General features: G+C 39.2%; 4 protein-coding genes across 4 annotated transcripts; all 4 read right to left on the reverse strand.

Annotated features, from left to right (window-relative positions):
• Positions 1 to 28,889: 28,889 nt before the first annotated feature.
• LOC145611191 (ornithine aminotransferase, mitochondrial-like) lies at positions 28,890 to 41,586 on the reverse strand. Its single transcript, XM_081666481.1, has 10 exons — positions 41,242 to 41,586; positions 38,275 to 38,383; positions 37,832 to 38,062; positions 37,377 to 37,536; positions 36,497 to 36,552; positions 34,080 to 34,232; positions 33,052 to 33,149; positions 32,483 to 32,563; positions 32,102 to 32,335; positions 28,890 to 29,309 (listed from the first exon to the last, which is right to left on the reverse strand). The coding sequence occupies exons 1-10, from the start codon at positions 41,397 to 41,399 to the stop codon at positions 29,171 to 29,173; spliced, it is 1,419 nt and encodes a 472-aa protein (XP_081522607.1). The 5' UTR covers positions 41,400 to 41,586; the 3' UTR covers positions 28,890 to 29,170.
• Positions 41,587 to 42,914: 1,328 nt separating this feature from the next.
• Positions 42,915 to 46,283, reverse strand: LOC145612274 (uncharacterized). Its single transcript, XM_081667652.1, has 5 exons — positions 45,968 to 46,283; positions 45,030 to 45,242; positions 44,253 to 44,401; positions 44,085 to 44,153; positions 42,915 to 43,979 (listed from the first exon to the last, which is right to left on the reverse strand). Exons 1-5 carry the CDS (start codon positions 46,151 to 46,153, stop codon positions 43,016 to 43,018), a joined length of 1,581 nt encoding a protein of 526 aa, XP_081523778.1. The 5' UTR covers positions 46,154 to 46,283; the 3' UTR covers positions 42,915 to 43,015.
• A 4,073-nt stretch (positions 46,284 to 50,356) lies between these two features.
• Positions 50,357 to 53,863, reverse strand: LOC145611790 (phytol kinase 1, chloroplastic-like). The gene is made up of 6 exons (XM_081667158.1): positions 53,502 to 53,863; positions 51,572 to 51,639; positions 51,335 to 51,466; positions 51,135 to 51,250; positions 50,924 to 51,038; positions 50,357 to 50,801 (listed from the first exon to the last, which is right to left on the reverse strand). Exons 1-6 carry the CDS (start codon positions 53,829 to 53,831, stop codon positions 50,621 to 50,623), a joined length of 942 nt encoding a protein of 313 aa, XP_081523284.1. The 5' UTR covers positions 53,832 to 53,863; the 3' UTR covers positions 50,357 to 50,620.
• A 661-nt stretch (positions 53,864 to 54,524) lies between these two features.
• LOC145611389 (cytosolic Fe-S cluster assembly factor NBP35-like) lies at positions 54,525 to 59,762 on the reverse strand. Its single transcript, XM_081666714.1, has 4 exons — positions 59,585 to 59,762; positions 57,866 to 57,932; positions 57,399 to 57,500; positions 54,525 to 55,617 (listed from the first exon to the last, which is right to left on the reverse strand). The coding sequence occupies exons 2-4, from the start codon at positions 57,909 to 57,911 to the stop codon at positions 54,701 to 54,703; spliced, it is 1,065 nt and encodes a 354-aa protein (XP_081522840.1). The 5' UTR covers positions 57,912 to 57,932; positions 59,585 to 59,762; the 3' UTR covers positions 54,525 to 54,700.
• Between the last annotated feature and the right edge of the window lie 12,327 nt (positions 59,763 to 72,089).

Genomic DNA, 72,089 nt, shown 5'->3' on the forward strand with positions numbered 1-72,089 from the left:
ACTTGGATGACTTGCAACCGGTTATTCAACCGATCGGGTTCGAAATTCCCCAGCCTCCACCTCAGCCTCAGCCAGAGGTATTCACTGAGGAGGAGGATGAGGAGGAAGATAATGATGTTGAGACTTACATCTCTAGGGATGGATCTCTCATCTCTAAATCTATTCGTTCCAGGGATCAACTGGAGCGAAATGAAGACCAGGCGGGCCCAAGCAGGCGCCCACCTGGAAGGCCAGACGGGGAAACCCAGAAGGCCAAAGGTCAAGCCCCAGTCACCCGAGATGAGCTCATGAGATTCATGACCTCTTTCAAAGGTGAAATCAAGGCTATGATCAACAAAAACAAGGCAGGCTCTAGCAAGAGTCAGCCGGCTAAAAAGACTCCCACTTCTGGAAAGAAGAAGAAGCCGGTCAAGGACAGGCAGCCAACTCCTCATCCAAAGGAGAAGGCAGCCGCAACACTTGACTGGTCTAAGATTCTGATGCCCCGGCGACCCCAGCCGGAGGCACAAAATGCGTCTACCTTCGATGCACGACAAGTCATCGATCGAAGGAGGCGACAGCAGTCTGAGTCAGCTTCCACTTCGAGCTTTCCAGACAGCTTCAAGCAAGTTTCTGCAAGGAACTCTGTGTCCTTGCATGAGAGTCGGACAGGCGGTAAAACCGTCAACACCGAACCTCAGCTGATGATAGGGTCTATACCATACGCACCCCAGGCGCAGTATGGGCAATATGGCCTCCAGTTCATGCAGCCACCTCCTTTTGGAGGTCAGGCGGCATATACTCCTGCCCAGCCTCTGGACTGGCAGCTTCGGCTAATGAGGCTAGGCGAACAGCCGTCTGCCTTTGCAGCCAATATAACCGAGGCGACTCAGCCGACCAAGGTTAAGAATGTTTTGGTGGGCACCTATGATGGTACCACCAACCCGGAAGACCACCTGATGGCATATACCAACCTCATGTGCTTACAGGGGTGGGACGATGCCACCTGGTGTCGTTGTTTCCCGGCTACACTGAAGGGCATTGCCCAGCAGTGGTTTGGCAACTTGCCAGCCGGTTCTGTTGATAGCTTCAAGAGGCTAGCCTTCTTGTTTGCTACCAACTTCTCAATGAACATTCCTGCCAAGAAAACGAGCCTTGATTTGAGCACCGTTAGGCAGGGTGAGAGAGAAAGGCTACGCGCCTATGTCAGGCGGTTCAACCTGGTTAGAATACAGATCCAGGGGCTGTCTGACGAGGTAGCATTCACAGACTTTTTCAAGGGTCTGAGAGACGGGTCGGCTTTTAAGTTCGACCTTGTCAGAAAAGGGGCATTTACGCTACAGGCGGCCCTGAGGGAGGCGGAAAGCTATATACAGGCTACCGACCTCTGCACGCCTGGTGGCCAGTCAGACTCCAAGAAGTCTGACAAACAGAGAGACAGCCGGCCAGCTCAGCCGGGTAATAAAAAAGAAAAGAGCGGAAAGAGAAAAGAAGTCTGGGCGGTCAGCGATTCTGAGCAGCCGTCCCAGAAGAAGAAGAAAGAGTTTAAACCGTACGTCCCCAAGTACGAGTTTAACAAAGACCGCAACTCCATCCTCATGGAGGTAAAGGACCGGCTGTCCATTGAGAAGCCGAATCCATTGAAGAGCTCCGTCCAGTCACGGAACAAAGATAAATATTGCCAGTTCCATGAGGAGGTTGGCCATGACACCAACGACTGCTTTAGTCTGCAGCGGACGTTGGACCGTCTGGCTGACAAAGGGCTTTTAAAGTCCTACATTTCTAAGTCCCCAGCCGGAGCAAAAAAGAAGAGCAAGGGTCAGTCCTCCAAGGCTACCCAGCCAGCTAGTAGTTCGGATACAGATAAGGATCCGGTCTACACTATAGCAGGCGGATTTTCATGTGGTGGCCCTACCATCCGGGGCACCAAGAGCCATCTTCGAAAGATGGACAAGGATGATGATGAGCAGGCGTCTGCCTCCTCCACCTTCCCAGACGTCCTCATAACTGAGAAGGACAGGGGCAGCGTCCGCCGTCCGCATGACGACCCGGTCGTCATTGAATGTAAGGTTGCCACCAGCTGGTTGGACGGATCCTTATTGACACCGGCAGCTCGTCGGACATCATCAGCCTCCGGTGCCTGCAGAAGCTGAAGTACAACTCCAGCAGCATGCATCCCGTTACCCACCCCTTGGTTGGTTTTGGGGGTGGGATGGTCTACCCAGCCGGCAGAATTGATTTGCCCATCCGGCTGGGAGAAAAAGGCCAGGGACGGCATGTTGTCGTCAGGTTCTTGGTCGTGGAGGAGTTGACCGCCTACAATATTATCCTTGGTAGGCCAACCCTCAACGAAACCAAGGCGGTGATCATCCCGTCTCTCATGCTTGTCAAGTATGAGCGGGATGATGGCTCTGTTGGTTCCCTGAACGGGGATCAGAAGACGGCTCGGGAGTGTTATCTCTCAGCCGTTAAAGATACTGTGGCCTCAGACGGCCAAGGGAAGGAACCAATAGACCTTGACGCTGTCAAGGATGCCCCACCAGCCGTTGGTAAGAAGAGAAAAGCGCCTCTGCTGGTGGAGGTGAAAAAAGAGAAAAAATAGCAATCACTGGCCGGCGAACGGTCAGACGAGCTCCGTCCCCAACCGGCTGGAGAACACATTGATATCGTTCTGGACGACAGCCGTCCAGAGCGGACGGTGAAGGTTGAGACGGCTGCTAATGCTGCTCTGGGTGCAGACTTGCACCTTCTGCTGAAAGAATTCAAAGACATCTTTGCCTTTGAAGTGGAAGAGATGCCAGGCGTCAGCCCGGATCTCGCTGTGCACAAACTCGCCGTGGATCCCAAAAAGAAGCCCATCCGGCAAAAGAAAAGAAACCATGGCGAGGAAAGAAGTCAGGCGGCAGCTGCCGAAATCAAAAAGCTGCTAGACGCCAGGTTCATTCGGCCCTGCAATTTCCCCGACTGGGTGGCCAATGTGGTCCTTGTTAAGAAACCGAATGGGACCTGGCGCATGTGTGTTGATTACACAGACCTCAACAAGGCGTGTCCAAAGGACAGTTACCCGCTTCCAAAGATCGACAGTCTGGTCGACTCTACAGCCGGTCACGCCTTGATGAGCTTCATGGATGCCTACTCCGGCTTCCATCAGATACCCCTCTGGAAAAAAGATCAAGAGAAGACGGCCTTCGTCACTGATTTGGGGTTATTCTGTTATACTGTGATGCCGTTTGGCTTGAAGAATGCGCCTGCCACCTTCCAACGAATGATTAATACGGTCTTCATCAATCAACTTGGGAGGAATGTGGAGGCGTACATTGATGACATGATAGTCAAATCCAAGCAACAGGCGGATCACCTTGCTGATCTCCGAGAAACATTCACCACCCTCAGGCGGCATAAGGTCATGTTAAACCCCAAGAAATGCGTCTTTGGTGTTGAGTCTGGGAAGTTTCTCGGATTCCTGATTGATCAAAGGGGGATAGAGGCTAACCCCGAAAAGATACAGGCGGTAATTGACATGAAGTCACCCCGTTCTGTCAAGGAAGTCCAGAGGCTGACTGGTTGCCTGGCCGCCTTGGGGAGGTTCCTCAGCCGGTCAGGTGGCAAATGCCTTTACTTCTTCCAAGCAATCACGAAGAAGACCAGGTTTGAATGGGGAGACGATGCTGAGACGGCATTCCAGAAGCTAAAAGAGCATTTGCACTCTCTGCCTAGGTTGGTCAGTCCTCTACCTAGGGAGACGTTGTATATGTATTTGGCCGTCTCAGACCATGCTCTCAGTGCCGTTCTCCTTGCTGAGCGAGACGGCGTTCAGCTCCCGGTTTACTTCATTAGCCATGTTCTTAAAAATGCTGAACTCCGGTACCCCCTGGTTGAAAAATTGGCTTTGCTTTGTACATGGCATTCAAAAGATTGAAGCCTTACTTTCTGGCTCATCCGGTGGTAATTTACACCGACCAGCCACTCAAGCGGCCAATGTCTACCTTGGAGTCATCCGGAAGAATGCTAAAATGGGCTATTGAAATGCAAAGTCTTGAAATCATTTACGAACCAAGAAAGGCAGTGAAAGGTCAGGCGTTTGCCGACTTCATTGTGGAAATGACCCGTCCGGTGGCTCCGGATAATCTTGATCAGGTTTGGAAAGTGTATGAAGACGGGAGTTCTACGAAGAACGGCTGTGGTGCAGGCGTAATTTATGAGTCTCCTGAAGGGGACAGATATGAGTATGCACTACGGTTCAATTTTCAGGCCTCAAACAATGAGGCGGAATATGAAGCCCTGCTAGCCGGAATCCGTATGTGTAAGGCGGCAGGGGCAACAAAAATTGACGCCTACTCAGATTCGCAGTTGGTCGTTAGCCAGTATCAGGGAACATATGAGGCAACTCACCCGGCTATGATCAAATATCTTCAGGCGGTCAAAGAAGAGGCTGGGTCACTTGAGGAGTTCCGGCTGAATCAAGTGCCCAGGTCTGACAATAACCAGGCGGATGCGCTATCGAAGCTTGCATCTTCCGCCTGCCATGATACGCCTCGGTCAGTCTTCTGGGAAGTACTTGAAAAAAGAAGCATCTTTGAAGATCCCATTGGAGTCCTAGACCGAAGCTCCACCTGGATGGATGGCATCCGGGCGTACCTCTCAGACGGCACGCTCCCTGATTCGCCACAGGAGGCAGCCGTTCTGAAAAAGCGAGCCGCAAGCTTTGAGTTGAGAAATGGAGAACTCTTCAAGGCGGGGTTTCTTAAGCCTCTATTGAAGTGTGTAACCCCAGAGAAGGGGAAGGAAGTTCTCGAAGACTTGCACTCGGGGTTCTGCGCCTCCCACATAGGCGGCAGATCTCTAGCCGTCAGAGGCAGACGCCAAGGAATTGGTGAGAAAATGTGACAAGTGCCAGAAATTTGGCAAACTTATTCACCGCCCGGCTACTGATCTGACGGTCATCCATAGCCCAATTCCGTTTGCAAAATGGGGCATGGACATTTTAGGTCCTTACACGCCTGCACCAGGCGGTAAGCGTTATATCTTGGTGGCTGTGGATTACTTCACCAAGTGGGTAGAGGCTGAGGCGGTAAAGAATATCAAGACATCAGACGTCATTTCCTTCATCTGGAAGAATGTCATCACCCGGTATGGGGTACCTATGTCCATGGTGTTTGATAATGGCCCTCAGTTCGAGACGCCTCAGCTAAAAACTTGGTTGGGAGATCAAGGGATCTCAACCTGTTTCGCATCAGTCGGCCGTCCCCAAGCAAACGGCCAAGTTGAAGCCTTCAACAAGCTGATCTCAGACGGCATAAAGAAGAAAATTGAAAGAGCCGGTGGCTTATGGGCTGAGGAATTAATCCATGTCCTATGGGCCATCCGGACAACAGCAAAGGGGTCAACCGGAGAAACCCCATTTCTCATGGTTTACGGTGCTGAAGCCGTCTTGCCCATTGAACACTATGAGCAGACTCTCAGAGTCATGTTATATGATGAAGAGGCAAACTGGGAGGCAATGCGCCTGGCATTGGATTCACTTCCAGAACGTAGGGGCAATGCCGCCTTGCGTCATGAGATTTACCGTCTGAGAATGACAAGAGCCTACAACAAGAGAGTACACAGGCGTCCCTTGAAAGTGGACGACCTAGTGTTACGGAAAATGGAGGCAACCGGTAGGGCTAATGAGCTTGGAAAGCTAACTCCTAATTGGGAAGGCCCCTACCGGATTTATGAAGAAGTAAGAGACGGCACCTATCGCCTGGAAACTCCAGACGGCAGGCGCCTGCCTAGAACTTGGAATGTAGATAATTTGAAAAAATACTACTTCTGAGATTTTGTAAATTTTGTAAACAAGAAGCACATTAATGAGAAGTTGCTTTCTGTTATCATATTTTGTTTCCCGTCTGAACCCAGACGGGTCACCTGTTTGTTTTTCTGAGTTTGACACTTGAAAATTGAATTAACGTCTGATTGACGAAGAGGCCAATGGCCAGATAAGTAAGCTAAGCATAGAAACGCTTAGTGGCTATACAGCCGGTCTATAACAAGACCAGAGGCCAATGGCCGGATGGCTACTTCGACCTAAATTCGCCTGTCCCAACATGGACAAAGGCGTCCGGCGACACCCCTCCGGGTGCAATCGTCGCAGAGAGAAGCCAACCTGCTTACTCTACGTACCTATGCAGGCGGCCATAATTGGATGGCTGAATCAGCCATCCATAGCCGTCTGACCAGAGCAATCTAAGGAACGATCAAGTTTCGACAACCGGATGTCCAATGGACATCAGCCGGTGACCGACTGAAGTTCCTACTTAGATTACTTTCGAAAATTATACAAGTCCTCCCAATGGGGCAAAAGGACATTGAATGTATAATTGGATTGCAAACACCCCAGGCGGCCATTTGCTTTCCTGCTCCATGAAGGACAGGCGGCATTTGCCTTCCTGCTCCATGAAGGGTCAGGCGGCCATTTGCCTTCCTGCTCCATGAAGGGCCAGGCGGGCATTTGCCTTCCTGCTCCATGAAGGGCCAGGCGGCCATTTGCTTTCCTGCTCCATGAAGGACAGGCGGCATTTGCCTTCCTGCTCCATGAAGGGTCAGGCGGCCATTTGCCTTCCTGCTCCATGAAGGGCCAGGCGGGCATTTGCCTTCCTGCTCCATGAAGGGCCAGGCGGCCATTTGCTTTCCTGCTCCATGAAGGACAGGCGGCATTTGCCTTCCTGCTCCATGAAGGGCAGGCGGCATTTGCCTTCCTGCCCCATGAAGGGTCAGGCGGCCTTTATGCCTCCTGGCCCCAGGCGGCTTTTGCCTTCCTGCTCTATCAATGCAGATGGCCACAATTGGACGGCTGAATCAGCCATCCATAGCCGTCTGACCTGAACTGTCTAAGGAAAGAGCAAGTTCCGGAACCCGGATGTCTAAGGACATCAGGCGGGGACCGGCTGCATTTCTTACTTAGCGTTTTTATTTTTAAATTGTACACATCCTCATTTGGGGCAAAAGAGTTGTGCAACGGCTATTTAAATTCTGCTCAGACGGGCAACACCGTCTAGCTAGAAGCTGAAACGCCTGTTAATGTACGGCTGTGTACTTGGTTTGGGGCAATCACTACTGTGATTGATTGACCTACAAACGTATCATGCTCTTTGCAGCATCAGACGTTCCCAAGTTAATCAATCAGCTTCACTTGAAACCAACCACACAGCCGTCCAGGGGCAAGACCAGCCGCATACTTTTGATAAGTTAGGCGGAGAAAATTGCAGCCGCATACTTTTGATAAGTTAGGCGGAGAAATTTGAAATGCAAAAATTTGAAAGCTCAAACACAAGCGCAAAGTAATAAAACCGACTCAGTCGGTGCATTCATAAAAGATTTCCGTCCAACCAAACGGCTGGATGGATCAATTGTTATCAAATATTGTTTGCAAGACCCGGCTCCTCAGCCGGTAAAAATACAAATATACTCGGCACGCAGGCCGGAAAAACAAAGTGTTTGGCATACTGCCGCAGAAAAACTAAGGCTTGGCGCACAGCCGCTGAAGCTACTGCCCTGCAGGCGGCCCTTCCTGGTTCCTCTCGCCCTCCTCAAGGATTTCAACGTCTGGAGCTTCTGGAGTTTCAGGCTCCGGTTGTTCCGTCTCAGCCCAGGCGAGGAAGGACTCAGGCTCTGGCTCACCTCTCTCTCGCAAGTAGACGACTTCGTCAGCATACTTGTGAGCCAGGGCCCAGACGCCGTAATCCTTTCCAGGATTCAAGGCATCCCAGGCGATCTTCATCATGGCCTCATTATCGGCGGCCATCTCAGCAACCAGACGGTCTTGCTCCGCCTGGAGGGTTGCTCGGAAGTTCTCCTGAGCTTTAGCCGCCGCCTCCTCCATCTGGGATATCTTCTTCTTCAGATCAGCATTCTCTGAAGAAGCTCCTTGAAGAGCTTGGAGGTTCTCTTGGGCCTTCTGGAGGTCCTCCTTCAGCTTAGGGAGATCCACCTCCGCCTGCTTCTGGGCCGCCTCTGCAGCCTCGGCCCTCTGGTTGGCCGTCTGCAGTGCCGCCTCCAGCTCTTGAATTTTGGCCGCCTGCGTCATTTCGATTGCTTTAGTTTCAAGGTCGTTAATTATGGAAAGCAACATCATTGGCAATGGAGGCGGACTCCTTGGCCCGTCTTACCTCATCCCGTTTGCGGGTGTAAGGGCGCTTGAGACCGTCTACCCGCAGCAAGGCCTACAAAAAATAAAGGTTAAGGATGCAGACGGGAAAGAGTGTAGAAATAGCCATTGAAAAAATTGGTTAAGTGTACTACCTCAGCCAGAAGGGTGACGATGCGTTCAAGATTGAACGTCTCAATCCCTGGGATAGCATCCTTATCCCGTTTGCCTACAGCGCCCAGCATGGCCCTGGCATGCTTCTGGACGTCTGGCCAGCGAGGCGATTGATCTGCATCACAATCAGCATCAGATTGGGTTACTAAAGCAGCGCCTATCTGGTTCCGACCATCTCAGGATGACGTTTGCTGGGAGTGTGATTTCACTCGCAGCGGCCATCCCAGCTCAGACGGGGATTCAAAGGGATTCTTACCTGCAGAGCCGGCCAGGCGGGAGCCGCTGGCAGCCATTGAAAGCCCCCCGGTTGCAGGAAGAGGATGGGCCAAGTCTAGGCCAAGAGAGCCTGACACCTGCTCATTCCTCCCTCCTATTCTCATTTGCCTCCCAGGCGGGGCAGTAGGAGTAGCAGAGGAGGCGGCCTTCTTAGAGGACTTGCTTGGGTTTGAGACGGGGGTCTCCTCCCTAGCCCGTTTGAGATTCCTCTCAAACGTCTTGTCCACCTTGCCTCCCTGAAAATACAACAACTTAATGTCAGCAGACGACGTGAGGAAACTTTGAAAGTTAACTCAAAAAGCAGGTCAGGCGTTTACCTTGGCCCTGAGCTCACGCGCCTGGGCTTCCGCCAAATCTCGGCGGATCTGGGCAGAGGACCGTCTGGGTGTCTTCTCTTCGGGCAACATGTTTAATGCTTCTCCTGCAAGGTCAGACGGAAAACAGTTAGAACATTAACAAGAGATTCATTTCCGACACAAAAGTACCCCAGACGGAAATGATTCAGGCGCATACTTCTATCAAACATGTGCCCTAGCCCGCAGGCGGCTAGGAAGCACTCGTCCCTGAACCAGGCGCTCTTTGGGATCCAGTTCTTTGGAACCTTTATTACTTCCCCGGTTGACAGGGTTGCGTCTGTGAGGCCGAAGAGATCAGCCTCAATTATTTTGTCGAAGTCCTCATCCGGAATTCGAGGAAGACAGCACTTCCGACCCATAAGGTCAGGCTTCTTATTGTACAGACGGAGCTCGTAGTTCTCCCGTCTGGTGGGAGCCGTGCACAGGTAGAACCTGTGTTTCCAGCCGTCGAATTTGGAAACCTTATCCAAGGTCATCATGTATTGGGGGAGTGTGGACAGAGTATACCACGCTCTGAACCCGCCTGGGTTGCGGCTGAGATAGTGCATCTTGGCAAATGCTTCCCAGCCGGGGTGAACCCCTTGGAATTCGCAGGCGGCAACATACCCCAGAATGTTTGCCCAAGAATTGGGGGAAAGTTGCCAGACTCCGAGGCCGTAGCCTCTCAAAATTGCCTTCACCGCCTGGTGAAGGGGGAAGCGAAGACCTGCCCTGAACGCCGCCTCGTAACAGCCGAAGTAGCCGTCTGCGTTGCGTTCAGTGTCCTCCCAAGAAATGGTGCCGTCTGGGGGAGGCACCCTTATACTCCACCCGTCTCCCATTGGGTGGGCTTTCAGGAAATTTGGAAGATTTTTCTCCATCAGGTCAATGTCTTTTGAGGAGACGTGGATTTTGAAGGGATCATCTTTCTCCTTCCACGTCTTCCTCTCTTCTTCCTCACTATCCTCAAGCGGGGGAAGATCGTCACTGCTTTCAGAGGAAGAGACGTCAACAACCCTTCTCGTCTCCTCCCCTGATAAAGAAAGGGAAACTGAGGCGGCCTCTTCCCCGCCTTGGTCATTGTCCTCTTCCCCGCTTTGGTCGCATTCCTCCAAAAAGGAATCAGGAGGAGTTGGGGGGCCGCGCGGAGGGGACCTTTCTGGAGCCGTCTGGTGTCCAGAGCCAGACGCCTCCCCCTCAGACGCTTGTGCGCCTGAGTCGTCGCTCCTATAATTTGGATCTCGTGCCGTCTGCATAGTCCGAGCCATTGTGTCCTGCACAGACGCGCAGATGGTCGGAATCCAAGCATGAGGGTGGTCCCAACACCCTGAGACGGCACTACTAGTCCTAGACTCAGCCGTCCCTGGTGAACGGCTGGATCCTATCCTAGGTTGTGCCGTGTGTGTTGGTGATGAATCCATTTATTGTAAGGAATATATACAAACGGAAAAATGAAAAAAGAGCTGAAAGAGTCAGAGACGGTACCTTTAGATTTGATATCTGAAGGTAGACGGGTCCGCCTGTGTTGGTGCGTCTGGGTTTCTTCAAATATGCGCCTGACTCAGACGGATGACTTCTGTTCTCTCTTTCAAGATTCTAAGTTTACTCTGAAATTTTTGTGAAGTGTGGCAAGATTCTGAGGGTAAACGGCTATATATAGAGGGTGAAAGGAGGGGCAACTCCGTAATTTACCCAGAAGTTAAACAGTAATTTTTTGGCGGTAAATTTACCATCGTTCAGCGAGTGACATGTGTCACAGATGCCACGCGGATTGCCACGTCACATCTGTGAGGGGCAAATGTTTAGGATATTTTTACCCCGCCATGTGGCCTAATCGGAGGGCGACACGTGTCAGCCCAAGGATAGTCCAAAGTGGACCATTCCCCACTTGACACGTGTCATCCCAGATATTCGGGAAAATGTCGGCCTTCAGGCCCAAATCCCGAGAAAGCCGTAGAACGGCGCAGCCCACCAATGATTAGGGTTTGATACCCTAATCAGGGGCACAATTCCCAATGACCCTATAAATAGGGAGATTCCCCTCTTTTGGAGGGCACGTTCACATTTTAAGGTATTCATTGAAAACCGTCCCTTTGATAGAGACAACTGAGCTTGGAATCCAAGCAGATCCCCACCTTAATTTCCGCACCTTTTACTCTACTTCAAGTTACTAACTTGAGCGTTGGAGGCGGAGCACCTCCAACCGGTGTCTCCGTTAATTTTGCAGGTACAGAGCCGGCAGGATCAGTCTTCGAGTTGTAACTCTCCCGAGGGACAAAAAACCCCAAAACAAGTGCCAAGCATTTTCATCACATGCTTAACGTAGGCACGCTTCGAACGACGCCTACATAATGTTATATTTTGTATTTGATATTTGGAGAGTTAGACATACACAATGCTTTATATTTATTCTAGCTTGAAAGGTCAAAATTTGGTTGTTTCAAACGCCAGCAACCACCAAAGTTAGGGGGGCATTTGTTACACCTAAATTTCAGTTTTTTTTTTTTTTTTACTTTTTGTTTGACTTTCTTGACTTTGACCGAGTTAAGAGGTTTCTAGAGTCAGTAAAAGGTCTTTGGGCTGAAGTGGTCAAAACATAACAACAACTAGGCTGATATTATGTAGACGCCCAATAATATATAGGCCGGATTAGGAGGCTAGTGGATGATTTTAATTTTCAAAGAAGTGTTGGTGCCAAGAATCATAACCGTACAATATTTATGGGAGTCAGCCATAAGCGCTCCATTTTGCCCATAAATAGAAGTGCAAGGATCGAAAGACAACATCAGCAAATCAAATCAACAACAAACATTTCATTTTTTATAAACTTTCTTCTTAGCTTTCGTAGTTTCCCTTGGCTTAGTAGCCAAAGCGATAGTGGAGTTTATCATGTAGCATGTATTGAATATCGTTCGCCTTTTCCAATTGTATGATTATGGAAGTAACCTCTCCTTCAACTTGTACAATTGATAATGTAGACCTTACTTTATCCTTTGATTAATGGAATGCATTTGTATCTTTTGTCGTATCTTTATCTACTTGTTTCTTTGAGCAATCTAACTTCTTTTACTCATTTTTGGAAAGCTTCCTTATTGTTTTGTTTTTACATTAGCAATGTTATCAATCTTTGAACCGGTAACTCGAGGGGCAGCCCCCTAATACTCTAGAATAAGATAGAGTATCTAACTTGTTGGTAATTAAAAAACAATATTTACCTTATCAAATCATGAATAAAAATAATATTGCCATATTAGTGAGAATTTCGTTTAAAAAATTGAAAAAAAAACGGCTATTTCACAAAATGCCACTGAGAAATTTAAAAATTCACCAAATGTCATCGTACTTTTCGGAATTCATCAAATGCCACTCAGTTCTTAAATAATTCACCAAGTGCCATTAATGACTAACGGCCGTTAACTCCGTTAGTCATTAGGGCTTAATCATGACACATGTCATGATATGATTGGTCTATTTATTTTAATTCATAAAAATTAAAAAAAAAACAAAAAATTAAATAAAAAACAAAAAAAAAACCTCAATATTTTCCCAGCCACCTTCCCACCACCGCCAAACCCTAGCCCCTCCCCTTATCTCGCCAGAAAACGGTCGGCCACCCCCTTAACCACCTAAAAACGGCCAATCGACCCTTTAGCATCCCACCTGACCCACCGTCGACCCCCAAAACCACCCACACAGCCTGCCTCGACCCCAAATACCACCAACACGAACTTTGATTTAAACACCCAGCGTTTTCCAACCACCGCGCAAAACCCCTCTTCTTATCCTCCACCCTTGAAAAGAGGAAATCGGCAATAGAAATCGACCATTTTAGATTTCTATGGTCGATTTCGGCCGTTTGAGGGTGAAAGGTTTTAATAGTCGAGTTCTATTCTGGGTTTCCATGGTCGGTTGCGGTGGCTATGGTGATGCATCTTGTTGGTGCTTGAGGAGGTTGCGGGGGTTGGGGTGGGGATCAACTAGGGGTCGTCGGTTAAACGGAGTTTTGTGGGTCAGCGTGTAGGTGCTGGAGTCGGGTAGGCAGAGTTTTGGGTATTGCGTGAAACAATGCGGTGGTTGGGGTGGGTTTTCGGGAGGAGGAAAGGGAAATTAAGTGCAGTCGACGGTTTTAATGGGGACAAGGGGTTCCAGCGGGAGGTGAGGGGGTTCCGGTGGGTTCCGACGGAAGGTTAGGGGGTTCTGGCAGGTGCACAAGGAATTCCGGCGGTTGGATTTGGGGTGACGGTTGGATTTGGCAGGTGGTTACGGTGGTGGGAATGGGTTGGGTTAGGATTTAGAGTTTTTTTATTTTATTTTTATTTACATTTTTTAAACCAATAACCGACTGACACGTGTGTACATGTGTCATGATTAAGCCCTAATGACTAACGGAGTTAACGGCCGTTAGTCATTAATGGCACTCGGTGAATTATTTAAGAACTGAGTGGCATTTGGTGAATTCTGAAAAGTACGATGGCATTTGGTGAATATTTAAATTTCTCAGTGGCATTTGGTGGAATAGCCGAAAAAAAAATTAACAAAGTAAGCTTGAAAAATCATAAATTTCTAAAAATTACTCAAAAAATAATTAAATAAAAAATGCGCTAAATTCAAAACTTTGATTAGCATTGAGCATTTCTCGACCCGTGAACTGAATTGACTCGACCTGAAATGACCCGTGACCCGGAGTGACCTGACCTAAACCCAACCAGATTTACCCGATAGATAGGCGTAATCATTATTCATTGTCCACTATTTAAACTAAAGGTGTTAAAAATAGGCCTGACTCGAAAAACTGACCTGAACCGACAATGATCCGATATCAACCTATACCAAGCAATGGATGATACTAGTGGCTTGAAACCTGACTTGAACCTAACTCGATATTAACCAATAACTGATTTAACACGATACTCTATGACCTGAACTCAAACCTTCACCCAATTTGATAAAACTGATGATTTAACCCGATCCACCAATACTTTGATCCCAAACTAGCATCTTCCCTAATTGGAATCTAGAATTGTTTATAACCTGACACAACGTATTTATTGACCCGACTTGTTTGACCTAATATATAATTTAGGTGTCAACCGGATCTATTTATATCCAACTCGGAAGTTTAATTTAGTATCAATGGTGAAGTATTAAACAAATATAATTTAATATTGTTAATCCAATTTTTTTCTTACTTATTTTGGAAGAACAACAATACATTTTTTTTATGGAAATAAGTTTAGTTTTGATTTAATAACATGCGAATACATTTTGGTCAAATCATCGAAAGCATAATTGTAATACAGGTTGTTTAGGGTATTTTTACCCTAGACACTTGGACCTATGAGGGCCTGCCACGTGTCAGAGGCTAGCAAGTCATCTCTGGCCAATCTCCAGCTGACACGTGGCCTTCCCAGATACGTTTCCAGAATTGCAGCCTTCAAAGGCCCAATTCCCCAAAACCGCACTTTTGCGGCGCAACCCACCTTCCCTAGGTTAGAATGACCTAGTGGAGGGCACTTTTCCCCATGACTCTATAAATAAGGAGATATTCTCCCATTTTGGGGGCATTCATTATCATTTATTACATCCACTTTCTCTCTCATCAGAGAATATCTGAGCTTGGAATCCAAGCAGATCCCCACCTTAAATTCCGCACTTTTTATCCTTCTTCAAGTTACTAACTTGAGCGTTGAAGGCGGAGCACCACCCAACCGGTGTCTCCGTTGATTTTGCGTTCAAGTTACTCTGCAGCCGGCTGCTTAGCTGGGTAATTCGGAAAATGTACAACCAGTTATTCAACCGAGAAGCTTTGGAATTCCTTAGTTTTCTTCTTAGCCTCAGCCTCAGCCTCAGCCGGAGATCTTTACTGAGGAGGAAAATGAAGAGGACGATGATGTGGAGACCTATACAACCAGAGATGGCTCCTTCATCTCTAAGTCCATACGTTCCAAGGATCAACTGGAGCATAATGAAGACCAGGCGGGTCCAAGCAGGCGGCCCCGTGGGAGGTCAGACGGGGAAACCCGAAAGACCAGAGGAGAAGCTCCAGTCACCCGGGATGAGCTCATGAAATTCATGAACTCCTTCAAGGATGAAATTAAGGAGATGATCAACAAAAACAAGGCTGGCTCTAGCAAGAGACAACCGGCTAAAAAGACTCCCTCTGTTCGGAGGAAGAAGCCGGTCAAGGACAGGCAGCCAACTCCTCATCCTAAGGAGAAGGCAGCCGCAAAACTTGACTAGACAAAAATTCTGCTGCCCAAGAGGCAGCCCCGGCAACCCCAGCCGGAGGCCAACAAGACGTTTACCTTCGATGCACGACATATCATTGATCGAAGGAGATAGCAGCAGTTGTCTAAGTCAGCTTCTACCTCAAGCTTTCCAGACAGCTTCAGAGAAACTTCTGCAAGGAACTCAATGTCCTTGCATGAGAGTCGGACAGGCGGCAAGGTCGTCAACACCGAACCTCAACTCATGATTGGGTCTATGCCATACGAACCCAGGCGCAGTATGGGCAATAATGGCCTCCAGTTTATGCAGCCACCCCCATTCGGAGGTCAGGCGACATACAATAATGTCCAGCCACTGGACTGGCAGCTCCGGCTGCTGAAGCTTGGTGAACAGCCTTCTGCGTTCACCAAGAATATAACCGAGGCGGCCCAGCCGGCCAAGGTTAAGAATGTGTTGGTGGGTACTTATGATGGTACCACCAACCCAGAAGACCACCTGATGGCATACACCAACCTTATGTGCTTACAGGGTTGGGACGATGCCACCTGGTGTCGTTGTTTCCCGGCTACATTGAAGGGCATTGCCCAACAATGGTTTGGCAACTTGCCAGCCGGATCTATTGATTGCTTCAAGAAGCTAGCCTTCTTGTTTGCCACCAACTTCTCAATGAACAACCCTGCTAAGAAAAAAAGTTTAGACTTGAGCACCATTAAGCAGGGAGAGAGAGAAGGGCTACGCTCATATGTCAGGCGGTTCAACCTAGTCAGAATTCAGATCCAGGGGCTGTCTGACGAGGTAGCATTTACAGACTTATTTAAGGGTCTGAGAGACGGGTCAAACTTCAAGTTCGACCTTGTCAGAAAAGGGGCATTTACGCTGCAGACGGCCCTGAGGGAGGCAGAAATCTATATTCAAGCAACCGACCTCTGTACGCCTGGCAGCCAGTCGGACTCCAAAAAGTCCGACAAGCAAAAAGATAGCCGGTCTGCTCAGCCGGCAAAGAAATAAGAAGAGAGCATGAAAAGAAAAGAAGTCTAGGCGGTCAGTGATTCTGAGCAGCCGTCCAAGAAGAAGAAAAAAGAGTTTAAACCATACGTCCCCCGGTATGAGCTTAACAAAGACTGCAACTCCATCCTCATGGAGGTAAAGGACCAGATGTCTATTGAGAAGCCGAATCGAATGAAGAGTTCTGTCCAGTCACAGAACAAGAACAAATACTGCCAATTCCATGAGGAGGTTGGCCATGACACCAACGACTGCTTCAGTCTTCAATGAGCGTTGGACCGTCTAGCTGACAAAGGGATGTTGAAGTCCTATATTTCTACACAATAGCCGGGGCAAAGAAGAAAAATAAGGGTCAGTCCTCCAAGACTACCCACCAGCTTACTAGTAGCTCGGATACCGATAAGGATGCGGTCTACACAATAGCAGGCGGATTCTCTTGTGGTGGCCCTACCATCCGGGGCACCAAAAGCCATCTTCGAAAGATGGACAAGGATAATGATGAGCAGGCATCTGTCAGCTCCTCCTTCCCAGATGTCCTCATTACTGAGAAGGACAGGGGCAGCGTCCGCTGTCCGCATGACGACCCGGTCGTCATTGAATGTAAGGTCGCCAACCAATTGGTCGGACGCATCCTGATTGACATCGGCAGCTCGTCGGACATCATCAACCTCCGGTGCTTGCAAAAGCTGAAGTACAACACCAGCAGCATGCATCCGGTAACCCACCCCTTGGTTGGTTTTGGGTGTGGGATGGTCTACCCAGCCGGTAGAATTGACTTACCCTTCCGGTAGGGAGAAAAAGGCCAGGGATGACATATTGTCGTCAGATTCTTGGTCATTGAGGAGTTGACCGCCTACAACATTATTCTTGGGAGGCCAACCCTCAACGAAGCCAAGGCGGTAATCATCCCGTCTCTCATGCTCATCAAGTATGAGCGGGATGATGGCTCTGTTGGTTCCCTGAACGGGAATCAAAAGACGGCTCGGAAGTGCTATCTCTCAGCCGTCAAAGATATTGTGGCTGCAGACGGCCAAGGGAAGGAACCAATAGACCTTGACAATGTCAGGGATGCCAGTCCACCCCCACCAGCAGCCGGAAAGAAAAGGAAAGCTGCGCAGCTGGTGGAGGTGAAAAAAGAAAAGAAATAGCAATCATTGACCGGTAAACAGGCAGAGGAGCTCCGTCCCCAAATGGCTGGTGAAAGTATTGATCTTGCTCTGGATAACAGCCGTCCAGAGCGAACTGTTAAGGTTAGGACGGTTGCTCATGCTGTTCAGGGTGCAGACTTGCAACATCTGCTGAAGGAATTCAAAGACATTTTTGCCTTTTAAGTGGAAGAGATGCCAGACATCAGCCCGGATCTCGCTGTTCACAAACTCGCTGTGGATCCAAAAATGAAGCCCATCCGGCAAAAGAAAAGAAATCACGGCAAGGAAAGAAGTCAGGCGGCAACTGCCGGATGCTAGGTTCATTCGGCCATGTAATTTCCCCGACTGGGTAGCGAATTTTGTGCTTGTAAAGAAGCCGAATGGTACCTGACGGATGTGTGTAGATTACACAGATCTCAACAAGGCATACCCGAAGGATAGTTACCCACTTCCAAAGATTGACAGTTTGGTCGATTCTACATCCGGTCATGCCTTGATGAATTTTATGGATGCCTACTCTAGCTTCCATCAGATACCCCCGTGGAAAAAAGATCAAGAGAAGACGACCTTCGTCACTAATTATGGGTTATTCTGTTATACTGTGATGCCGTTTGGCTTTAAGAATGTGCCGGCTATGTTCCAACGGATGATTAATACAGTCTTCATTAATCAAATTGGGAGGAACGTAGAGGCATATATTGATGACATGATAGTCAAATCTAAGCAGCAGGTGGATCACCTTGCTGATCTCCGAGAAACCTTCACCACACTCAGGCGGCATAAGGTCATGTTGAATCCTAAGAAATGCGTCTTTGGTGTTGAGTTTGGGAAGTTTCTCGGATTCTTGATTGATCAAAGGACGATAGAGGCTAACCCTGAGAAGATACAGGCAGTGATTGACATGAAGTCACCCCGCACTGTCAAGGAAGTACAAAGACTCACCGGTTGCCTGGCCGCATTGGGAAGGTTCCTCAATCGGTCAGGTGATAAATGCCTTTACTTCTTCCAAGCAATCAGGAAGAAGATTAGATTTGAATGGGGGGATGATGCTGAGGCGACCTTCTAGAAATTGAAAGAACACTTTCACTCTTTGCCAAGGCTTGTTAGTCCTTTTCCTAGAGAAAAGTTGTACATGTACCTAGCCGTCTTAGACCATGCCCTTAGTGCCGTTCTCCTTGCTGAACGAGACGGCATCTAGCTTCCGGTATTTTTCATTAGCCATGTGTTAAAGAATGTTGAACTCCGATACCCCATGGTTGAAAAATTTGGTCTTGCTTTATATATGGCCTTCAAAAAGATAAAGCCATACTTTCTGGCACATCTGGTTGTAATTTACACCGACCAGCCCCTCAAGCGGCCAATGTCTACCTTGGAGTCATCCGGAAGAATGTTAAAATGGGCTATTGAAATGCAAAGTCTTGAAATCACCTATGAACCAAGGAAGGCAGTGAAAGGTCAGGCTTTTGCCGACTTCATTGTTGAAATGACTCGTCCGGTTCCTCTGGATAATATTGATCAGGTTTGGAAGGTTTATGTAGATGGGAGCTCTATAAATAACGACTGTGGTGCAAGCATTGTTTGTGAATCTCCAGAAGGAGATAAATTTGAGTATGCACTACGGTTCAAGTTTCAGGCAGGCGGAGTATGAGGCCCTGCTAGCCGGAATCCGCATGTGCAAGGCAGTAGGGGCAACAAAGATTGATGCCTTCTCTGATTCTCAGTTGGTCGTTAGCCAGTATGAGGGCATCTATGAAGCAACTTATCCGGTTATGATCAAATATCTTCAGGCTGTCAAAGATGAGGCTGGGTCACTTGAAGAATTCCGACTGAGTCAAGTGCCCTGGTTAGATAACCACCTGGCGGATGCATTGTCAAAATTGGCATCCTCCGCCTGCCATGATACGCCTCGGTCAGTCTTTTGGGAAGTTCTGGAAAACAGAAGTATATATGAAGAGCCCATTGGAATTCTGGATCGAAGTTCTACTTGGATGGATGGCATCCGGGCGTATCTAACAGACGGAACGCTCCCTGATTCACCACAGGAAGCAGCCGTCATGAAGAAGAGAGCAGCTAACTTCGAGATGAGAAACGGAGAACTCTTCAAGGCTGGATTTCTCAATCCGTTGTTGATGTGTGTTACCCCAGAAAAGGGGAAAGAAGTTCTCGAAGAGCTGCATGCGGGATATTGCGCCTCACATATAGGCGGCAAGTCCCTAGCCGTCAGAGCCAGGCGGCACTATTTTTGGCCTACCCTTGAGGCAGACGCCAAAGAATTTGTGAAGAAATGTGATAAATGCCAAATGTTTGGCGAGCTAATACATCGCCCGGCTACTGATCTGACGGCAACCCACAGCCCAGTTCCGTTTGCTAAATGGGGCATGGACATTTTGGGTCCTTATACGCCTGCACGAGGTGGAAAGCGCTATATTTTGGTGGCTTTGGATTACTTCTCCAAGTGCGGAGGTATTTAAGAATATTAAGACAAAGGATGTAATCTCTTTCATCTGGAAGAACATCATCACCTAGTTTGGGGTACCTATGTCTATGGTATTTGACAACGGCCCTCAGTTTGAGACGCCCCAGCTCAAGAATTGGTTGGGAGATCAAGAGATCTCAAGTTACTTTGCCTCAGTCGGCTGTCCTCAAGCAAACGGTCAGGTTGAGGCATTCAACAAACTCGTCTCAGACGGCATTAAAAAAAAGCCGGTGGTTTATGGGCAAAAGAATTGATTCATGTCTTATGGGCCATCCGGACAACTGCCAAAGGGTCAAACGGAGAAACCCCATTTCTCATGGTGTACGGTGCTGAAGCCGTCTTGCTCATTGAACACTATGAGCCCACGCTCAGAGTGATGCTCTATGATGAAGAGGCAAATTGGGAGGCCACGCGGCTGGCATTGGACTCCTTCCCGGAACGCAGGGGCAATGCTACCTTGTGTCATGAGATATATCGTCTGAGAATGACTAGAGCCTACAACAAAAGAGTACACAAACGCCCTTTGAAAGTGGACGACTTTGTGTTACGGAAAATGGAGTCAACCGGTAGGGCCAATGAGCTTGGAAAGCTAACTCCAAATTGGGAAGGCCCCTACCGGATCTATGAAGAAGTTAGAGATGGCACATACCGCCTGGAAACCCCAGACGGCAGACGCCTGCCTAGAACTTGGAATGTAGATAACTTGAAAAAGTACTACTTCTAAGTATTGTAAAGTTTTTTGTAACAAAGAGTATTAATGAAAAGTGCTTTTTGTTTCCAATTATGTTTGTCTTTCTTATTTCCGTTTGGGTTTTACCCATACAAGTATTGTAAAGTTTAGTAGCTCATTTAATGTGTGAATGACATAAGGCCAATGGCCGGATAACAAACTAAGTTTGATACTTAGTATTAAAATCAAATGTCCATAGTGACACGAGGCTTATGGCCAGATCCTGAAGCTCGGCACAAAACCGCCTAGTGGCTACACAGCCGGTCTCCAACTAGACCAGAGGCCAATGGCCGGATGGCTGCCTTTTTCATAAATTCGTCTATCCCAACATGGATAAAGGCGTCCGGCGACACCCCTCCAGGTGCAATCGTCGCAGAGAACATCCAACCTGCTCGTTCTACGTATCCATACAAACGGCAAAGATTGAACGGCTAAAATAGCCAATTCATAGCCATCTGACTCGAATTGCTCCTAAGAACGTTTTAAGACTTTGAAATTCCAGATGTCTTAAGACATCAGCCGGAGTATTATCACAAGCTCTTACTTAGGATTATTTCATTTTTGAATTACGTACTCCCCCTATTGGGGAAAAACTTTTCGTGTAATGGCTATAATTGATACCCAGACGGTCGAATACCGCCTGGGGCAGAGGTTTTGTGCCTGCTGTTTGTCCGGCTGTGTACTTGGTTTGGGGCAATCACCATTGTGATTGATTGTATTACAAACATCTCATACTCTTTAAGTATAAGAAGTTTCAAAGACAATCAATCAGTTTCAGATGAAACCAACCACACAGCCGTCCAGGGGCAAGGACAGCCGGATTTATTCCTCCCGCATGCTTTTCATAAGTTAAGCAAGATCACAAGTATATATCAAGCATATATACAAAAGTGAAAAACTGAAAAAATCGAAAAATTGTGCAAGTATAAAAAAACCGACTGAGTCAGTATACTTCATAAATATAAATGGCTCAAGGCCAATGAACATTGTTAACCGGAATGACATCCGGTGTACAGAGAAGATAAAAAATTGTCAACCCGACTCCCTAGTCGGTAAAAGTACATAAATACTCGGCATACAAGCCGTAAAAGCAACTAGTTAGCATAATGCCGCTGAAAAAAGAAAAAAATGGTTGGCATACTGCCGCAGAAATACAAGGAGAGCTACTCAGTGGGCTGCTCCGGCTAGTCCTGGCATGTGGGGGGAACTTCCTCCGGAACAACAGCCTCTTCATGCTGGATATCCTTGCTTCCCTGTTCCCCCTCCAGCTCTTCCGGCTCCGGCTCCTCCGTGTCTGAGACCTCAACCCCAAGCTCAGCTGCCCATGCCTTGAAACAAGGCGGAGCTGGATCCCCAAGGACTTCGGCATCATACGCCGCAGTGGCGTAGTCATACCGAAGTTTGTAGACTTCGAAGTCTACCTCCGGGTAGAGGAGCCGCCAGGCCATCTTCAGGCGGACCTCATTATCCCGCTCGTTCTCAGCGACGAGCCGGCTCTGCTCAGCCTCGAGCTCCTCCTTGTGCTTGGACTTCAGGGTGGCCAACTCAGCAACCAGCCGGGAGTTCTCCTTCCTGAGATCTGAGTTCTCCTTATCAGCTCCCTCCAAGGCTTTGAGGTCTGACCCGTCATTTTTCAGTTGAAGCTCGAGGTCATTGATCCGGTTGTTAGCCGCGTCGTTAACAGCCGTCAGGGTCTTGACCAGCTCCTCCTGTTTCAACTCCACTTCTTTAATTGCCAGATCAGCCATATAATAAGCGTATTCAGCAGAGTTGAGGTTTTGTTGAGCCCTCTTCTTGGCATCATTTACCTCATCTTGTTTTTTTTGGAAAGGCACTCGGAGCCCATCCACCCGGACCATAACCTATATAGGGTCATCCGGGAAATCAAACACTTAGCAAAAAAAAAAAAAGAAAAGAAGAATGAAATGAAAGTAAAGTTAAGTGACAAGTCCAACTTACCTCCGCCAGCTGACCCAGAATCTGGTCAAAGTCTTCCTCATGGCGATTGGGGACGGAGTTCTTCTCGGATTGGGTGAGAGTTCTCACCATTCTCTTTTCAAACCCCGCCATGTCCGGGGGCCCAGAAGTAGCATCTGCACCACAAGAAGGACTTGGTGAGATACTAGCAGCGTATTTGGCATTCATTCTTTGCCGGTTGCTGACTGACCCCCCGGAAGGGTCGACCATTGTCTTGACTCGCATAAAGTCAAGTGGCAAGGGAATCTCAATCTTACCTTTGGAGTCGACTCTCGCCGTCTCCTCTCCTCCGTTGCAGCACCACCTGCAGCTTTGAGTGGCTCGCCATTCTTCGATGCCTCTGGGGCATCCGGCTTTTTCTTGCCTTCTTTCTCTGAGCTTTCACTCAGAGACTTCATGGCTGCGGGGCTCTTCCCTCCGGTTATTGGGCGCTCTTTGGCAGTAGAGCTAGAGAGTGATGAGCCATTTCTCCCGACTTTGGCAGGCGGTGCTTTCAATTGCTCATCCCCATGTCTTTTTAAGACCTTTGTAATGGAGCAGGGGAGAATGCCAGTAGAAGCCTACAAAACAAAGTTACTTTTAGTCATCCGGCATCAAAAAGAACTTGAAAAAATTCAAGACCAAGTATATATAGATGATCTTACCCCGCCTTTCTTGGCCTCAGCGGCTGCCTTCTTTGCCAGCACCGACTCCTTGCGGAGCTGTGCGGCAGACTTGGCCGGAGTTTTTGCAGGATCCACCATGCTTCTTGCTTCCTCTGCAAAAAAAAAAAAAAAAAAAAAAAAAAAAAAAAAAAAAAAGGATTAGAACAAGAATAATTGAAATCATTGAAGTTTGAAAATGCAGACAGCAAATTGCCGTGTGGGTGAGTGAGTCTACCCTTAGGAAACATGGGGCTCAACCCGCAGGTGGACAAGAATCTCTCGTCCGAGAAAAAATCCGGATGTGGGATCCAGTTTGTTGGTACAACTATGTGAGACCCATCCCCCAAGGGCTCAGTTGTAGTCTTGAAAAACTCTGGCTCTATTATTTGCTCCCGGGCTTTGGTAGACACAGCCGGGCGCACGCATTTTTGGCCCACCAAACCCGGCTCCTTGTTGTAGCGCCGGAGCATTTCATTCATCTTAAAAGAAGGGGAGGAGACCAAGTACCACTTGTCCTTCCAACCTCCCCATTTGGACACCTTGTCTAAAGTCATCAAGTACTCCGGGAGCGTGGAGATAGTGTACCACGCCCCGTATCCGCCTGGGGCACTCTTCAGGTAATGCATATGGGCGAATGCAGTAAAACTGGGCTCAATATCCTGGAGCTCGCAGGCGGCAATGTAGCTCAAGATATTGACCCAAGAATTTGGAGTCAACTGCCACACTCCCAAATCGTACCCCTTCAAAATCTTGCGGATGCCTCTGTGAAGGGGGAAGCGGAGGCCGGCTTCTATTACCACCTCATAGCAAACAAAGTAATTGTTTGCATTGTCAATATCGCCCCCCCCCCCCCAAAGCCATTACAACATTGGTAGGCGAGACAATGATATCCCATCCCTCTCCAAAGGGATGTTGCTGCTTGAAGGCCTCGAAGCCACTTTCCAGAAGAGAGATATCTCTTGGCCGCATTCGGGTCTTCGTAGGATCCGGATTTACTATTATCTTTGCTGAATGGCGATACGCCTCAGCAAGGTCCTCTTGGTCAGAGCCGGATTCCTCTGACCTCTCAGCAGCTTCGCCATCTGAGTTACGCGGTTGCCTTGGAGAGGAGGCGGTTCCCTCACCGTCTCCCTCCTCCATTTCATTGCTAGAAGAGGTGGAGGGGGAATCCTCCTGGGAGTCATTTTGCTCAGGACCCTCATAGTCCTCTTCCCTCACTACTTCATCAGCGGGCACTTCCCTAGTGCGCCGCCGCTTGGGCTTTTTAGCCGTCTATTTTACTCTAGCCATTGTGTCCTGCACAGACACAGAGAGGGAAGAAGCCGGAGATAAGCAAAGCATTTCTTAAACTCCAGACAAGGCACCCCCGGTTCTAGGCTCAGCCGTCCCAGGTGACCGGCTGAATGTCCTAGGCAGTGCCGTGTCTGCGGATGGAGAGTCCATTTTATTTTTGAAAAACTAATGTATACAGCCGGAAATGAATGTATACAAGCTAAAAGAAGAAAAGGAAGACTAAAAGAAGGAAACGGATAGTTACCTTACTTTAAGTTCTGGAAATCTGAAAACCGCAACAACCGGTGACCGGGTGACTTCGAAAGAGCACACGGAGATCTTGAATTTGCTAGAACGCAACCGGGATCAGAGCACCTCTCTCTAAGAATTCTCTTTCTCTCTCTAAAAAGTCAAGATTGTGAAAAGTGAAGAGGAGAGAGGGGGGTAAATCTCTATTTATAGGGGGTGAAACGGTGGAAATCCCCGTCACACCTCCGTTAAAGAGCCGTTTTTTACTGTTCACCTCTCATGGGTGGACACATGTCACAGGCGCCACGTGCCACCTGTGAGGGGCAAATGTTTAGGGTATTTTTACCCTAGACACTTGGACCTATGAGGGCCTGCCACGTGTCAGAGGCTGGCAAGTCATCTCTGGCCAATCTCCAACTGACACATGGCCTTCCCAGATACGTTTCCAGAATTGCGGCCTTCAAAGGCCTAATTCCTCAAAACCGCACTTTTGCGGCGCAGCCCACCTGCCCTAGGTCAAAATGACCTAGTGGAGGGCACTTTTCCCCATGGCCCTATAAATAGGGAGATATTCCCCCATTTTGGGGGCATTCACAATCATTTATTACATCCACTTTCTCTCTCATCAGAGAATATCTGAGCTTGGAATCCAAGCAGATCTCCACCTTAAATTCCGCACTTTTTATCCTTCTTCAAGTTACTAACTTGAGCGTTGGAGGCGGAGCACCACCCAACCGGTGTCTCCGTTTAATTTGAAGGTATAGAGCCAGCAGGACCAGTCTTCAAGTTGTAACTCTCCCAAGGGACAAAAACACCCAAAACACAGGTCATATTTGATAGGGTTCGATATTAAGCCAACCCATATTTAACCTAACCCCAAAATTGAACTGAAATTGATGTTTGTCCAATTAACTTGATTATTATACGATAAATACATGAGGATTTACTCGTTGTAAACTCGCTCCAAACCCGATACAACAAAACACGAACTCGAAATATTGTCCAATTAAAAATTGACCCGAAACAAACCCGACTTGCACTCGAAGTAAAAAAGACTTGACATAACCCAAACTAAACTGGATCCCACCCGAACTTAATCTCGATCGGGAGGCTATATTGACCCAACGTGACCTGACGTGGACATAAAATGAGACTTGACTTAACACAAACCAAACCCAACTCGAATATTCAAATCGTTACCTCTTATTTAACCTCTCAAATCTCAAACATTTCGTTGCTCAATAACGTATAAAACCGCCAGGTAGTGAAATAAAGAGTAGACATGTTGTCCATGTTTAGCTTAAACAAAGGAATAAGTAGGATTTCCATTTGATCACAAACGTTAAAATTTATGTAGAAGGTGTGATTTTATGCATTATCTTAATCATCATTGACATGACAATCAACTTTTTTTTTTTTTAAATTTGCATCATCTTTTTTGGAGCACAATGATCATGTATAGCGGAAGATGGTAACAATGTCTCAACCTTGTCTAACAAGTATTTTTATTTTAACTAAAAGATAATAATAATATTGAGAAAAATAAAAATTATGATGACTACGTATATAGCTACTAGCTTCTTGGGATTCTAATGTCTTAGTTTGGACTGTCAAAATTATGACTAATTGAATTATTTTAAATCTTTGATAAAGCTTTGTTTTCCTAATAATATTGCCCAAATGCCTAAAGTTTAGGAATTATCTTGTCTCCAACTCTAGTACTCTACTACGGACAAGTACGATATATTTTGGATCTCGCACTCTACGAACCAGTACACAAAAGTTGTTGCTATATATAAATATATCAAGTGAATTAGGAGCATAATACTCCGTTGTTTATGTGAAGGTAAATCAATAATCAAATCAAACAATTTGGAAAACTATGACACATGATTATTCATTATTATGATATATATAATGTATTGGGTGAGTCGGACTCTCTTTGAGCCTACCCACCAAGATATAGACGGCCATCATACTTACTTCAAATTAATCTTCCGTTAAAAACTTAACACTATTTCCTCGGTTTTAACAATTGCTTTATTTATATATGACATATATCACGATAAAAATCTTTGACCAATAATATATTTAATTATTATTATGTATAAATTATAGTTAAAATGAATTTAATAATTGTATAATTTTGTAAATTGAAAATTAATAATCTATTTATTGAAATATTTTTAACAAGTAACCACAAGATTATATTGTTTTTCCTGAGTGTAAATCACCAACAACAATTAAAATAGGTCAAGTGAATTTGCAAAAAGTGCTAATAAAGTGGTTATTTATTTAAAAATAGAGGGAATGTAACTTTACAATGACATTCAACCAAGTTTGACTATTGACTAGAGGTGTTAAATTCGATACCCAGATAGAGTTTGGGTTAACCCATGATGGGTCGGTGTGTTTGGATCGGGTAATGACGGGTTATTTTATCCTAACAAACCAAATCAAGTCGGATCAAGCTTAATTATATTCGAGCCAAAGGTAAGTCAAGGTATGATCAGGTACAGATCGAATTCGGGTCAAGTAGAATTCGGGTCGAGTCATATCAAGTTCAATTAAGCTCGGATTCAGATTTAATTGGGTTTATTTGGGTCAAAATGGATTGAATAGAATTTGAATCAGGTCATTTCGAATTCGGTTAGATCTCAGTTCAAATCAATCATGTAATTTTAAACTCATTATAGAGCTATTTTCTATACAAGTATTTTAGAGCTATTGTTGTATAATTCACCCAATTTACCAATTGTAATTAAAGGATTAATATTTTTTCCTTCCCCCGTATATTTTTACCCATGAAACACAGAGACAACATTTATTACACTAAACTGTGAAACTTGAAGTTCAACAAAACCTACCATAAGAACACTTAATACACTCAAATGCAATTATATTGGAACTACTATAATAACAACTAAAAAAAAAAAGAGTTCAATAAAAAAAAAAAATAATAATAAAAAAAAAAATAATAATAATAATAAAAATATAAAAAATAATAAAAAATAAATAATGGAGAGGGCCTATGTAACACTAATTTTAATGAATCCTAGAAAGAGAATAGAAAACGCGAGGAGATGGTGCTTTAATGAACTAAATCAACAACTTAAGTCAAAACATCAAGATCTTGATTCCAACTTCTTTATATTATAGCAGGAACAAGGCTCTAGTGTTGCAATCCTTCGTCTTTTTAGGTACATTAATTGCTGAACCATATAATTATATAAAGATTTTTCAATCACACTTTCGAAGAAATTAAGTTTTAATCATTAAAGGACTAATTTTGATGGGTATTAATTTGGATTTGTCAATGTTGAATAGCGTGTGTGGAAGATCAAAATGGTTATTGATATACATTGGTTGATTCATGTTTGAGAAAGATTTAATGTTTGTCATTAGTATTCTTTATATTTATTTGAACAACTGTTGCAAATTTGTTGCATTGAGCTCCCAATTAATGATGTCGAGTTGATGGGATAAAATACAATCATCTAGATTAGCTCCATCCATTCCTAGTTTTTTTCTTTTTTTTCCATTTGACTTTTCAAAGTTTCAAGACAGACGTATCTAAAAACGTACGAAGTTTATTACCAAAAAAAAAAAAAAAAAAAAAAAAAAAAAGAGCATACGAAGTATATATTTTTATTTTCATATACGAAAAATTATAATAACTTGATATTGATGTATGGCATAAATTAGCACTGTTCATGGGTAAAATCACTTACAGTAAAATTACTAACACTATAAACATATGTTTATGATGATGATAAACTAAAGCTCTCTCCTTTGATTATTGCGTTATTTATTAAATAGTCGGTATAAACTATTGAATTGTCAATATAAGCTACTCCCTCAACTTTTTTTTTTTTTTTTTGTTGAGATTTTGACTTTTGTGTTCGGCTTTTAAACATTTTGACCATAGAAATTCGATTAAGACGATCACTATTGTTCGGCACTTAGAAACCTCATGGTTAACTCTTCTTCGTTTCCTGTTTTCTTGACTTCTCCTAAAATCAGGAAGGGCTGTCACACACTCCCGCCCCAACCCGAAAATGGATGTTACCTTTAACTTTCAGGTACTCTCCAAACAGCAAGATAGCAGTTGAATCAGAAAAGAACGCAATATACGATCCACTACAACACCAAGATAAGATATTATTTACGCTCAATAAGGCACAAGCCACCCTTGAAGCACCTGCAGATACGAAATACAACCCACAATAACATGCAGAATTTTCACCATGCCAGAACTAAATCTAGGAACATTTACCACAACGAAACCTATTATTCTATTAATGATCCTTCATGCCTTCAGCAACTGTTTGCAATAAGTATGTTTTCCAAGATAAATCAAGGTTTCACTGCACAATTGAAAGTTATGTACATAGCACAATCATGACTAATACCTGACAGATATTATCATAACTAAAATCAAATGAAATTTTTCAGGTGAAAGCACATGGATTCGGAAAATATGAAAGGACCTAACTTCATACCTAGTGACACGGAAGTTGATGCAAACACTGGTAAGTGAGTATATATTCGCTTACAGGTTTCTACCACAACGATCACATACATCAGCTTCCATTGAAGTAAAGTGTTCAGGCTTTTCCTTTTGCATCTTAGGTAGATCAAACTCAAACACTTCAGACAGTGCCTTGGTTCCAAGTTTAAGCTCATCCATGCTGCATGTATAAATAGGTTATTAGGCAAAAGCCTGGCAATACCAATATATTGGAAAGAAAACATGCAGCTAAACATGTACCAAACAAGCATAGCAACCCTTGACAAAAAAGAGAACTAAGATAGCAGGGTATGCATAAGTGCATAACTACGTAGTATAACAAAATAAAAGATGAATGTACATTTTCTATAACAATATACAAGATGAAAATACAAAAATCTATAACAATAGTCCAAATGGAAGGCTAAACAAATTTCCTATGTAAAGTGTATAAACAATTAAGCACATCTGATAATTAGTTGATAGAGCCTAGCAACCAAACTATTAGAGCACACAATCCAAAAGGCTGCAGCAAAGTAGCAAATCATAGGTGCATTCTAAAATCTCACCAAGGTTATTGATATCTTTAACTGCCAGAAATGACCCGCTCCTTTCATTTTATTGATTAATGTGATAGGAGCATAGGAAAAATATGTATGGTATTTCTTTTAGGCGTCTTTCTATTCTTATTTTAAGCTGCTATTTCCAAAAATAGTCCCAAGAATATTTTTATTTATTTATTTATTTTAATTTTTTAAAAATTTTTTTTGTGTCACTATGAAGTATATAAGAATGAAAAGGTGTGAAAAGGTGTCAATAATATAGTGCATCTTTTGTGTCACTATGAAGTACATAAGAATGAAAAGGTGTGAAAATACGACAACACCACCACCAATAACAATAACAAAGCCTAAATTCCAAAATGATTTAGGGTTGGCTAACATAAATCGTCACAAGGAATCGTCAGAAAAGGAAAGAGCATAGCAAGATAATTGATAGACACAAAGAAAAAAGACCAAAAGACTATCATAATGATTGACAACTAGTGAAAAACTTTGTCACATCCCTTGGCATGAGCCACAATGATTGAGAGTAGTACTAGGATGGGTGACATCTGGGAAGTCCTCATGTTGGTTCATGTAGCCGACACCACTAATGGGATTAAGGCGTTCAAGGCGGAGAAAAAGAAGAAGACTATCATAATGCATAATTAAATAATAGTACAAGGAAATAAGGTATTAGAAAGCAGTTTGTAACAAGCACAATTATACATATAGAACTGCCTTCAAGCCAAATGACGAATATATATATATATATATATATATATATATATATATATATATATATATATATATATATACAATATATGTATATATAATATATGTATATACATATGTGTATATATATATATAATATATGTGTATACATATATGTATATATATATGTATATACATATGTGTATATATATATGTATATACATATGTGTATATATATGTATATATGTATATATATATATATATATATTTATTTATTTTATTTATTTATATATGGAGGACAAGAAGAAAAATAGAAAGAGGTGAAAAAAAAACAATGCGGATATTCTATATGGTGGCCCCATGGAATTGCAAATTCTATTTGGAGGAAACATTTTAATTTTAAACATAATCAATTAATGCCCTTATTGGTGTTTAGTCCTAACCCTTATGTTTTTGGCTATCCTTTATCTTAGATAGTTAAATTTACTAATTTATCCTTCTATTTAATTTAGCCAACCCCCATCTCCCCACGACCATACACCAACCTGAACCCTGCCATGACTTGCCGAAACCGACCCAACAAAAGGTAAGAAACCGCTATCCACCCACCAAAATTCACCACCTAACCACAAAAAAACCTCACATCCACTAAAAACCATCCCTCCCCCCCCCCCCCCCCCCCCGAACCCTTTTACCAACCTTCGAAAAAATCACCCATCATTTTAAATTACCAATGACACAAAATACCACCTAACCCACCGAAACAAAAGCCTCCTTCACCTTCATTCCATCTATATTATCTACCCTTCCTTGAAGGGTGGTTAGGCTGCTGGTACGGCCATCCAATGTAGCTGGTGGATGGGGTGGTGGATCTAAATAGAGGGCAACGTGGTTGGTGGTTGGTGGTTGTTAGAGAGAAGATTAACCATTTAAGCCTAACTTAGCCATCTTAATGGCAATTGGTGGGCTCTAGTTAAATATGCAAAGTAGTCACTTGAGAAAAGGGCCAAATTATATCCATATAGAATTATATGACACTTGGACACTTCAATTTTAGTTCAAATTCATGGAATTATTCACAAAATAGCCAAGTCGGGCCTGCATACGTGTTCGTGCCCAACATGGGTACCCGTGTCCAAGTAAGATAGATTAGATTTCACATATTAGACCACTATGAGCATCAATAATGGTTTATAGCTAGGGACTTGTTCTTGCAAATTTCAAAAGTCTCTAACTAAAATTCGCTTGGGCAAGATAATTGCTTGAGAAAAAATTGCCAAAAGATAAGGTATTGGTACATTAATGTAATTTCCTTCTATTAGCTACTATAAATAGCTAACCAATAGCTATCATTGGGACACAAACTGGCTACAAAGGAGTTAAGTTAGAAATCTTACGTGGCATGGCAAGCTAATTTAACTATTAGCTTAGCATTGGAAATGCTCTAATACAATTAAAAAATTTTAAGAAGAAAAGAATAGCAAGAACGCACATTTGAATCAAATAATAATCATATGAAGTATAATTAGATCACAAATGAACATAACCAACGATCAGGGAACTCTACCCACTATTTTCCAACCTGCTCAAAGAAAGGAACCATCACATTGACCCATTTTCGAGGAAAGTTGACTTCTATGTCAAATTTTCATAAGACAAAGAATACCCAAACTTTATTCCATATAAATTCTTCATATCGTTGGAAAAATATAATTACCTTATTGAGAGTGGAGGAGTTAATCTTATGATTGTGTTGTGGGTAGGCTTAGCAAGAACACCTCTCTCCTTTAACTTAAGGCATATATCATAAGCTGATGCAGGGAACAGAGCTTTGCTATTGAGTTCTACTGCGTTAAAAAGACCTTTGCCACGCACTTTTACAATGAAGTTAGGGTACTGCTGTTGAAGATTATTCAGCAAATGCCTAAGCTCCTCTCCTAACTCTGCAGATCTGTATCAAGAAAATGTATAATTAAACAATCTACAATTGCTTTAAATGAAAACACCAAGAATAAAACAATTTGTAAAAGACATTAATGACTGCATATTATCTCGACGACTAATTTAATGTACATGTAAAGGATATACATTTAAGTACCTCTCAGCAAGCCCTTCCTCTCTGAGAACATCTAGTGATGCAACAGCAATCGCACTTGCCAATGGATTTCCGCCAAAAGTACTGAAAATGAATAATAGTGATAAAGCTTATTAGATATAAAGAAAATGACATAATCACCAGATATATACAAAAAAATAAAAATAAAAAGAATATTCGAATTACATGAGAAATGACTAATTTTTCTGGTCATTAAGCATAGCATTGATCAGTGGGCTTTGACTGCGGTATAAAGTGAACGATGTACCAACAGTCCACTTGTATCCATATTAAAAGGTAAATAAATCCTAGTAAACCATATAAATACACACCAACAGATTATAAAGATCGTGCTCTACTTGCAAACAAACAATATATTCCAGTGCATTTCAACATTTAAAATATTTTTTCAAAAGGCTTTTTCAATTTTTTTATTTTTTTTTTATTTTTTTTTAAAAAAAGGAAGTAATTATGAGTGTTAATGCAGAAAAGGTTAGGGTATATTCAATTTAAGCCATGAGACAAATGGAACAGATATCATATTGTATCATGAGCATCATAGAAATACAAACCTCCCATGTTCTCCTGGTCGAAAACACAGCATCACATCTTTGTCAGCAAGAACAGCACTGACAGGCATTACTCCACCTCCCAAAGCTTTTCCAAGGATCTACAGGCAAATAATAAACAAAATTTTAAAGGCATACTTCCGATGATGGTAGCTGTACTAATTTTACAGTGACAGTAAAATCAAAGTTTGTAGAGTCATAATAGGAGAGAGAAGAAAAGATACTCCTTCCAATCCTAAATGTTCACGTCATTTTGACTATGCATGTTTTTCAATGCATTACTTGGACCATAAATATCTATCTACAGTTGCATAAAAAGAAAAAAATCGTAGTTTAATATTAATAAACTACTCAATAAAACAAATCAAATAAGACCCAACATGACTATATGCTCTCAACTTAAAAATAGTGTCGAGATTCTAGATAGAAAGAACAAAAAGGATCCGAGGGTGTATAAAAGGAGGACCAAGAATCATTACTGTACCAAATTAATGTAAATACAACTCCAATTATCCTTCTCTATTAGAGGCCGTCACAAAATTGTCCTAAATCTTCACTCGGTCAAATTAATTTTAAGTATGGGGAAACCTTTTCAAAACAAAATCTCAACATTGCAAGAGTGTTGGGCTGGTTAAAAATAATAATAATGTGTCATGTGCTCATTGGTCATCAAAATTTATGTTTTACTCAGTAATAATTTATAAGACAATATATTCATTCCTCTCGATCTTCACAACCACTTGGTCTAATAATATATACCAAACAGAAGTAGAAGAAACTTCTTAGAAAATCATATGATGAAATTTACATTTTAATCATTATTCTATGCACATAATTCCTCCTTCAATTTATGTTTTCTGCCTAAGGTGCAGAAGCTCTAAAATGCCATGTTTGGTACGCTTCACAAACACAAAATGAAAAATACAGATGGATCCTTATTGATGACATTATGATTGATTCTCCCCTCTCCAGATATTCCAATAAAATGCAACAAACATTAAAGATGCTAATTCACACAAAAATAGTCTTACAACAAGATCTGGACGAACACCTTCCCAGTCACAAGCCAGCATTTTTCCAGATCTTCCAAGGCCAGATTGAATTTCATCAGCAATCATCAATATTCCATATTTTGTGCATAGATCCCTGACAGCTTTTAAATAACCTTCTTTAGGAACTATAACCTGCAAAGATGAAAAAGGTTCTGTAAAAAAGGATATGTTAATCAAGAAAAGAAACAAAAAATTAAATAAGAAGATAAGTTCCACTCAGGGAGACCTAAATGAGAGAATAAAGAAGTCACTTTCTTTACACTTGCTTTTCTTATATAAGATGAAGTTAGAAAATGTTTAAAAACCAGCTTGAACACAGAGAAGACTAAGGTCAGCCTTTTCTTTGATAAGGATGCAAATTTTATTTAGCAACAGCAACAACAACAAAAGAGTACCAAAAGTCCACCAAAGAGAAATCAGGGCCAAAGACAAAAAGAACTCCAAACTCTCAATACGTTAGAAAAGGGCACACTGCTATAATCCCCATGTGAGTGCTCCCAAAAAAAAAAAGCTAAATAAACCATCCTCAAATAAAGTAACCAACAAAGGCTCCCGATCTTGGCCACAATATCACCACATAATGGCCAAATGCATCCTGGCACAATAACTCTTGTTGCTTTCAACTTCCAAATTTCACATATGGTATCTGAAGATAACTCCGAGAAAAAGGGAGCAATTTAAAAAAATTTAAACAAAACTTAGCAATATTATGGAACCATGCAAAAACAAATGAGCTATTTCCCTTTTTGCTCTTAGATTTGTTCTGGTAGTTTGGGATTTCTCTTACAGCAAGCATGTATTGGGTAACCAGAAGTTTTTTAAGGTCTAAAAAAATGACACGTGGCCATGAATGACCATGAAAAAGACATAATTCCTTTGTTCTCTTTTACTTGCAACACTTAACAACTTGCACTATTCACGTTCTCTCATAGTCTCATTTGATCACCTTTAATAATTTACATATTAGACAAAATAAAGCAATGTGGGAACTTGTTAGATTCGTCTCAATTTACAATTTTCCCAATACCAATTTTTTATATTTTTTTTACTTATCTATAATTATAGATTAAAAAAAAAAAGTTTGAATCATGTATTGGCGAACGTGAAAGTCAAAACGTTGTGGGCAAAAGTGAACAAAGGAAGTATGATTTTGTTTCATCTCTAGCAAGACTAGGATTAGTAAAGAGCCTAACCTAATAACTGATTATTCGAGACTGACTCTTCTATAGGATGTGTTATACATGATCCTTTGACGGTAAATCTATTTTTTTCCCCCATGACAACAGTGTTGATATCCTATTTTTAAACCCAAATTCTTCAATGTAATTTTCAGATATGGGATTCAGATCAAAAACCTATAAACCGATTCATGAGTTGTAGGAGACGTACAGACAATAAAACAATATGGCCACCAGTGGATTTTCAAAACATGGTATAGATCGCCAATCGGCATGTGCTGGAGACCCGTTGTAGTGGCCAAGCGTGGGACAGTGGTAAGAAAACGAGAATATAGGATCCTTAACCCTTTCCTATTCGTCAATATATTTTTAATTTATTGTTTTTAGAAAGTGACGACCCCACATATGGGATTAAGGCTTTGATTGATAGATTGATTGTTTTTAGAAAGAGGAAAAGGAATTAAAAGTAAAAAAAAAACCCACTTAAATTCTTCAGTTACCACCTTTCTGTCTCTCCAACTTCTGCCACATAGAGTTCACTGCTTAGACCTGAAAACCTTCACCTAGTTCTCCCTCCCGTCTTGTTTATTATTGGGCTGTTTTTGCTGACTTTGGTTTGAGTAGGTAGTTGTTACCTACTTACCCGAGTGTAATCTGGTATATCCATACCATATTTTATACCCAGATCCGTCTCAGGGTTATCGACCTGGATATGGGGCATTATTCAGTGTCCGCCTAACACAGCTCGTGACCAACCAACCCATTTAAACCCGTTGAAAAGGCAACCCACTAATGACCCTACTTGATACAAGTCTGACCCAACCTTCCCAATTGCTAGAGCTATTTCCCATCAAAGTGATATTTTGGAAATCGAATTCCCAAAACTGAGGTATCCCTCCACTTTAGGTCTACAAAACACAATTCCATCTTACAAGGGAATCCCTCTTAACCTTACCAAAATCAAGCCTAGACTGCAGCCCTTAGAAGTCTCTCCAATCTCTTGGAGAGTAAAAGAGCATGGGAATGCACCTAAAGCTTATAAAGATAGAAATAAAAGAAGAAGAAGATGCTTAATACCACAGGAAAAAAAAAAAAAAAAAATTCCTCGAAAACCCACTTTCAGATTAATTTAAAAGTAAGCACTCAAATGACTAAACAAACTATGAGCAGTCTTAAGAATCAAACCCAGTAGTTAAATGGGAGATCAAAGTATCTTACCCCTGCCTCCCCTTGAATGGGTTCGAATAAGAATCCAGCAATATTATCTCCATGCTCTGTGGTCCGCATAACAAGAAAGATTCAGACAAAATATAACATTGAAAAGTCATCTGATTCTAGATCCAGTAAACAAGAATATCAACTTTAAGATTTATATTCAACAATCATACTTTCAAGGTAAAGTGTGACATGCTCATAAAATATGTAGCATATAAATGATGCGATAAGGCTGTAAAATCCTCAGCTGGTACTCGACTTACTCCACTCACAATCAACAGAATTGACTTAGCTGAGACAAGTTAATGAAGTAGACCCATCAAGCAGGGCCACCTTAAATTCTTTCAGACTTCATCAAAAAACCGGTCAAGAAATATTGCTTCACGATGAAGAATGTTTAGCCTTGACTTGAACTCTATGGTTCAACAAATAAATCACATAAGTCAATAGCACCTTTCCACTACTTTTATTCAACAACTTGAATGATACTTAAAACAACAATTACATAGTTGTACATTATTACAATTTTTTAATTATACTCTATAAACAACAATTGAAAAAAGTGAACCTGTTATGGAAAACATTAAAATGATAATAAACTTGACAATTTAATGGATTAAGGATACAAATTTGAGCCAAGTTTTTGGGTCGCAACGATATGACAAGTCTAAACACAAACCCTAATATAGATAGAAATTATTGCACATTTCTTAGTTGAGGCACAGGTTCATATTCCTCCAAATTCAAAGACAGATCAAGAATCTATAAGACAATCCAGATTAAACAAAAAAATTAAAACCATATCTGAGTGTACCATATTCTGGCAACATGGGCAAGCTTTAAATAAATGCATTCATACATTTAGAATAAAAATACTTCAGACCTTTAAAGATTTGTTCAAGGGCAACTTCATCTCCAAAATCAACTTTGAGATGACCCGGCAACAAAGGACCGAAACCACGGGTTGCTTCATTGTCACAGCTCATTGAGATGACAGCTAGAGTGCGACCATGAAAGCAACCGCAACAAGAAACAACAATGGCCTGCGATTTAAAAAAAGTAAATTGATCTGTAAACAATACAATAAAACAATAATCCGAAAATGCAACATGACTAGGTTGGATAACAAATGAGTTGTAGTAAGCTACAATTTCTCATGCTCAATTACATAGGATGATTGATAAACATAAATGAGAGAATGAGACTTCCAAAATAAACCATACTCATCTAAATCATGCAGCTCAATAACAGGCAAAATGGTGCAATACCCAGAGTTGAAATCCTCAACCAAATGAAATACAGAAAACACAGACACCATGGATATAAGATCAATCCCACCTCATTATTAGGAATCTTCTTTTTTTCATAACCCCACTTTCTTGCAAGCTTGAGAGCAGTTTCTACCCCTTCGGCCCCAGTATTCATTGGAAGTACCATATCATATCCAAATATACTAGTTATCATCTGGGCAAATACGGGAAACCTGTCATTGTAGAAAGCTCTAGAACTGAGAGTGAGCTTTTCTGCCTGCTCAATTAATGCCTTCATAATCTTAGGGTGACAATGTCCCTACATGAAGAAATGAGAAGTTAATGAACTTCATATATTCAATTACCAAAAATATCAAAGAGGAGATGGGGAAAACAAGTAACCTAAAAATAAAAGTTTTGACAAGCTTAAATATCAGGGATAATCATACTCCGGGCACTGGAAGACAACAAGTGAGTAGATTGTTTGGTAGATATGCAAAAACCAGGGATGGGCAGCGGCTCAAAATATACCTGGTTAACAGCAGAGTATGCAGACAGAAAGTCAAGATACTTGTTCCCCTCTGGATCCCATATTGAAGATCCTCTTGCTTGAGAAAAAACCATGGGAATTGGATGGTAACTGCATGTGAACAATAAAAACCTATCAACAACAAAGCGTACCACTCTAGTATACAAAGTAAGGATAATTTGCATTCCCTCTACATTATTCCCTTACAACAAAAGTGTTAAGTGGGAGAAAAAAAAAAAAAAAAAAAAAAAAAAAAAAAAAAAAAAAGTGTGCACCTATACCACCACCCTCCTATGTCATTGTGCAACTCTATACTTTTCAATCTTTCATACTACATATGCATAGATGAGAATATGAATAGGATTGACTCTGCCATATTTTAAATCGCTGGTATTTTACGAGTTTACTGTTAGGTTTGGAATGTATGGAGAGCGGTTCAAGGCATAAGGATACATAGCTTTGGAGTTAAGTTATGGGTTGATTGCTTAGTACGAAGCAATGATGGATGGCAATGGACTAACTTCAAATGAGCACATCTCAAAACCTAGAAAACTATATGAGATTATTCAATTTGGAGGTGATAGCTTGTCTCGAGAGCTTTCCAATGACCTAGTCATAAGCTCGTTTTGGACAAGAAACGAGGAAGTCATGGCCGTTTTAGAAAGAGTTGTCTGCACTATGAGAAAGTTTGCCCGAACCTAGTAAACGTTTGCTCTATCTTAAAGGGAAAACTGACCCAAAGTCCATGGATAAATGTTTGCCTGAACACTCATAGAGGTTCGCCCGAACCATGGCTTAGTTCACCCAACATCTTGCCCCTGTGTTTCTATGGTTTTGCAATTTAAGTGGCGTGGCTTATGTATGGCACTAGGATTGTTTTATTATGCCTTGCACTATATATCACTGAGCCTCAAATGTAAAGGTCCGAACACTTATTTATGGTCGTAGGATTGTTTAGTTTGTATTCGGGGTGGGAGCTTTCATGGTGCTTTATAATCTTTCAAACTATATTATTCTTCATCTCTATAGTGGATTGGTGGGTTTTTATCCTGGCTTCCCACAGTGAATTTTCTTTGTTTTGTTGTGTACTTGTTTTTCGTCTTCGTTATTGTTAATTATCATTAATCGATTACAAGCTAGCACAATTTGTTCTCCCTTTCATTTATAGCTATCATGACAAAGAATTGACTAAACAAGGAATTTTCAAATACACAGTGTAGTAAATAAGGAAACATATTTTTAAAATTACACTTGAACATGTACTTTGTATCTCTAAACCATGTCCATTGTGAAGAAATTTGTGGCTATAAATATTTGTAATCACTAAAATATGAATCAAAAATTCTATTATGCTCTCTCTGTTGAGCAAACTCTATTATAATATAAATGCAACACTTTCTTCTGAGAAAAGTTATAAAATTCTATAAAAAAAAAATTACCTTTTTGCATGTGGGTTCTAAGATGTCTCACTTCCTTAATCTACCTCTTTAATATATTGGCCTTTTTTTTCTTACTACATTGGCTCCCGTCATCACATGGGGTCCTTGACCACCATGCTTCGCCCCCACCCCCCATGTTGAATTTATTTCAATACGAATTTCAAAACAAAGGCGGTATGTGAGCTTCAAAAAGAGATAATAATGGTAAAATGATTGATGTGAATTTTTTATACACATGTTACAAAATGACAATTTGCAGAACAAGCTGAAAATCCTATGCATACCTACATTTAGATAACAGCACTTTGTTAATGGGTAGGATAAGAAATGATAGGATTCTGTGCAATGTTTCCTCATGAGTGAATTTCCTCATTTCTCTTTGCCTCCTAGTTTATTTAGTGTGGTGGTTGTCCTCATGTTTAACAATACATGATGCAAGCATAGTTTGCATGCAACATTTCCCATTCAAATTCTAGTGGATATTTGTTCGTCGGGTAGATTTTCTCAAAAAAAAAAACCATGAGAATTTTTAAAGCCTTATTCCTATAGGATAGGGATTTTATCTCCGGTGATCATTAACAAAAATACTCTCCCTCCTTTCACTTCTATCGGATGTTATATTCTTCTCTATACAAATTTCTTCGTATAAGAATTCTCCATCCCTTTCTCCACAAGGACCCATTTGGAGGTACCAACAAGCCCAAAACTCCCATGCTTTCCTATTCCGGTTTATTGATCTTGGCTTCCATCAACTTTTTCTAAAATCTCCACAATCTTAAATCTCCGTCTTTTCTTACCAAAGTATCCAATTACGATCATCAATATCATAACGTTTTAATAACAACTCATATTTTTTTATTGATCAGCCAGTAGCTCAATTTTTTCAAATTAATAGGATAGTAGACAAAACATTCACATGAAAAAATACTGAGACAAACAAGGAGGTTGTTAAGAACATACAGGAGGTAAGATGAAAATTGTCGGCCATATCTAATACGAATTGATACTTTCGAAAACATACACAAGCAAACTTTTTTTCACCTCATTCCACATCAAAAAGACAGCACAATCACTCACTCCAATCGATGATCCGATAAGTAGCCTAACTCCAATCATTTAACAGCTAAAACAACTAACAAAACAAATTTTATGGCTGTTGAAATTGCAGTGTGCTAAGCTTGACCAGAAATATGGTTTCACACTTTCACATCATCAAGTCACCACATAAAATCCATATAAAAATTGCATAACACAAATATATTTTCCAATATTGATTATATCTAATGTCTCATAACTCTATCAATGTTTACGGGAATACTAAGCTAACTCATTTACCATCAACATTCTCCACCCAACAAAAAAAAATTAAAAAATAAATGAAAACAAAAATAAAAATCATTTTTTAAATCATCAATAAGAATACTAAAATACGACATCAACCAGAAAAGGCAAAACCCAGAAAAAAAAAATAATAATAAATAAATAAATTAAATAGATAAATTGAAGAAATTATGAGGAAGAATAGCTTACTTATGAGCACTAAATTGATCCTCTAAATTGATAAGATTTTGTGAAGAAGAAGGGATTTTGGAATCAGGAACTGCAGCAAAACACCTAATTCCAAAACCTTTTCCATTTGTTCGTCGAATTGCATGCTGCAAAAGTCTTTTGCTCGCCATTGAATACATTTGATAATTCAATCAAGCAGTAGTTTATACGATCAAACTAAGAATTCCAATGATTATGTAAAACTGAAGAAGATTGATTATGATTTCTTGAATGAATTTTAGGTGGGAATTGATGGTTTATTTGTTTTTCTGAGAGAATATTTGATACACGAAATGTTATTTTGGTTTTGTTTATGTGTAAAATTGTGCCGCGGTTTCTTATTTGTTACAAAATGTGGTGACCGGTGACACACAGACTTGTCAGCTAGTGTGCATATCAATTTATGGTTATCTATCTCAATTTTTTTCCCTCCGTCCCATATAATGCCCATTATTAATTTTTGCGGAGTTAAAAAAAAAAAAAGTGAAATAAAAACGATATATTCTACAAAAATTAATCAATAAGAGATGCGGAGTATTAATTAAAACTTTTTAATTTGTTTTCAAGGAAACTAATCAGTAAGAGTGCAATAATTTATCAAAAAAAAAAGAAAAAAGTGACTCCCAACCGCATTAATAACGTTTAATATCAGTCGGCCAATAGCATTTACGGAGTAGCAATTAATAGTACCCAAATAAATTCTCAAACTCAAACCCAGACACTTTTTCCAAAGAAAGATATATGCATACAATTAGGTCCGTCTTCTCCCAAGACTACAACCTATTCTATCGTGATTAAGAAAGTAAGAAAAATTAATTAGAAATCTCCCATTTATTAGCCCAAATAGAAGTTAAAATTTTATAGTCATTTTCATTGTATTATTCACATGTACCTTTAGCATGATCGATCGAGAAGGTTTTTCATTGCAAAGGAGCCGAGATTAACTTTGAATTTGCGTGATTACGAAACAACACAACTCTTAATTACAATAAATTAATATAAAAATACATCTAACAGAAACGTCAACTTGTGTATCTATGAGGTAGAGGGCAAATTTGGTCCTTTTAACACAAAATGCATAAAATTATCCAATTATAAACTCACATAATACACCACATTATTGTTAATAAATAAATATTTACAAAAGACACATTTTTTTTAAATGGTAAAAAGGTCTTGGACGTTTAACCTTTGTGGTCTTTTTAGTCCGGTATTTTCAAGCCAGGCACATGAGACTATAAGAGTAGAGGGAAAGTAAAGTAATCTCTACCCCAAAAATACCCTTAATTAGTTGCAGGATTCGAACTCCAAACCTCTAAGATTTGAGGTAAGAACTTACCAAGTGAGCCAACACATTGTTGTTGATTATAAAGAAAACATACTCAATTCTATGCATGAAGAGTTATTCATTGGAGTATGCTTGGGTAGAAAATATCAACATCGCTGTGTATAAAGCAAATAAGAGCACATTCAAATCATTCATGACTTTCAGCTGACTGTTAAACACAAGGGTGTGAACTTTTCATTTTACTTGTATTTGCTACAAAGGCTAAAAAGCTTTGGTTTTATTGCTTTTGCTAATACAGTTTTACAAGGTACAAGAATGCACACTACTCATCTACATCATAAAATGAAAAATTTACTTACAGTTGCATTAAAGAATCAATGGGTTTATGTCAATTTTGTGAACACAATATATCAAAAATCTACATGCACAATCTACCAAAAATTTACACGCTTTCTAGTATTGACACTATTATTCTGGAGTCAAATCTCGGAACACCTCAAGTCTGTTCTTAGTTTTCATTGAGTCTTGCGGCGTATCTGCTGAGTATTGATGCATCTGCAACATCTCCTGTTCCTCTTCATCAGCCATATCAGCCCAGCTCTTCTGAGATTTAAAGCTTGAGAAATCCCACAAAGCACTGTATGAATCCCTACCCTCATTTTCAGGATTAGAGGTTTTTGTTACTGACAAATTCTCCTTTCTGTCGACACCAGCTGTCATGTCTGAAACTTTTCTGTTTGGAGTTGAATCCATTGGCATATTTGTCATATTCGCAGTCCCCTGCTGGTCAATTTCCGAGCATTTGCTTCTCAAATCTTTGGTAGATTGAAAACCTGAATCTGCAGTGTTTTCAAATTGGAGTCTGCGAGGCAAGCAGCTTACTGGTTCATTCCTGTATGTTCCATTTCTCCAATTCCTGCTGTCATGGCTTAAACTTTTCTTGGGCTGTGTGAAAGGACTCTTAGGGATTCCTCTTGCTGGAACCGATGGTGTGTACGCTCTCTTACAATTGAAACTAGCATCAATTGCAGCTGTGTTACAAACTGAACTTCCAATATTACTTGTGGCAAAAGAATCCCTGGAGTTAGCTCCATCTTTCAGATCAAGTTGATTATCTGAACCTCTTCTGTTGCTGTTTCGGACAGATTCATATGGCTTTTTGTGAGGGGTAAAAGCAAGGAATCTGGCATTTCCATAACAATTTTCCTTTTCTGCTTCACACGAAGATTCATCTGGTTGATTTTCAATTTCAGCCAACAGTCCAGATGCTCGCTCAAAGGACTTGGCATAAGACTCATCCATCAACCCTTCAGGAGCTGAAGCACGGATGACTTGAAGAAGAAACTTAGCTTCAGCTATCCTGTTCATGCACATCAAGCAGATGGCAAGATTACACTGCTTGTTCCTGTCTGGCTCAATTGATAGAGCTTTCCTGGACAAGTTATATAAACAAAATTTAGGTACACCCAAACAAAAACATACTTTGCAAAAGGCAGATGCAGAAATTTATATGCAAATAATTTGCAGAAGGGCGAACCTGTAATACTCCTCAGCAGTTTCATAATCATTTTGTTGCAAGTATGCCCAAGCCAAGTTCCCTAAAAGCCTGTATAAATAAGTTTAGGCATGTGGTAAGACAATGTGTTGCAGAATTGACAGCGATGACAGCCCAATTAAGTTGTTATAATAATCTATTACACCTCACCTTGCATATTCCTGCTCAACTGTAATTTGAACCTTCTTGCCCTGAGATTTTCCCACTTTAACTCTCCTTCCCACAAAATGAAAGCCTTCTTCAACTCGCTTTAGCTTTTGCTGAAGAACCTCAATCTGCTCTTCTAGCCTTCCTGAGCGCTAAACATGTGGAATTCATGCAGGCAATTTTAAAAGAAAAACATTAAACATATGCTGTGCTGAAGTCTCAAACAAAGTACAATTATACCATCATCAGTGTCAAACAAGAGCTATGCCCTTTGGCTCGACTATACATCAGTACTACTATTATCATCATCTGATATGTTATATTAGGCTATGGAGTATCATGTTGCACTTAAATGCAATGTTCTGATGATGTAATTCCAAGTACATTTCTATCAACTCAAGATTATGCAACGGACAAAAATACCAACAGCCTCTCATCCCAAGATACAATTTATAAAAATCTTATGGAAAGTAGCAGACTAGCAGTTAATCTCTAGCTTTCATTAACTTAAGGGAAACAAACAATATAGGCAGTACAAGCAGTTCAGCAAACTTATAAACTCCTAAACCCTTCATATATAGCTAACTAGCAATATAACAATATGTTACTCTACACTTATATTACATCAAATACCAGAGTTGGACCATCAAGTATGTACAGTGTTTGAAATGAATTCCATAATCGAAATAACATAGGTATTACTTCAATAGTGAGCACAAACATCATCCAAACAGACTAGCAACCAGAAGACACATTAATCAAAGCAAAGCAAGGTATTACCTTGTAGAGCTCCACTAGAACATTGTCTAGTGATTCTTGGGAATCAGATGTACAGAGATGGCGAAATGATTTGATCGCTTCAATGGCCTCATCCGACCTATCTAATTGCTTCATTACCACAGCCATATCCTTCAAAGCACTATCTACACGATCACCAGCATTGATGGCATTCCAAAACATGGCAACTGCTCTACTTGGATCTTTCTCAATCAACTTGTGCACAAAAAACACATGATACATTGATCAAATCGCCTAATTCACTCACAAACACAATTAAAAACACTACTAATGCATTTATCAAACTTGCGTTTTTAATGCATTTATCAAACTTGCAACTTTTGAAGAATTTTAAAAATTAAAAAATTAATATAAACCCCAGAATATCAATTTAACTCAAATTAAGAAATACTCTGTTTCAAAAAAAAAAAAAAAAAAAAAAAAAAAAAAAAAAAAAAAAAATTAAGAAATACTCATTCAGATTATACTTTTGTAGTAATTTCAATAAAGAAGCACAAATTCAGATAATAACCCAATTTAGTAATTCCAAGAAATAAGCACAATTCCAGAAAATATCCCAAGAAAATGTGATTTTTTATTTTCTTTTGGGTGAAAAAAAAAAAATCAAAAAACGCAAGTAAAATCCAATTCAATAGCATAAATTCACAAGCAAAGCGCAATTCACAAAAAACCCAGAAGCAAAATTCTAAAAAAAACACAGAAATTAAGAGGCGGAATTCTCAATCAACCCTGAATCATCAAGAAACAGCAAGAAAAACAGAGAAAATTAAAATTTGACACCAAAAACAAAGAAATTATGATTATAAACAAATTTTTCATCTCTTGTTAACTAGCACTATTACTCAAAGTAGTTCAAGCAACCAATCATCCCGCAAATACCCGTATCGGATTCTCGACACTTCGAAGAAATAAGGAAATACCTGAACGTGTTTGGCCTTGACATAAGGAGATTGACCAGAAGGGACTTTGTGAATGACATGAAAAAGATCAGAATTCTTCTTGGTTTGTTCTGACATCCATGATTTTGAAGATATTGAACTGCGTTTTGGAGGTGGAGTGTAAAATCCCTGTAATTTTTCGTCGCTATTATTTCTGTCTTTCCCCATTTTTTGTTATTTTGGTGAAAGTGTCGATTTCTTTGAGGAAGAATTGTTGAATTTTGCAGAGAAACTGGGTTGTTTCTGGGAAAATGGAAGGGAATTAAGGGGGGAATGTAAGAGGAAGAAGATGACGACTAGCCGTTAATATTTAAATTATAGTACATGGGAGCTTTATACCTGTATTTTTTTTTTTTTTTTTTTTTTACCCTTTTGTTTGACAAAGGATTAAAACCAAATCACGCTTTTGTTTTGTTTGGTGAGCTAAAATAAGTGGGTAATTAAAACAGTAGCAAATCTAGCAATAATGCAATATTAGTATTGTTTTTTTCTTTTTTGAAACAAATATTATTGTTTCTAGCTAGTTTTTATTGTTTGGTTTGTTGGGGCTTGCCTAAAGATGGCTCTGGACCATGCCAGGGCGTGCCTTGTGCCAAACTCACGTACTTTTGAGTTACTTAGGCCTGATCCATGACTTAGCCCACGAGTTTCGTACCGTTAATTAGTGAGTCCTACACCCTAGCGTAGATTGGGTACCTACACCCTCATCTAAAGAACACTGTATTAAACATTCTCACCCTCATTTTTCTACAATTTTCTCTTTCGTCATCCCTCCACCCACGTGACTATTATAGCTTGAACCCAAAAAAGATTAAAATAAAATAAAATAAAAAATCAATTTCCTACATTTTACTCTCCTCATTTGAATTTATTATATTTTCTCTCTCCTCAAATTTTACTGTACTACATTTCTCACTTTTTTCTTCATTTTTCTCTTGAACTTATCAAAAACTCCCAAATTTCTCTAAAAAAAATTAAAATTCTCTTAGATCTCAACTAAAACTTTTAAATAAAAGGTTGAAATAACAAAATCGAAGGAATTGAAATTTCTTCAAAACAAAGGTCAAAATTCAAATTGTAACTTAGTTTTGGAAGGAAAAAAAAAGTACAAATCCTAACTTTTTTGCTTTATTCTTTAATTATATTAAAATTTATATAGTAGTTCTTGAATTCTTATAATACATGTTTTTTTTTTATTATATAAGTGATTTATTGTAATTATATGAAAATAATGTTTGGTATATATACTCTATTTGTGTTGAATTTTTCCTCAAAAAAAATTATATAGTGTGTTATTTGATTTCAAAATTGCTGGACATAAAAAATTGAAAACAGAATTTGATTGTCCTTATTTTATAAATAATTTGATCTATTTCGTAGGAGTATAAAAATGTAAATTTAGTTCGTAGCGAAAATTATTTTTGATGAATGTTCATTTTTGTTTACATAAATGTTCATTTTATATATTAGTAAACGTTCATTCACATGATGATCTTTAGAATTATAATAATGTCTATTTTCGAGCTATTTCTTCATTTATTTTCTATAGGTCTAATTAATTTAGTTGACAGTGAAATTTTTTTTGATGCTCAATTGACTTTTAACATTTGGTCATGTTCGTAGTGAAAGATCTTCATTTATATTTTAATACTTATTCATTCTCATATTACACTATATATGATCATTTTCTAATAACAATGTGTTCGTATTTGTATTTGCAAATGATTATTAACTTTTTTTATAAAAAAATTCGATCTCTTACTACACATGATATTTATGTAAGAAAATTTAAGAGATCAAAGTATATATTGGGAAAATATATGTATCAAGAATAGCACACAAGCTATCGTAAATCTATAAAAGGGTATAACATTACAAGAAAGATGATTTTATATACCTTTATTTATACGAAATGTGTTAAATGAAAATGTCCTTTTGTACGATGCATATATGTACAATTTAGAATTTTAAGACTTTCACTTTTAAGCTTACAAACTATTATATATGTATATAATAGAAATCAATAATGGTAATTGAAGTTCATATTTGTTTTGATATTTTTGTTCATATTTGTATTTTAATATGTTCATTTACATATTGGTAAGTGTTCTTTCACACATATATGCACATAATTAAATTAGTTTGATAAAATGTTTATATAATTTAATTAAACGTTCAATTGCACATGAAAAGATATTCATTCAAGTTTAATAATTGTTCATTTTTATATTGTAAAACATTATTTGAATATTAATACCACGAATTAAATATAAAAGACGATGTTCATTGTAATTTGAAAGACAATGTTTACATTTTGAAAGCTAAATAAGCGCTTATTTCTAATTTATGAATTCATTCTAATTATTGGTAACTAGATGATACAAAACATTTTGAGCATGCATATGATATTTCTATTATTGATTGTTGTTCCTTATGAAAGGTAAACCTGACGTGAATGATCAATAATACAAAACTCAATGCTCATATTAGAAAAGCAATATGTTCATAGACATAAAACTAAATGTTCAAACCAACTTCGTGATAGTCTTTTGACTGCCTCGAACAATAATATAGAGTGAGTAAATTTAAGACCGATAAATCATTAGGGGGGAAGAGTAGTGTCCTAAAACGTTGCTTGTGAATATTTTCATATGACTGAGTAAAAAGATAGTTTTAGATGAAACTTGGTTAGAGTCAAGCCAACATTTATCTTAAAATTCATCCTCAAAATTATTAATGTTCATGTTCATATTGATAAATGTTCATTTTCATATTGATACATGTTCAATTCATTTAATAAATATACATTGTGATATTAATACATTGTAAATGTTCATTTTCGTACATATAATGTGCAATTTTATTTTGATAGTATTGTTATTTCAATTTTGATGGACATTCAAATTTATACATATATTTTAAATGATACATGCTCGTAACAAAGTGACAGGATAAAGTCGTATCCCCTAATCAAAAGTAATTACCTAAATCCTCTAACTAAAGTAGATAGGGAAGTCAGGGTCGAATCCACAGGGAAACTGGTCATTCTATTCCTAATTAATTAATATAATCTAAATTATTAAAGTAACCAAATTGTTGTTTGTAAAAAGGAACTATACTACGGAGATCAAGTTTAAGGAGAAAATCAATAATAAGGAAGACTAGGGTCACAGGTTCACCAATAATTAATATTCCGGGATAAAACATAACAATCAATAATTAACATTGCACAAATAACATGATTAACAAGCTCTTGCAATTTATTAATCAACATAGATCTAACAGGCTGTCGCAATTTACTAGATCTAAGTTCCTATTGAAAATAGCCTTTAATATCAAATTAACATCTGCTCGATTCATCAATTCAATATTGCTAAACATTCACAATCAAATTACATCTGCTCGATTCATTATCTAATTGCAAAAAATTAAAACAATTTAATAACAAATTATCATGCAATATCAATAATCAATAAAATCAAATTATCCGTTCATATTAATTGTGGATCCCCATAAACCCTAGAATTAAACTACACAGACATAATTAAATCTAAACTAAGCAAAGCAATTAAATAAGCCATAAGAAATTAAAAGAATAAAATTACTGAAATAAATAAGGAAGAAATTGTTACCGAATCGACGGAATTACAAAGTGAAGTTAAGAACAAGGAAAAGAGTTGAGAGAAAATGTAGAGAGAGAAAATAAAACTAAGTAGAGAGAGAAAGTCTAAGAGAGAAGGTGAGTGAAAATTAATACCGGTTGCAAGTCATTTGGGTGCAATAGAAATTAATACCCCTAAAGTTGGGAGTGATAGATAATAAACGAAAGTTGGGATTAATTTCGACGGACGGGGCAAAGTTCAGATTAATGGAAGCAATATTTCCTATTATTAAACCCAAGGGATTAACATATCGATGACATGTGTCATATTTTGTCATCATAACATTTATAACATAGCGCCACATAGATGATGACATGACAACACATTAGTATTTGGATTAGATTTAAATCATTACATTCCTTGAAATTCCCAACTTTTCATTATCACTATTCTACAACTAATGTCATTTTTATTGCTTAATTAACATTTATATATGAATTGTAACTTTTCATTAAGCATTTTTTTTATTTTCTTTCTTAATTGTAAAACAAATACCACTACAATTCTCTTTCTATCCCAACTAATTTTACTATTTTTATTTTATTATTTAAACTTAAGGTATTGGTTCCAAAATATTATCTAAACTCGAGGTAATTTTTTCATTTTGTAATTAAACATAACCCGGGGCATTGTCCGGGCTCCAAACAAGTTAGATATTTAAACCAAAAAAAGAGAGATGTTTCTTTAAAAAAAAAAAAAAAAAAAAAAAAAAAAACAAAGTATAGGATGTTGGTGTCCCACAAGCATCTTATGATATTTAATGACCGGTTTATGTTTACATATTCAACTAATTCATTAATAAAATCATTAAAGCCATTACTCAAAATTAATAAAAGATAGTCATATAGGCCCAACGAAGTTTAAAGTATAGTAACAAAGGACAATGAGGGTTGGATCTTGGATGGACAAGCAACATTGAGAGTTTCCTTGAGATGTTGGGGAAGAGCAGTCTTTCACTCTTTCAGACCACAAGCTACATACAGAGGTACGCCGTAACCAGGGTTGCGAGAGGGACTGATATATTATCATCAATTTGCTCTGTTGTTGGAAGCGATTCAACAACTGTTGCTACGAAAGAAACTACTGCAACCCTCTGGGCTGTGAGATTCCAATCAAACTGGAAGTAACCCAGAACTGAAAAGTAGTAAAGCATCCTGAGGCATCAACAACGGATAGCTATGCATCAAATCATTGGGGGAAAATACAAACTCACTCTGGCACATTACGGGTTAATTTTGATTAATTTGAATCGTCAAGAAAGAAAGAGCAATTTTACCCCATAGATATCAAGAAACCAAATGTGAACATGGAAATGCTACCAGCCCAACTTTTTTTCTGGTTATAAGGTAACTTCACATAACCGAATTTTCTTCCCATGATATCAGCAATTCCTGTGGCTCCCATAGTCAGTAGAGAAACTTTTGCAGGAAAAAAAAAAGAAGCTAACAAATTATCAGCTTATCTGTAAGGAAAGTTGAGGACTTTACCATCACCACCAGACATCATTGCCAATAACAACAGGCCAACTGGAGAATCACGCCAGAAGAAAATGGCAGATAAAGCTAGAATCAGAACATAGTATAATGGACCTCGTAGCAATTCCCTGCAATTTCAAGAAATAGCAAACTGTCACAGACATGCAATAGAGCATCAAACAATTTTTTCTTAAAGGATTAGAGTAAATTACTCAGGTTTGCCTTCTCGAGTAACAGATTTGATGAGGCCTTCATCTGTTGCAAGTGAGAGTCCATTGACCACAAGTCTCAAACCATTTATTAATGGAGCAAGAGACGCAAAATACCGAGCTTCTGGTGAGGTGCTATTCTAGAGTCACATTGATGAGTTTAAAGGTTTTTATATATAAAAAAATTTGTAGTAATAATAATTTTTTTCAATTTTCTAGATAAAGATGAAGAAGAAGTACCTGAAAAGAGGCCAGGCAGCCACAAAAAGCAACCCAGATATTATATGGACAAGCTTTCTGCTCAAATTCTGCTCCATAGAAAAGGAACTAATTTAAGATTCAAATTGCCTTTGTGTTTTTTCCTAAAAAAATAAACAAATAAATGTACTATTTGAAATTTAGCACCTACTTATTGTATGCATAGGACAAGTTCGCCATCAATTATCAAATACCTAACTAAAGACCCTTGGGAGGTGCAAGAGGCATGCTTCCCACAAACAAAACACAATTAAAGCTCAGCTTTAGGTTAAGAGACTTATAAGGTAAACTCACAAGACTTCCAATTAATTGAACATTAATAGATAACTGGGCCATGTCAAAGCTATTAAGTTAACACATTGATAACTTCAAGCTTGTTTGCAGTTTACATCAACAAATTGACCAAATTATCATCAATCTTGTCTTGTGGGGCTATGAGAATGACAGACACAAAGAGAAAAGATGAAGAAATAGTAGAGGCCAGGATGAGATGGGATTGAATATCTTGTAATTTTAGAGGAAAATTGATGGCACTTGAATCATCTGAACCATATAAAGTACTACAAGTCTATAACACATCCATGATCTACACTGACAAGTATCTTTGATATAGGCACTAGAAATTTAGAACCATCAATCTGTCTTGGACCTACAGAATTTCGCCTCTCCTACACAGTTTCTGTACCATGGAGTAGGAAGCTTGAGACGAACAACAAAATAAAGGTATCAACAGAATGGGGTTTTGTAAAACTTGTAGCGAGACTATAGTTAATAAGACACAAATGTTCTGTTTTCTTTTCCCCATAGCTTTCAAAATGCATCAAGCTGCAAAACCATCCTAGATTATTAAAGAACTAACCACTTATTCCTGGAGTATCCACAATCACACAGGCTGATGGCTAGCCTGCAAATCGTGTAAAATTGTAATAGCCGCAGTGCCTTATATTATACGGAAGGGCAGAGAACCAAGGTGGTTTTGTCAGAACATTTCCTTTAATGGAACTTCTGAAAAGTAAAAAGTCTAGTATCTAAAAAAGGACTACAACTGCAAGAACGATCAATGGAACTTTACCCTTTAATAAATCGATATTCCAAAAGATTTTAACAAAAAGTTCCAGCATGAATTTATAAGGATGCTTGTCAAGGAAACTCCGTCCAATATATTACAATTTTTCCAACATATTCATCTTTTAGACGCTTAACATTTAAAGAAGGCGTGCCTAATATAGGGCTAGGGAGTCTTATGATTACAGGCAGTTGTTTCCATTAGACCCTTGATCCAAAATGTAATATTATTACCCAAAAATAATCAAAGTGTTTGATAACAAAACATTAATGAGGAAAACCAAGGAAAAGTGCAAAAAATGTACCAATTCCTCATTTTTTCTTGTTTGTTTGTTGAGAAAGAAAACAGTGGAAAGGTAACAGTTGCAGCTATAATTGGGTCATTTAGTTTTGCATAGTTTTTTTTTTTTTTTGTTACAAAGTCAATCAGATAAAATTGCTAATTTCAACAGCTTTCCTCATTGAACTAACAAACCAACTAATGAAAAACTGTGTAAACTATATCACTTCTCAAGAGCTTTGCTCTGCTCATTAATCAATCAAACAAAATAACATAATAACAACCTCGAATTCGATATGGGCAAAATCATGCAATCTTAAAAACTAATTTTCCAAAATTACCCATTACCCTTATCATGAAAAACTCAAAAGTCAAAACACCCCGAAATTCCTTTGTTGCAACTAAAAATCAACGGAGGTAGTATTAAAAATTTCAAATGTTGAACCCATCACTAATTTCTGAGCCAATATAACATACAATCCTCATTACAGAAGAATCCAAGTCAAAACCCCAGCTCAAAATTCTAAATTAAAGACTAATTAATTTGAAATTTAAAAAGGAATTAACCTGAGAAATGATGTTGCGGTTAGTGAGATTATCAAAGACAGAAACAAGAGAGTAACCACCAGTGATTAAAAAAGCAGTAGCGCCGACATCCTGAAAAAGCGCAGCATCAGAAGAGAGTAACGCGCGCCTAGAAACTACTGTGGATGCTGCTGAATTGAGGTTGAGTGAAGTCTTTGAGAAGGGGTAATGATGACAATTGAAATGGAAGAATGTGAGGTTAGAGTAGGAAGGACACGGTTGAGCCGTGCCGAAAGACCGTGAACAATGGTGGTGGGTTTTTAGTTTTAGATGTATCGTCATCGTTGCGCCTTCAGTAGTAATGGAGGTCATTGCTGTTCTTCTCGATTATTGAATTATGTCATCATATGTTTGATTAAGTATGTACTCCGTATATAATAAGGGGTGATGGCCACATGTTTTTAATTTTTTTTGAGGGCAACATGTTTTTTTTTTTTTTTTTTTTTAGTAATGGTCCTATGTACAAAGTAATTTATACAATCTTGATAGGTATTAGTCGAATTTGTTAAAAATTTAAAATTAATTGTTACGGTAGTTTTAAGTTAGATTTCGAGGTTTATTAGAAGTATTGTAGCAACTTTGATTCACGAGCGTATCAATTAGAGCTAGAGCTTGCTCAACTCGTGATCATTATTTTTTCAAATCTAGCCAAGCAAATTTGAGTCAAGTTTTTAATTGAGTTTTGACCGAGTCCAGTTCGAGTTGCTCGTAGGCTCGTAGCTACTCAACTCAATAAGATTATCAAACCCAACGGCTTCTAGTTGCAAAACAATTATGAACCACAAGTCCTCAACTCTTATCAAGTGTTTCCTAAAATTTAGGCCAACGTATAGTCGTACAGTATCCCTATGAAGAGTATGAACATATTGGAATTTTGGAATGCCCTGCGCCCCTGCCCCTACACCATACAAAGTACATGTAAGTGAGCAGCTGAGCACAATATCGTATCGCATCTTCCAAACATATCAAAGTTGAAATCAAACTCAGCATTGATAGCTGTAGATATAGTAAAAGCAGGTAATGTGTCGGATTTCGTTTAATTAGCAAAATTTGATACAAGTAGGGTAAAACATATATAGTCACACCAATTACACAAACCAAAGAGGGTCAGGGGCATTCACATGGATATGCCCCCATTCAACTAAATGACCATCCTTAACAGAACAAACAAAAGATATACTCTATACACCATTCTCTGCAGCTCTTTTCGGGATAAGTTTTTCTATGATGCTCTTTAGTGCAGGAGCACTCGCAGTGCATTTCTGATCTTCAAAACAAGATTTGCCTTCTTCAGCTGCCTTGCAAAGTTGGGGATCCAATGGCACTTTACCTAGAAAAGGGACCCCCATTTCTTGACACATCTTCATGGCACCACCACCACTACTGTCAAAAACTTCGCTATATGCCATTAAATTCAGTAACTCGGGTGCTCTCTCTTTCATGTATTGCAAAGCCCATTCTGTGACATCGCTCTGTTCACTAGTCCCTGACTGCTTCAAGAATTTAATATCTCTCAATGGTTGGCATAAGCCACTCATGTTCTCTACCACCCCAAGAACCTTAATACCGACTTTTTTGCAGAAGCTTACTTCTTTCCGTACATCAATCAAAGATACTTGCTGAGGAGTTGTGACAATAATTGCACCATCTATGCCAGTCTCCAGAAGGCATTGAACGATTGAAATGTGTTCATCAGAGGTGCCCGGTGGAGCATCGACCACAAGATAATCAAGCTCTCCCCAATACACATCCTTGAGAAACTGCTTGATAAGACCATTCTTGCGAGGGCCCCTCCAGATCACAGCTTCATCTGGGTTAGGAAGCATGAAACCGATGGACATGACACCAAGGTTGGACTCAACGTAACAAGGGGACCATCCAAGATTGCTCTGATGGATGTCTTGCCCTTCTAGGCCAAGCATTTTTGGTATACTCGGTCCACAAATGTCTATGTCAAGTAAACCGACCTGGTAATCCATGGCTGCTAGGGCAAATGAGAGCTGAGCAGAGAATGTGCTCTTCCCAACCCCTCCCTTGCCCGACAAAACCAGTATTTTGTGCTTCACTGTTGCCATTCTCTCTGCTATTGGAAGCAAGTCTGCATAAGCATGGAAAAACATAACCATTAGAGGTCTTGGCATGATAACATTTGGACACACCATATTTCACAGTAACTACCCAAAAAATGGCAATAAAGGACCAACATAATTTTTATAGTATTACCCAGTCCAACAACAAGAGAGCAAGGGTATCATTATTACAACAACAACAACAAAGCCTTAATCCCAAAATGATTTGGGGTCGGCTAACATAAATCATCATAAGAAACTGTCCGACAAAGAAAAAAAAAAAGTATATAACAAGATAACCAGTTCAAACTGTTTGATAAAAGGTGTGTAAAGTGAGCGAGGGTATCATTAACAACAGTAAATAAAACCTCATCTATACTTCAAGTCAGGGAAATATAAAAATTCTTTATTCAGTCCTCATTTGTACCACCATTATGTTCTCTCAAGCCCAATTTGGATGACAATAGGCGCACTAAAGCCTAGATGGTGGCCAACTGCTAGAAGAAAAAGACAAGTCCAGTCAAACAAAATTCTAATTCTCTATCAGAATCATGGAAGAAATCCTATGGAGAGATCCCCTGACAGTCAAGGTGCAAGTCACAAGCATTTGGGTAGAATGTGAACAAGATCTGTACCCAAAGGCCAAAGCTCATAAATTGTAGGCAAAGTGTAAAAGTCCGTTTCAATGCGAGAGGCTGCAAATTGAAGCACCAGATTCACCAAGGTAGATAGCAATTAAAATCTAGCAAACAAGTCAATGGCATGTGCAAATTCCAGGTCGATGTGAAGTTATAGCAGTAAAGTAAGAAGCCTAAGGGGAAGGGTCAAGAGCACAAACAAGGAGGTATTGCAGCAGTGGAGCAAAAACAATGATATCACGGCTAGAGTCAGACAAAGGTGAAAGTCCCCAAGAGGGGAGCATGTCATAAAATATTAGCAAGCTTGCAGCCAAGCAGTTGTTCTAGCCTAAATTATATGACAACTAACAAGATTAACAAATCAGTACATTATTTGATGTTCTACCACCCACTCAGTGCACCAACTAAGGTACTATACTTATCCATTGACCATCAATTTGAAATTCAGCCAACATTAACAACCCGGAAATACAATGGCTTTTGCAGAGGAGCTATAATTGAGAGTATAATGTCAATGTTATTGGATGTATCTATAAAGCATCATAAGATGATGAACAAACTGACAAATGAGTAAAAAGACACCAAAGCAATATGCAGTTTCAATCCAAAAATCCATGTCCACACCAGTGATCCATATACATAGCATTCTGACAAATAAACACACAACAAAGCAATCACATTCACTAGATGTTACAGAGACTAAACTAGACAAGCTAATAAACTAGCATGGTATATATTCATCTCTTTCCCGGGGAGAAGCTCATGGAAAACCAATTGTCTTAAATTCTGTAATCACCCAAGCTTCTACAAGTAAAGGGCCACACAACATGAAAACAAAATGTACACCAGTGGACTGTAGTTCCAAGAAAACCAATGCTCAAAATGTGCCATTTCACGGAATAATATAGGTTAATGTGAAGATTCAAATTACTAAACAAACTCATTTTCTTTTGTAACATTAACATCATAAATTACAGATAATATTGAAAATGTTCCGTTTGACGCTTGCATGTCTCTTTAATATTTGAGCGAAAACCTCAATTCAATATCAAGTGGCGTAGGTAAACATGTTCAAACCATAATATATTTCAAGAATATCTAACTCTCTACTTTAATAAATCTCATAACAATCCGCTTATCTAGAATCTAATTATCTAACAGCATATATTTACCTGGATCAGGGCCTTTGGGTGCAGTGGCACAGATTTGTTGATTTGGGCAGCCTTGGCATGCATCTGACTTTCCAGCTTCTTCAGATTGAGTACCAGGGCAGTCTGATAGCAAAAAAGATACTTAAAATATTAACAAGTAGTCTAAGAAATAAACCTCAATAACTATGATAGCTTCAGAAAAGTTAAACATTGAAATTGTTTGGTAAATGGAACTAGGCTAGCCTTTTATTATCACTTTTGATTTCTTAAGAAGTTCAAACAGCCAAAAGTATATATTTTGTCATAGACATTTTTAGCTAAATGTATAACGAACTGCAGAAACTTAAATACCTGCTTTCTTAGCCAAAAATGAAAAGATTGAATAGTATAAACATTAACACTGATCAAATGGACCAGCCAACACAAAGCAGATGATTGCTAAACAAGGCCAATATAGAAACAACAGATAAGAAAATGAGGAAACTTACGTTCATTTGCATCTTCAGGAATTTCACCATTCCCACTGTTCTCCATTTACTTACAGCTTCAAAACTTCTGTAGTTACAAGACAAATAAATTTCATCAACAACAACAACACAAATGACATAGTGCCAAATGATATGCGCTTAACCAATAAAGGAACCATCCTCGAAATATGAAGCAAGAAAAATAAAGAGATAAGTTACAGAAACTTAATAAAGAAAAGAGAGAGTGTAAGTTAGAGAAGACAAGAGAATACACAAGGAGCAAGAAAACAAGGGTGGTGTAAAGTGGAAACTCAACAAAGAACTCCAGGTTTGCCTACCCCTTACAATCCCATCACTTTGCCACTCTTTAAGCCTCCTATCTAGTTTGCCTTACATTGCTAAACCGCCTTTGGCAATTCTAAATTATGACATAAAAAGGGCCATGTGTAAACTATGATGTACCCCAATTGTAATAATAAACCCTCTTGTCTTTCAAACACTCTATTCTACACACTGCGCTAGCTCCCACACACATCTCCTAATTATATCAATATATATATCCGCAAGATGACTTTCTTTGTAAAAGCCCACCAAAGCACTTCCCGAGGTACTCTATAATACCTTTCCAAATCAACGAAAACCAAAGTAAATCATTCTTATCTTTAAGTTTCTCTAATGTGTACATTTCATTTAAGAATATACAACAAAGATTTTGAAATAAAAACAAACAAAAACAATAGAAAGAAAATAAAAAAAAAGTTAACATTTCAAACAATATCATTAAACTTTTTACAAGCAAAATCCAAGGAAATTAAATTATAATTTCATAGATACCGCGATAAGCCTAAGACTAAAGAATCTCTAAACATGATTAAATTTAGACCTTATTTGTACAATAATCTTAAGGAAAAAATATATTATCAAATGAGGTCATTAGATTTTCATTACAAGTAATATTTACTTTTCAAATGTGAATTTTCACAATTATTAATACAAAATTACATAAAACACATCCACATAAACTGACAAAGTTCTCCACATTTTGGACAGCTGAAAAACGGACAGGTTTCCTATTTTAAACCAACACATACCCAAATTTTCAAGCGGAAGCATGATTAAGATTGAAAGCGCTACCGCCAAAATTATCTTGAAGGTAAATGCAAGGCCTAACTAGTCACAACTCACAAGCTTTGAGTCCAATCTCAGGACTACAAACCCTTGTACATGTTAATTTGATATAGTAAATTTTTTTACTAAACATAACTTATTTATTAACCAACAGAAAACATCTTCTTCTAGGTATCGTATCGTTTTCCCAATAGTTCATCACAGGCCTACTGTAAGTTTTCAGACTGACGAAAACCCAAAACATAAAACACACACATCAACAGAAATTAAGTATCACCACTTCATTTTATTCAAAATAGTTTACCTTACAAACGTCCAAAGAAATAGAGGAAATACAACTCACTTCAATATCAAATTCTATCTTTCCATCACCATCAAAAATAAATTAAGGAAGTACATGAAATTACAACATTCAAATCATTTGACACCCATCAAATATTTCTAATTTTCGTTTCCTGAATTGAAATATTCGATTCAGTAATTCAATCGTTTGTAGCTTAGACACCCATCAATTATTTCTAATTCGATCTCACCGTTCAATATAATAGTAGTATGAAATCAAACCCTAGATGCTAATCAACAATAACCAAAAAAAACAAAAAAAAGAAATACCTTGAATAGAGGAGAGAAAGCGCAGCAACCGCCTTAACGTCTCTCGCGAGGTGCTGGTGCTCCGTCCTTAATCTCGGGCTGCTGTTTGCCTCCTCCGCGTGTGTGTGTTACCCTCTTCTCCGCGTGTCGTCTCTGTCTTCCCCTTAATAATTGAGGGTTTTTTTTTTCTCAGTCTTTGTGCTGCTGCCGCTTCTTCTAATATTTGTGGGATTTTTGGAGTAATCCTCGGTGCATAGCTCCTATTTGCAAATTTTGCATATAGGAGGGCAAGGTGGTAATTTACGGTGCCTTAATCAGCTGATGATAGCTTTTGTTTTTTTTTTTTTTTTTTTTTTTTTTAACTTGATGACATGTCATTGCCCCGTTTTGAATTTAAAATGTAACGGAGTGTTGTTGAGTGAAATGAGAATTCTTTTCATTTCTTCGAGGCAAAATTTAATTGCTTCTCTCTCTCCTTTGCTTCTCTCTCTCTTCGTCTTCTTTCCTCGTTCTTCTAAGCTTCTCTTCGTCTCCATCTGCCACATTGGTTCGTTTGTTGACGCTAGTTGTGGTTTGGCTGCTTCGTTCGTTCGGTTTTGTTGAGTAGTAGTTCGCTGAGTTTAAAGGTAAGGTTTTAGTTCTTTAATTTTATTGTGTGTTGTGATGAAATGGACTACGGATTCATGATATGATGTTGCGATGTTGATGTGTTGTTGATTTATTTCGTTTATTTGCATGCTTTAATTGTTAACTAAGTTAAATTTAGGGAACTCGCGAATAAGTAACCTTCAAATTGAATTAGGTTTCTCGCGTATGGAATTATGGGTTTGGTTTTTTTATTTTGATTTGTTGTTTGCTATGTTCATGCTAAATTTTGCTGAATTGTTTGAAATTGGGTAATTAGGGTTTGTTTGTGCGCGCAATTGAATTAAGAATTCTTTGGAATTTAGATTGTTGTTTGAAGATTGTGATGTTAGAGATTACTGTTGTTTGGTTAAATTATGGGAAAATGAACCAATAAACAATGAAATGTGGTCCTTTTGTGTGTAGTTTTTGGAAATTGCTTGTTATTTTGCTAAGCTGGTTTATTTTGGTTCTTTGGTTGAACTGAATTTGCTGAGTTGTAGCTTATCTTGCCAGAGGTTGCTAGAGTAAGCAGGTTACTTGTGTACTTTGGTAGAACTGAATTTGGGGAGTTGTTGTGTAATGTTTGGTTACTAGGTTAGGAGTAATTGTAGTACCCAGTTAAAACTTGGATAGTAGACATCCATAAATAGTATTGAGCATTACAATGATTTATTTGTTTTTTATTTCTGATTTTTATTCTGTGTTTACTCGGGGGTTGATTTGTGATATGTGATTAATAGGATTGAGCAGTGAAATAATTTCTTTTGTTCATTTGTGATTTGTTAGTTGGTGGTTTGTGAAGTGTTAGTTTATATCTATGTTCATTTACACTATAGAGTAATGAAGAAGAAGAATTCTGTTAGTGGTAGTGTGAAGAGGGATGTGGTGAGTGATGGGGTTAAAAGCAAAGGGAAGAAGAAATTAAAACCTACTGATCCAGTGTTTGAACAAGAGGAGTTGGAGGATACTAGTCAGGATACCACTAATGTTTCTGATGAAGACTGTTCAGAGTATGATGTAAGTGAAAATGGTGAGGAGGATGAGTCAGATCCTGATGATGATGAGGATTATGATGAGGAAAAAGAAGGGTGGAAGGAACTAGCAATGAAGTTGATGCAGGATCAGATGAGATCTGGAAAGAGGAAGGGAGGTAAACAAGCTAAGTGAAAAGCAAAGCAAAAAAGGCAAAGGTAATAGTTTGGAATGGTATTTAGTTGTGATTAAGTACTGTATTAATTTGTGACTAGATGATTAACATGGTTTATACTCTACAGGTTGGGGTTAAGAAGACACAAGGTGATAGGGTTAAGGAGAGAGGGATTGTTGTTAAGACCCAGTCCAGAACAACTCAGAAGGTAAATTTGTCAGTGTTGGTGTTGATGTATCTGATGATAAGTTATTATATTTCAATTAGAAGCTTGCCATGCTGAGATGCATGCGTTTGTTGTGTTTTGGAATATTTTTGATGTATAGATATTTTGGTGTTGTGTAGGCACCAAACTTGAATGGTGTGAAGGCGTTTAGTACCTTGGTTCAGAAGTTCGATGATGGAAGGAAAAAGTTAGTTGAAGAAATGGGGTTTGGAGGGCTGCTTTCTTTACCACTATCCTATCTTCCCCGCAAATTTGCTTACTAGATTATGTCTAGGGTGTTAGCAGATGGGTCCATGGTTTTTGGTGATGATTTTGTGCTACCGTTGACTGCTGTCCAAGTGGAGTATGTCCTTGGTATACCCAGGGGGTTGAAGATAGTGCTATCATCAATACTAGAAGAGAAGTAAGCTGAGTTCAGTAGAATAAAGTCATTGTTTGCAAAGGGTGATAGCATTAATTTGGCAAATGCAGCTGGCTCATTGGTTTGAGCAGATCCAAAAAGGAAGGTGTTGCCTCTTACGACGGAGACGGAGAAGACTGACTTCAAGATTGGGTTTTTGGTTGTTGCTTTGGGGTACATATTGTGTGCAAAAACAAACTCAACTAATCTTGCAGTAGCTTTGAGTGCAGCTCTTTTGGCGTATGATGATGCTGCCAACTATGACTAGTGCACATTGGTGCACAACTGGACGGGTTCTGCATCAAGGAGGTTCCAAAAGAAATTAGACGATCAAGGGTATGCTGCAGGAACCGGTGGCTGTATTATGTTTGCTTTGGAAAGTGTTTATCTGAACTTTGTGTTGTTGTAATTTTTGGCGGAAAGTTTGAATCTCTATATGATCCCTATTATTTTATATATGCAGATATTTTATCTTCATCATCTTCATCGTGTGCCTATGTCATGGGGCTTGACACTGAGGCTGAAGGCATGGTCTCAGGATGTAATAAACAAAGTTGTTGCTGATGATTAATTTGATTCGGGTGACTATGGGAGTACTCCGGTAAGATTATTTTGCGTTTTGAGGGGGGGGGGGTTAAATGTGTGAATATATTTGGGTGTTGCTTCTTCTGATTATGTTGTGTTTTTCTTAAGTCGTTGAATATCGCCTATGGTGAGGAGCATCCATTAGGTCCCGTGATTTTGAGCGAACGGGTGGTTCAAAGAATGCTCTTGTAGACAAGGTTGTAACAGAAGTGCCTGTTTCAAGGTCTGAGTCTGTGATGGATGATGAAGGAATTATGGATAAGGTGGTAAATTTTTGTGTTAAAGGTATGGATTTATGTATATCTCTGTCAAGGGTTATTTGATATATGTGAATATTGTTGTTGGTAGGTGGTGGAGAAGGTGATGGAGCGCGTGACTCCACAGATTAGTCCTGCACCTGTAGTGGATATTGAGGGAATCATGGAAAAGGTCTGTACTTGACTGTATTTTACAAGTATCATGGTGAGTAGAAATTTGTGTTTCTTTGTCAAGGGTTGTTGTAATTGTCTTTACATCTTGTGTAGGTTGTTGAGAAGGTGATGGATCGGGTGAATCCTCGTTGAATTCCCAACCCGTTGTAGTTGTGAAATAGACTAGTCAGGAACTGTTTAAACTTGTCTATTTTTTTTTTTAGGTTATGTGATTTATTTCATTTTTGGTTGATGTAGGTGGTGGAGTGCGCACTGGATCGGATTACCCCACAGTTGATGATTGCTTCGGATAATAGAACGCCCTGTCTTTATCAAGGGGTGACTGATTTGTTCGCACAGGGCATCGCTACGGCGAAAAAAATAGAGAGTTGGCTGGGAAATCTCTGCAGGATTCAGTTGTGGTTGATGCATCTGCAAGTGGAAGCCAGGGTTTAGGTATGGCTGCTCCAACTGAGTCTGAATGTGAGAAGTTGGTTGTGGCTAATCCTACAGCAAGTGAGTGTCAGAATCAGTGTGACACCTTGTCTCCTAAAAACCCCGTCCAGGCGGGTTTGTTGAACGAAGGCGATAGGTTGCAGGCTGGTTTAGCTGATGATTCTATAGGTGAGAACCTATCAATGACATTGATTGAATAGACGGGGGGTATAGATGTACTAGGTGACTTGGAGAAGGAGGGGTTGGTTAGTTCTGGGGTTGAGAAGAAGGAAGCAGATGTGAATGCTGCTCAGGAGTTAGGTGTTGTAGATAGTGACCTGAATGAGAAAGTCAGTGTCAGTGGGGATGAGTTGGAGGAAGAGGATGATGTAGCGAGTAATGGCTTTGTGCTGGGTTTCTTAGGTACCACGGGCACGTGTGTGTACGTCGATAAGGGAGTAACTGAGGATTCTTCTGATGGTGAACAAGAGGAAGTTGAAGAAAGGGGTGGTACCGCCGACAAGCGTGTGGTAAAACCAACTGAAGCCGCGTGCTCCCAGAAGGTGTCTGACACAAGAAGGCATACTACGTAAGAGAGTCGTATGCTACAGTATGTCCGTGCGTGGAAGGAGCTTAATGGTCCTTTGTGGTACACTTCTTACGCAGTATTTTATATTTTCTTGATTTTAAATTTGTGAATTTCCTGTTGTGGTTTTTTCCATGACTGTGTTTTTAATGCTCATTGGTGCAGTCCTTGTCTCGTATTGTAATACCCGAGATTTTAAAACTTGATTTATTATACTCTAATTTTATTTTATTAGCTTAATTAAAGTTTAATTTATATTTTACCCAGTATGACTATTTTATTCTTAATCTTATTTTATGATTATATTATTTCAGAACCTAATTATACGAAGCAAAGTAATTATTTCAAAATGTATTTCGGGTTAATAAGTCATATTTTTATGTTTTGTCAAATATTGAAAGATTTACATAAAATCTGTATTTCTTTCCGAGAAGGTGAAATTACCAAAATGCCCTTATGCATCGAAAAAGGACAAAATCCACCTCTTCCTTGTTCTTTCTTCACGGTTAAGCATTGGAAGTCAAAATTTGCTTCTTTCCCATTGGATGTTCAATTGTTTCACTTATCATCACAACAAAAGTCAGGTGATCAGCTTAATTTTCATACTTATCAAATTAATATAGTAATCTTGATCTTTACTCTTCCTTCTCTTATAAGTTTCTTGTACCAAGTTATTAACACCCATAAGTTTGACTACGGAAGAGACACCTGACAACACTATTGCCGCAATCACCGTGCCATTTCCCTGCTCCAGGCCGTTGATGCCAACCTTATTCTTACCGTCGACCAAGCTCATACACCGCAGCCACGCACTCTTCTTCTTCTTCCATTCGTGTCATGTTTGGTGAAACCGAGAACACTATTTGAGACTACTCTGTACACATGAAACCAAAGTGAGCTTATTTTGTTTGCTCTTATTTTGATTATAAGTTTGTCCTTTATTTGAGATACAAACTCTTTAACTTTCTTTGAAAACGATTATGTAGATATTTTGATGATAATTAAGAAAATGATGTTAAAAATATAGTAGTAGCTTGCTATCTAATTTCTATGTTTGTTCTTATTTTACTCTTAAAAGTGTAGTGTTTGTTTATATTCTAATATTATTTTGCACAAGGAATTGATGATTATGTACTTCGTACATTCAACTTCCTAAAAATGAGTTTTGATACTAGAGCAATTTGAGAGTTCTCTAAATTAAAGTTTTTATAGTAATATTTTCTACTAATATGAATAGTAGTAGTATCTATTTTCAAAGTAGTGATTATTTATTCTACTCCAACGAGCTAATAATTGATTTATTCTCTGGAAATAAGTTTATACTTGTTTTATCAAAGGCTTTGAAATGAAAAGTTATTAATGAGTGTTTATTATTATTGGGTACGAACGAATGAGTCATGGCAAGGAGGAAATCATGATGATGGTTGAGAGTTTGGATGATGATTATTGGAGAATAAGTGAGATCATTAAGGATGATCGAATGAGGTAATCATTATGTCTAGCAATTATGTCTAGCCCTGTATGTTTAACCATTATGTCTAGCAATTCTGTTCAGTTCCGTGTATGTAATCATTATGTTTAGCTACTGTGTTTAGATCGGTATGTGTGACAATTATGTCTAATTATTATGAGTGCACGTGTGTAACTTTAATGGCCTGTTATTGTATCACATGCATGTCTGTATGATATATTTGGCATGTATGAATTAAAAGCATGGAATGTACACATGACATGAAATGATCTTTTATATCCTCGTGTATAATTTTAAAGACCTGTGATATGATAAACATGTTTGTTAATGTATTTTAGTCTTATGATTATATGAATGATTATATATATATATATATATATATATATATATATATATATATATATATATATATATATATATATATATATATATATATACACACAATGTTTTATTGATTTGTGGATCTCTCGAAAGTATGTTAATAATCTACGAATAAATTGTTAAAAAGGTACACAACATGATAAATAAAAGTGAAAGCCCTAGCTCGTCTGGCAGTATATGTTATGTTTCGGTCATGCAATGCATGTACCCATGGGGAACCTGCCCAACTATGTCGAGCACCAGCTCTATGTTATGGGCACCGGCCCATCGCGGAAGACGTTCCGCCATGTCATACTGTCCAGCGACTAGCATGTCCACCAAAAAGATTATGAATGTCTGAATTTTGTTAAAGGACTTATGAGAACTCACAAGGATACTCTATTAATGAGTTTTACGATATACTGATATGTACGATCGTTCATAAAGCTGTCTTACCATCATACAAGGTGATAAGAATGCTATGAATAACAGGTATTTCTAGTTATTTTATTAATCTATAAGATATGTGGACGTGATCTGTTATGTTTTGCCCCTGTTAAATGTTTAACGCTAATGATTATTTTATTCAATTAAGTGTTACGAATGAATGATTATGAATTGTGACAATGTGCTATGAATTTATATGAGGTATAAAGTTGTTCAGAAATGATTTAATATGATACGAGGTTACATTTGTCGACAATGGAAAATGAACTGAACATAGAAAATAAGTGAGTTATAGGTGGAGGAAAGTATGTTAATGAAATGGCCGGGTAATTAATCCCACACGAATGAAAGTTATGTTATGTCCAAAACCTGTGCTTACCTATGATCTTATGTAAAGGGAATGATCCTTGCCGACTCAACTTTTAAAAATAATGATATTATATTATTTCTGAACAACTATGAACGCATAAGGAATAAGATATGTGCTCAAATGATTTTGAAAGAAAAACGGTTTTACGAGCTAGAGTAATGTTACTGAGTTTTCCACTCATTTTTGGATTTTTCCTTTGTTTTCTATGTTTTCTATTTTTATGGATAATTACAGGGATAATGATGACGAAGCTAACATCAAAGGCAAAAGGATTAAAGGAGTTTATATAGTTGAGGGATTATGGAATCAAGGCTTATGTATTATGATACATCGAGAGCTGAGACATATCTGTTATTTTTATTACTGTAAGGAAGACTGGAGTTGTATAATTTATTGAATTTTCTTATTAAGGAGTATGTTTATTTGTGGGCCATAACCCACAGGTGATTATGAGATTATCTAATTGATTTATTCCGCTGTGTATGATGAGTAAAGAATGGTTTAGCTATGACTAATTAATTTCTGCTGCGAATGACGGATTAAGTACGGTCCGGTAACGCCAATTAAAAGTCGGGGCGTTACACGTATTAATATCCTTTGGTGACAACACAGCAACTCAGAGGGATGCTTTTACAGTTGTTCACCCAAGAGCAAGGGTTGGAGATCAATATGTAAGGATGGCTAGCAAGCTTTACACAAAGCTCTGGGCTACCACGAAGTTTTTGAACCGCAGCAAGCGTATTATGTTCGATCCGAGCTTTGCTGTGAGTAATGTTTTTTCACCTACTTTAATGTTGTCTGAATATGCAATGGTGCTTTTTGAGTACGACCTCCTACCTTGTGCTTTGATTCCACAGAATCGGCTGTTGTTGAAAGAGAACAATGAAGAGCATGTGGCTGAGAAATATGGGCAGTTGTTTCTAAGTTACATAATGCGTGATGTGAAAACAGTAAGTGTGGCCTTGGAGTACTGATTTAATAGACGGCCTTTATTTCCTGCGCAGCTGATGGTAATCTTTACGAAATTAATGCAGATCTTTGTCCCTGTCCTAATTGTTCCTCGGGAGTCGCCATATGATGCACATTGGTTTTGCATTGCACTTGATTTGAAGGCGAGAAAGCTATGGATGATTGACTTATTATACCCTGATCCTTTCCAAAAGCATGCACAAATACTTAGGATTGTGGTATGTAAACTGAATTAGTCGGTACCTTAGAGTAATTCTTTTTGATTAATGTTGTTTGATTTTTACCTTTGTTAATCATTAACTTGTTGTCCAGCTCAAAGGGATTGATGTGTTATTCACAATGAGTGATCAATCGTGGAAGGATGGGGAAATACATGGCTGGGAAAAGTGTATCGTTGAGCCAAAAGGCCCTAGCGACGCGTGAGTTTTTCTGTACAAATGTGTCTCCTGTATGAGCCTTGCCATTTATCAACATTGACTTTATGTGTCCCTCCTATTTGTTTGTAGGTTATACTGTGGGGTGTTCATGCTTGCTGCAATCAAGTTTTGTGCAAGAAGATTCACAACAAAGTTTGGTGTGGTAAGTGTTGCCCTATCTCTGAAGGAGTTTTTTTGTCTTTGTTTGGCGTTCAAACCATTTTCACATGCTGAACTAACCAATCTGGCTCGGTGCAAATGTAGGGCAAGATACACATGGATAGGCCCAACTTATTTCTGGATGATGCACAGTGCGATATAAATGATTTGAAGGACAAGCTTGAAGAAATAGTGCCTGCTGGTAGGAAGACTCGACAACATCAATAGCATTGAAAAAAACTATAGTTAGGTGGTAGCTATAGGTTTTGAGAAAAAAAGGTGTTCTTTTTTTAAAACTTGGTGCATGGTTTTGGGTCTGACCTCGGTGTGGGGGTGATGTAAACATTACTAGTTTAGGTTGCAACTGCAAGCATCTTAGAAGTTGGCCTGTCTTTGGGGTACCAAACACTGGTTTCCCTGTAATATAGTTGGCCTTTTTGCAAAGTAGTTGAAGTAATGCTACAGTTAGTGTAACAGGACAGGACGAATTCAAAACATGTAGGATGCCTAGAATGATGCCGCTGCGAAGGTGCATATTAATACGTAGTGGTACATTTGAACAACTATTTATTTTGAATATAAACTAATGGTACATTAAAACAGCCACTGGTGACTTTTTTTGCCATTCCTTAAACCAGCTATCAGTGGTACATTATAAGTGCCAAACATAATATGTAGGCATGAGTGGCACAATGTAAGTGCCAAACATATACTTTCGCACCACTAAGAATCATGAGGTACATTGGACTTCATTCCAACTAAAGAACTTCATTAAACAACAAGGCAATAACCTCGTATTGCAATAACATGATTGTTCCATGTATTTGATCTTAGTCTTAACAAAAGAAATACAGGAGATTAAAATAAAAGTACAACCCAAGGATTAATATATCTGAAGTAAATAAAAGAACCAATACCGCGACGGCACCATCTTCAACCCGGGTCACCTCCACATCAAAGGTCCTTCCTGAACTGTTCGTGGTACAACCCATCAAAAGCCAAGCCCGATGCTAACCAGTGGCTGTTTATGTCAGGCTCCTTGTCTGAGCTGCATTTTCACAGTCTCGCTCTTTGAGAGGCCTTGTAAACAACAAGATATGTTCCCTATTATTAGTAGGGGGACATTCCCAGTCTCGCAATGTATCTTCTCTTACTAAGAGGACCTAGCTGCCTGATATCTAGCCTTATAATCTCTAGTTTCGGCAGACATTTGACGGACACCAAAAACGGACTAGTACTCAAACAAGAGACCTCCCATCACTCATGGTCGAGGAAAAGAGTTCCGATAGTAATAATGAGAAAAATACTTATGATGATTTTTAAATCTCTAAAAGTATTCTCATAGGTCGATCCAGTATGGTTCTAAACCAATACCTGTGAAATGATTTATATCCTCATAGCGCAAGAAACGGTGCTATAAATCTTACTACACACTAATCTCTAATGGTCATTAATCGTCCACAAATAAATGACCTTGATTAGGGATAATTTTCAATTAAAATATTCAATGTTCACTTAATAGGTGTTTCTTTATCCAAGACATTGTCTTGATACCCTATTTTTAAATATCCTTTAAAATCGAATGGACTCATTATTTAATTCTAAACCACAATTAAATAGTTTTGTGGAATATTTAGAAATATTTTATTCCACTATGAAACTTCACAATGTTTCATCTTATGATAAATGGTTTTCCCAAATGTTTTAAGAGTAATACTCTTCATAAAACATTCATATAAATCACACCCATATTTGATATGCTTGATTTCTTTCATGCAAGTGTGAATGTTGTCGTTCAATCATAGGTTTAGTTAAAATTACTTTGCTAATCTTAGTATCTTCATTATCCACCATTTCCATAATAAGATGATAAAATTTTGAGAGTGTTAATGGATTAAATGTGATTCATGATTTATTGTCCAAGCAATAGCTCCCACCCATTTTCATGATTTGAGACCTTCTACTTGACAACCTGTAATCATCAATGTTCAACAACGAACCTTTTCATTTAACATATTTCTTATTATTGCCTTTAAGGCAACAATATTCTCAACATATATTTTAGTAGACTCCCCAATGATGCCTTGCCTGGGTTTCACTCCAAACGACTCACAACGATTTGGGATACTCTAATCACTTGTGATCATGAAAATTTACCTTAAGTTTTCGCACATTATTCATGGATGTATATCAATGTTGCCATTTTAAGCCACGACGCTTCTTGCCCCGTGCTGATAAATGGCTTCCTTGTTAAGGTTTGTGCTTGCAACATCAAAACTCAAATTATATTTGTTTCCATGCGTCAAGAACTCATCCAACTGCTTATCTAAGTGCTATAGATGTTCTTGACTATAATCTAATGATCTAATACTTAGATTAATGTCGATTGGTATTACATACATACTTCACATGCTCTAAGCAAGTAAGTCTTGTGACGATTCCATATCATAGCTTTACATGATGGATTTAATTCTAGAATGATTCTCAATTTTATTCCATCCATATTCAGTTACACTGAGTCTTGCCAAATTGTTCGCTATGTGATATGGTAGAAAGTCTCTTACTAGAGTCTTTCTTGTTTGACTTAGTATTTAGCCTAGCTTATACTTAGTTCAAACATTTACTTAGTTTTACACATATGGGTTGCAAGCCTTTAAAAAGTCCTTCATGTTTAACATGGTAAATTCCTTTACTCATTTAAACATTTAATTAAGTCTATACCATAGAACTTAATTCCCAATATATATACTAAGTATCACCTTTAGCTTGGTCCATTGTCGAAAAAACTTTCAAATCTAAACATTTAGCATTTGATAGTTGTTTTCACAATTGAGTTCATAAACTTCTCGACCTTTACTTTTGCTCCCACTAAACTCCTTATTTATCAGAATTTCTATGTTTCTCCATAACCCAATCCTCTTATTAACTTTATGAGAAACACGTTCCAATTCCTATATGCAATGCTTCCTTTAATCCCATGACGGATACCATGAGCTTGCTTTAAAATCTAGCATTATTTAGATTTTCAAAACCCTTAGACTATTCCATAGTCACTTCCAAAATCTTATTTTGGGAAGGCGGTTTTAATAACTATTTTGCCAAATTTCATATGTGCAATTTTGCTAGATCAATCAAGAAAAGACTTAAGCATTCCGATTGGTGAATAGGTTTTTATTAAAATCAACTCCTTGAAATTTATTATATCCTTTTCAACTAATCTAGCTATGTATGCATATACATTTTCACATTTGTTAGTTTCTCCTTGAAAACTTATTTGCAATCGATGGGTCTTTCACCTTTCATGCAAATTAATCAAGTTTCAAACATGATTTTCAAACATGGAGTCTATTTCGGATTTTCATGGCCTCTAACCATTATTCGGAATTTGGATTTGTCGTAGCTATCTTACAAGACATTATTCCTTTACTATCTAATAGTAAATAGTATGCTTGTAAGTATTAGGTGTATTTCTAACTCAATAGAAATTTATAGGATTCAATCCAAGCCTTTGGTGAATTCTATACCTATACTGGGTAATTGCATTAAACACTGAGTTTCAAGGCGCTTCCAAAGCCCTTTTATTATGTTAATCTTACTCCAACATTTCTGATGTTTTGTGAGTAATGAATTCTCTTTTAAGGCACTTGTAAAGTCCTTTTGAGTATTCTTGATCAAGCATTCTCACGAAGTCCTTTTAAGGTCTTTTGAGATTCTCAGTTCTAGTTTGTTGCTAAGCTCGATGGTCATCGAGTTCATTTTCCTCCCACTTGTCGTTTTGGAAACGTGTTACTTTCCAGAAAGACACCACTTAGAGCAACAAACATTTTTGTTCTCAATTAGGTTGTGGAGGTAATGCCCATAGTCTCAAAGAGACATGTATATTGTCTTTGGGTAAAAGTTTGTTGTGAAACAAACAGT

Source organism: Chenopodium album, chromosome 24 (genome assembly GCF_948465745.1).
Source record: "Chenopodium album chromosome 24, dcCheAlbu1.1, whole genome shotgun sequence".
In the NCBI taxonomy this organism is placed as follows: Eukaryota; Viridiplantae; Streptophyta; class Magnoliopsida; order Caryophyllales; family Amaranthaceae; genus Chenopodium; species Chenopodium album.

Bases quoted from the DNA above. Each gene is read 5' to 3' on its own strand.
- LOC145611790 (XM_081667158.1), bottom strand. From the start codon at position 53,831: ATGACCTCCATTACTACTGAAGGCGCAACGATGACGATACATCTAAAA. The intron at 51,039-51,134 runs GTAAAGTCCTCA...TGGGAGCCACAG, and splicing joins AATGATGTCTGGTGGTGATG to GAATTGCTGATATCATGGGA. The intron at 50,802-50,923 runs GTAAAATTGCTC...TTGATGCCTCAG, and splicing joins GGTTTCTTGATATCTATGGG to GATGCTTTACTACTTTTCAG.
- LOC145612274 (XM_081667652.1), bottom strand. From the start codon at position 46,153: ATGGGGAAAGACAGAAATAATAGCGACGAAAAATTACAGGGATTTTAC. The intron at 45,243-45,967 runs GTATTTCCTTAT...TTTGTGCACAAG, and splicing joins TCAAGGCCAAACACGTTCAG to TTGATTGAGAAAGATCCAAG. The intron at 43,980-44,084 runs GTTCGCCCTTCT...TAACTTGTCCAG, and splicing joins ACTGCTGAGGAGTATTACAG to GAAAGCTCTATCAATTGAGC.
- LOC145611191 (XM_081666481.1), bottom strand. From the start codon at position 41,399: ATGTATTCAATGGCGAGCAAAAGACTTTTGCAGCATGCAATTCGACGA. The intron at 38,384-41,241 runs GTAAGCTATTCT...GTTCACATGCAG, and splicing joins GATCAATTTAGTGCTCATAA to TTACCATCCAATTCCCATGG. The intron at 38,063-38,274 runs GTATATTTTGAG...TTCTTCATGTAG, and splicing joins CATACTCTGCTGTTAACCAG to GGACATTGTCACCCTAAGAT.
- LOC145611389 (XM_081666714.1), bottom strand. From the start codon at position 57,911: ATGGAGAACAGTGGGAATGGTGAAATTCCTGAAGATGCAAATGAAC. The intron at 57,501-57,865 runs GTAAGTTTCCTC...TTTTGCTATCAG, and splicing joins TCCTGAAGATGCAAATGAAC to ACTGCCCTGGTACTCAATCT. The intron at 55,618-57,398 runs GTAAATATATGC...ATGCTTATGCAG, and splicing joins ACCCAAAGGCCCTGATCCAG to ACTTGCTTCCAATAGCAGAG.